This window comes from Dipodomys merriami, unplaced genomic scaffold, assembly GCF_024711535.1.
Source record: "Dipodomys merriami isolate MVZ:Mamm:240054 unplaced genomic scaffold, mDipMer1.0.p SCAF_57, whole genome shotgun sequence".
Taxonomy (NCBI): Eukaryota; Metazoa; Chordata; class Mammalia; order Rodentia; family Heteromyidae; genus Dipodomys; species Dipodomys merriami.
The window spans coordinates 2,659,683-2,728,560 of NW_027206146.1; the positions used below are offsets into that span (position 1 = coordinate 2,659,683).

General features: G+C 49.8%; 4 protein-coding genes across 19 annotated transcripts in view; all 4 read left to right on the forward strand.

Annotated features, from left to right (window-relative positions):
• The first annotated feature begins 9,932 nt into the window (after window positions 1-9,932).
• Window positions 9,933-29,212, forward strand: LOC138812692 (zinc finger protein 664-like). Of its 11 annotated transcripts, none has more exons than XR_011367617.1 (8): window positions 9,933-9,991; window positions 11,793-11,867; window positions 11,938-12,044; window positions 12,721-12,840; window positions 24,584-24,912; window positions 25,680-25,797; window positions 27,313-27,370; window positions 27,441-29,212. XR_011367617.1 is itself a non-coding variant. In XM_070000796.1 (8 exons), exons 6-8 carry the CDS (start codon window positions 12,807-12,809, stop codon window positions 27,649-27,651), a joined length of 702 nt encoding a protein of 233 aa, XP_069856897.1. In that variant the 5' UTR covers window positions 9,935-9,991; window positions 10,985-11,078; window positions 11,537-11,698; window positions 11,793-11,867; window positions 11,938-12,044; window positions 12,721-12,806; the 3' UTR covers window positions 27,652-29,212. The 11 variants fall into 11 exon arrangements, 3 of the variants coding, with proteins under 3 accessions (XP_069856896.1, XP_069856897.1, XP_069856898.1); XM_070000796.1 differs by lacking the exon at window positions 25,680-25,797 and adding exons at window positions 10,985-11,078; window positions 11,537-11,698 and having other exon boundaries at window positions 9,935-9,991; window positions 27,313-29,212; XR_011367616.1 differs by having other exon boundaries at window positions 27,313-29,212.
• Window positions 29,213-32,291: 3,079 nt separating this feature from the next.
• Window positions 32,292-39,514, forward strand: LOC138812673 (zinc finger protein 665-like). The gene is made up of 6 exons (XM_070000755.1): window positions 32,292-32,355; window positions 33,835-33,933; window positions 34,930-35,050; window positions 36,189-36,317; window positions 37,471-37,599; window positions 37,891-39,514. Exons 2-6 carry the CDS (start codon window positions 33,916-33,918, stop codon window positions 39,066-39,068), a joined length of 1,575 nt encoding a protein of 524 aa, XP_069856856.1. The 5' UTR covers window positions 32,292-32,355; window positions 33,835-33,915; the 3' UTR covers window positions 39,069-39,514.
• Window positions 39,515-54,706: 15,192 nt separating this feature from the next.
• On the forward strand, window positions 54,707-65,350 carry LOC138812669 (zinc finger protein 160-like). Of its 4 annotated transcripts, none has more exons than XM_070000742.1 (6): window positions 54,707-54,780; window positions 56,595-56,742; window positions 56,819-56,917; window positions 57,586-57,706; window positions 58,749-58,871; window positions 61,756-65,350. In XM_070000742.1, the coding sequence occupies exons 3-6, from the start codon at window positions 56,900-56,902 to the stop codon at window positions 63,126-63,128; spliced, it is 1,635 nt and encodes a 544-aa protein (XP_069856843.1). In that variant the 5' UTR covers window positions 54,707-54,780; window positions 56,595-56,742; window positions 56,819-56,899; the 3' UTR covers window positions 63,129-65,350. The 4 variants fall into 4 exon arrangements, with proteins under 4 accessions (XP_069856843.1, XP_069856847.1, XP_069856844.1 ...); XM_070000746.1 differs by having other exon boundaries at window positions 58,749-58,859; XM_070000743.1 differs by having other exon boundaries at window positions 56,826-56,917.
• Window positions 65,351-66,104: 754 nt separating this feature from the next.
• The window catches only part of LOC138812665 (zinc finger protein 485-like), a 9,664-nt gene continuing 6,890 nt past the window's right edge, over window positions 66,105-68,878 (forward strand). For 2 of the 3 annotated variants that reach the window (XM_070000730.1, XM_070000733.1), the window contains exons 1-2: window positions 66,105-66,180; window positions 67,993-68,099. In XM_070000730.1, coding sequence (XP_069856831.1) covers window positions 66,171-66,180; window positions 67,993-68,099 — 117 coding nt within the window. In that variant the 5' untranslated portion in view covers window positions 66,105-66,170. Of the gene's footprint in view, window positions 66,181-66,217; window positions 66,791-67,992; window positions 68,100-68,878 lie in introns of those variants that run through there. The other variant, XM_070000732.1, reaches the window with a different exon arrangement.

A 68,878-nucleotide genomic window follows, 5' to 3' on the forward strand; every position in this document is an offset into this window, starting at 1 on the left:
GATCGAGGGCTTAAACTCGGAGTCTGGGCGCCATCCCGTGTTCTTTCGCCCCAGGCTGGCGCTGCACCACTTTGAGCCACCGCAGCCCAGCTGGATTTCTGCTGGTTCCTGGGAGATAAAGGCTCTGGGACCGGACGTCCTGCCTGGGCTGCCTTTGAACTCGGATCCTTAGATCTGATTCCCGAGCAGCTGGGACCACAGGCCTGTCCTGCACCACCGGCCGCACATTCGGGTGGTGGTGGTTTTTGGGTGTCGTTAGGGGCAAAAACCAGGGCCTTTCATAAGGACAGACGGTTCAGTATGAAGCCACGTGTCCCGGCCCGTTCAAAGTCTCTGTGTGTGTGTGTGTATTTCCACGCGTGTGTGTGGCCGCGCATGTGCGCCAGCACAGGATGCTTGCCGACTTTGAATCAACAAAAAAAGGCCGGAACGAGGCGAATCTTGGTGCAGTGCCAGCCTGGGGCAGAAAGGTACGAGCCGGAGCCCAGGAACCAGGCCATGGCTGCCACTGTGCACGCGCCAATTTTTAACTTCTAGCTGTCCAAGGGCCGCCAGGGCCGAGCGGTCATCCCGCCTTCCCAGCGGCATTGCCGCGGAGCGCCATCTCGCGGAGACCACGGCTCTCTGCGTCCTCTGGGGAGGAAGTCGTTTATTCCTCGTCTGTGCCCCGCCCCCCAGTCCCCCACACCCCTTACCCCCCTCTCCCCCCCCCCTGGCCAGCGCCGAGGCCACAGCCCCTTTGGAACCACGTGTGCCGCAGGCCGGAAGCTGTCAGGCACTTGCCGCGCAATGCCGCGGCCGGCCAGCAGTGATGACCGCAGCCTCGGAGGCGGGGCCCAGCGGCCCCTAGTGCGTGTACTCCACTGATGTGGAGACACGTGTCAATGGTGCCCGTGTCATGGCAGGCGCCATTGGTAAGGAGTTACTCAAACCAACAGAGGCCGCAAGTGAGGGTCATTGAAACCGCCCATCGGGAGGGGCCGGAAGCCGGCATTGTGGCGGCTGTGTTCTTGGACACCCAAGCCGGAACAAGGCTGTCCCGTATGCGCTGTGTCACAAAGGCTGCGCCCAGGGGCTCCTGGGAAATGCAGTGCAGACACTTGGAAGCTAGCGGGGAGGAAACCGACATTTTGTGTGTATGTGTGTGTGTGCGTGTGTGTTGAAGTCATTTGAGCCAAGGAACCAAAGTGCTTCTAAGTCATTTAATGAATACAAAGTAACAACTGGGCCATGGTGTCTGGATGTGTAAATGTGCTTCCTCTTCAGAGTACAGAACTGGAAGTTACCTGCCTCCACCTGGAATCCATTAACCACATCCTCCAGCCACTCAAGGTCACCAGCAACACCAACAGAGGCCCACTACAAAGATGTCATTGGGTTAAGGAGCCGCCCGTGCCAGTCGCCTGGGCCCCGCTGGGCTCAAGCAGAGTCTGGCCACACATGGGGTCCTCACCGGACAAACCTCACAGAACTCACAGGGGTGCCGTCCTGCCAAGCAGTCCGCAGGTCCATGCTGACCACACCCTGTCAAGACTCACATTGGTTACCCATCTGCAAGCCTCCTCCCAGGACCATGCTGGCCACAACCCCTCAGGACTCACATTGGTTACCCATCTGCAAGGTTCCTCCCACACCAATGCTGGCCACACCCCCCCGGGACTCACATTGGTTACCCATCTGCAAGCCTCCTCCCAGGCCCATGCTGGCCACACCCCCTCAAGACTCACATTGGTTATCCATCTGCAAGGTTCCTCCCAGGCCCATGCTGGCCACACCCCCTCAAGACTCATATTGGTTACCCATCTGCAAGGCTCCTCCCAGGCCCATGCTGGCCACACACCCTCAGGACTCACATTGGTTACATCTGCAAGCCTCCCAGGCCCGCGCTGGCCACACCTCCTAAAGGCTCATATTGGTCACCCCATTGGCCCGCGATGACCACGCTCCCCAAGGCTCACAAAGGTGACCCCATTGGCCCAAGCTGGTCAGGTCTCCAAGCGCCCAAGCTAAGTGGGTCCCCTGCACCCCAACACAACTGTACCCATTTCAGAACCCGAGCTGCTCCCCACAGAAGCGCCCGTCGCCCAGCCCACCACCAACGGAAAATGACTGACAGTAGTCATTCACTGCGCACCCTCAGCCCTAGCTTAAATCCTCCTAGGCCGAGACCTCGGGGATCCTCCTCTCCTCTTCCCTCCCCAAACACCTGGAAAAGAACCAGTGCGCAGCGGCCTTACCCAGCCCACACGTCAGCTAAGAACAGATGCTGCCAGGCACTCTAGCTGCCATCCCTGCACACAGACCCCCGCCCTCCCATACCGCCCCCGCCCTCCTGAGCCCTAAACGCCTGACCTCTCTGATCTCCGGCCCTCCCTAATGCAAGGAGACCTGTTTTGAGAGCGCCGCCATTGTCTTTCCACCCACCTGGAAGACCGAGTTCCCAGTAAAAGACTACTGTTCCCAGTAAAAGCCCCAAATGGAGTTCGCTTTTCCGCCCTTTGCCCTCGTGACTCAAGTTTATTCCACCGCTCCACCGATGGTGCTGCCAGTGCTCTCCAGGTCCTCTCCTGCCCTATGGTCCCCTCAACGTTCCTTCCCGCTGCTCCTGGGGGAGAACCAGAACGCACTGGGTCCTCCAACCTTTTCATCCCTCCTTGCCCACCCGTGCCCAACCAGGACAGCCACCCACCCCACCCCACACCGCCCACCTCACAACTGTAAGCAAGGCGGCGAGTTCCGGAACTCACTCTCTCCCGGCATGCAATGCTCCGCGGCCAGTGTCAGCCCCAGAGGACTCGGGGAAATGTAGTCCAACGTGCAGAAGTGCGCAGAACCGGAAGCTGTATCTAGTCGTTCCCAGCATGCAACGATCCACAGGCCTAATGGCGTCGGCCTCAGAGGCCTCTGGGAAATATAGTCCACTGGAAGGAAATCCATGGAACCGGAAGCGGTCCTTCTATCTTTCCCAGCGTAGAATGCTACACTGCCTCCAGGGGTCGCAGTGGCTCTCACCAGCCTCTTGTCTCCTCTTAAGAGTGTTTCCAGGTCCTGCGCCAGTGGCTCTGATCTGTCAACTCAGGAGGCTGAGATCTAACAATCACGGTTCAAGTCCGTGGGACTCTTCAATAAACCACCAGAGGGGCTGGGAAGGTGGCTCAGTGGTAGAGCGCTTGCCTTGCATGCATGAGGCCCTGGGTTCGATTCCTCAGCACCACATAAGCAAAGAGAAAAAAGCCGGAAGTGGCGCTGTGGTTCAAGTGGTAGAACGCTAGCTGGGAGGCTGGGGGCGGGGAGCTAGGGAGAGTGTTTTCCAGGGGCTGGGAAGGTGGCTCAGTGGTAGAGTGCTTGCCTCGCCTCCATGAGGCCCTGGGTTGGGTTCCTTAGCACCACATAAACAGAAAAAGCCAGAAGTGGTGCTATGAGAGGGGCTGCTGCTTGCTGGAGACCAGGTCAGTATGGCGGCTCTGCAGGTGGAGACGGAGTCTCCAGAGCGAGCCCAGCACTGCTGGCCTCACCTGGCTTCCAGTGACCAGGCCAGCAGCTGCACCTGCCATGTCTCTCTGCAGTGGAGAAGGCTGTGTTGGTCCATGAAGCCTCTCACTCTGATGCGAGAATTTCTGCCTCCTCACCTACACTTCTTCCAGCCTGGAACCCTCTGGGGGACCCCAGCTTGTGGGAGAAGGGCCAAATTAGGGAAGACCCTTATTCCTCTTTGTCCCCTAGCATTGTCTGTCTGAAAACAAAAAGTGAGAGGGGACTGTTAGGTTCCTAATTCTCATTTATTGACATTCAGAGTTCACACATTAAAAGACATTCTATAATAGATGGAATTAATAAAATTAATTACAATGAACTAAATGTTCATACACCCCTAATGTGACACCTCATTAAAACACAGATTATACACACTATAGAACCTTGCAAGTCTTCTCACAAAAGTCCTCTCAATTACAAATACTTAAGCTTATTAATTAAGCCTTCTTTCCCTGGGCCTTAGAACTCATTGCCCCCAGTTTGCATTAGGAAATGCAGGTTTGAAATACATTTAAGATGTTTGAAAAGGATGTTTTTTCCTATTTTACTAATGACTGAAAAGATTTATTATCCCACAACCAATTTTATTGAAGCCTCAAAATTCCTCCTATGAATCTGCATCCACACTTCACTGGCCAGGCTAGTTTTTCTCCTCAGTTGCACACTGCCCAGAGGCTTCATTTCTTCATGTCAGGGCCTTGGCACTATCCCTGAGCTGCTTTTTTTTTTTTTTTTTTTTTTTTTTTGGTTGGTTGTGGGGCTTGAATTCTGGGCATAGGCACTGTCCCTGCACTCTTCAGCCCAAGATGAGCACTCTAAAACCACTTCCGGTTTTCTAGTGGTTTATTGGAGATAAGAGTTTCAAGTACTTTCCTGCCCAAGCTGGCTTTGAACCGTTATCATCAGATCTCAGCCTCCTGAGTTGCTAGGATTACAGGCACGAGCCACCTATACCCAGCAGTCCCTCAGCTCTTCACCTCAAGGCTATCACTCTACCACTTAAGCCACAGCACTACTTCAAGTTTTCTAGTGATTACATGGAGAATAAGAGACTCAGACTTTCCTGCTCAGGCTGGCTTTGAATGGCGATCCTCATATCTCAGCTTCTTGAGTAGCTAGGATTACAAGTGAGAGCCACTGGCGCCCAGCCTCTACTTTTATTTATTTATTTTTTTGGTGACTCATTGGAAATAAGAGTCTCATAGACCTTCCTGCCATGGCTGTCTTCACACCATGATCTTCAGATCTCAGCTTCCTGAGTAGCTAGGATTACAGGCTTGAGCTGCCAGGGCCTGCCAAGTCCTTTCTTCTTGTAGGGTTGGTGTTGAACTAAAGACTCAAGCTTGCTAGGCAAGCATTCTACCACTGGAGCCATGTCCCCCTCAAATCTGAGCCTCCCCCTCCCTTCTTGCTGTTCCTGTGGTTTAAACTCAGGTTCTCATGCCTGCCAAGCCAAATGCCACCCAGTGAGTGGCATGTATGGATTCTCCTGTACTTGAAGACTGGAGCCGTGGGTGGATGATGTTTATCTCCTTCCTTCCCGTGTTATCTCTTCTGTAGGTGTTGGGATGGGTTCTAAAGCCCCAGCTGTTGTGGGAGGACTTTCCAAGTTCTCAGCATTTGTAGGTTGTCTTCTGGTGCCAGGGCTGAATGCATGTCTCCACCAAGGTCTTCCATGCATGACTCAGTCAGACTGAGACTGTCTTCATGCTTCAAGTTCAGCAGCATTGACAGAAGAGCTAATAATTTATTTGAGGACTAGAAACAAGTGTAAGTGAGTTTTCTTTCTTTCTTTTTTTTTTTTGGGGGGGGTCCAGTTGTGGGGCCTGAACTCTGGGCCTGGGCACTGTCCCGCAGCTCTTCAGCTCAAGGCAAGCTACCACTTGAGCCACAGCGCCACTTCCGGCTTTTTTCTTTTTGCTTATGTGGTGTTGAGGAATTGAACCCAGGGCCTCAGGCATACAAGGCAAGCGCTTGAGCTACCTTCCCAGCCCATGTAAGCGAGTTTTCTATGAGGGAACCCAAGTTAAGATTGTATTTGAATTATTACCCACAGGAGCCTTGGGCTACAGATGGACAGCAGCCGGTGGGTGGGGCAGGGTGCACACTGGCCTCTGGGCTGCAGGAATCATCTACCTGACTGAGTTTCCTCATACTGGAGAACAAATATAAAAACAAGTGCCTTATAGTAATGTTTTAAAAATATCATTTCAATGTTATTATGAAGATGTTGAGTGGTTACCATTTCAGAAGTCAGGTAATGTGTACATTTGTTTGTTTTTTGGTCGGTCTTGGGGCTTGAACTCTGGGCCTGAGGGCTGTCCCTCAGCTATTCAGCTCAAGGCAAGTGCTCTACCACTTTTGCTACAGCTCCACTTCTAGTTTTTCTGATGGTTTATTGGAGATAAGAGTCTCACAGACTTTCCTGCCCAGGCTGACTTTGAACCATGATCCTCAGATCTCAGCCTCCTGAGTAGCTAGGATTACAGGCGTGAGCCACTGGCGCCCGGCATGAGTACATTTCTTTTAGGACAATGTCACCCTTTCCTTCACTTTCAATAAACTTTTTTTTTTTTTTTTTTTGCCTGTCCTGGGGCTTGAACTGGGCCTGGGCACTGTCCCTGAGCCACTTTGTGCTCAATGCTAGTGCTCTACCACTTGAGCCACAGGACCACTTCCAGCCTTTTCTGTTTGTGTTGAACTAAGGAATCAGACCCAGGGCTTCATGCATGCTAGGCAAGCACTCTACCATTAAACCACATTCCCAGCCCCTCAATAAGCTTTTAAAAACTTTTTTTTTTGGTATGTGGCAGAATTAGGGCTTGAACTCAAGGCCTTGTGCTCTTGCTAAACTTTTTTGCTCATCAGTGACAGCCCTTCCTTTTCTTTTCTGGGTAATTGGAGATAAGTCTTTCAGATAAATCTTTCAGCCCAAGCTGGCTTTGAATCGTGGTCCTCTGATCTCAGCCTTCTGAGGAGCTAGGATTAATGGAGTGAGTCACCAATGTCTAGTGATCCTATTAAACAAACAATATTAATTTAGACAGAAGACATCACTTCTGAATGTTTGCTGTGATTATATTTTTGCTGAGGTATTTTAAGTTTTCTGTGGTGGCATTTTAAACTCCCAGATAAGATGTTTGTCACAACCTTGTCCACAGAGTGAAGCATCATCATAAGCCCATAAATATAGATATTATCCATCCATTCAAAACAAGCACATTAAAAATGATGGTACACCAGGCCTGTAGCTGCCATTTCAGTGTACACCAGGCCTGTGGCTGCCATTTCAGTGCACACAGTGCATGAAAACCCAAGGTTTGCCAGAGCTAATTTCCTACAATTGTCCTCAATTACTGTTTGTCCTCCTGGATACCAGTGGCTTCGCTTCATTTGTGCATTCCTGGATCATTTTTCCCAGGAACATCTCACTTCCGGGGCTGGGAAGGTGGCTCAGTGGTAGAGCACTTGCCTTGCATGCTCGAGGCCCTGGGTTTGATTCCTCAGCACCACATAAGAAAAAAGCCAGAAGTGGCACTGTGGCTCAAGTGGTAGAGTGCTAGCCTTGAGCTGAAGAGCTGAGGGACAGTGCTCAGGCCCCACGACCGAACCCCCCCCCCCCCAAAGAAAGATCTCACTTCCCAGGCTGCATAGGGGGGCCTCCTCTTGGGGAGGTCAGGCCTCCAACACCTAGGAAAACACCTAAGAGGCCAGAAGCCAAGAGGAGAGGCCCTGGTTCCTGGCCCCACCCCCAGAACTCTGGCCCCACCCCTCAGCACCCTGGCCCCATCAGAGAAACACTTGCCCAGCCCCTCCGCACTAGGGCCCACCTCCCCACATACTCGCCCTAGCGCCGCCCCTCAGCCCTGGCCATGCCCCGGCCTGGATTCTCCTATGGCCCCGCCCCTTTTCCCCTTTTCCAGGCAGGCCCCGCCCACTCACTCTTTCTTGCCTATGATTGGCTCCTCCCCAAGGCAATTCTTATGAGGCCTCGCCACTTCTACATTCTATATTCCTTTCTCTCATCCCCCTCCCTTCTCTCCTGTCTCCTCTCCCTCTCTTCTTTCGGATCTCCTTTCTCCTCATGCTCTCTCCTCTCTCCTATTTCCTGTCCCTCTCTTCTCCTTACTCTCTGTGCTTTCTTCTTCCTGTCTCCTCTCTCTTTCCCCTTTCCTGTCTTCTCTCTCTCCTCTCTCTTCCTTCCTCTCCCTTCTTCTCCTCTCCCCTGTCTCCTCACTTCTCTCCACTGTTCCTTCTCTCCTCTCCCCTCTCCTTCTCTTCACTTGTCCCTCTCTCTTCTCTCCTCTACACCTCTTCTTTCCCCTCTCTCCTTCCTCCTCTCCCCTCTCTCCACTCTGTTTTCTGCTCTCCCCTCTCTTGTCACTCCTCTCCTTTTGCTCTGTTCTTCCATACCTGTCTCCTCTCCATGTCCCCTCTGTCTCCTGCTCTCCCTCTCTCCTCTTCTCCTTCCCTCCTCCTCTCTCTTCTCCCCCCACACTTGTCTCCTCTGTCCTCTGTCCTTTCCCCCTCTCTCCTCTCTTCCAGCCTCTCCTCTCTCTCTTTCCTCTCCTCTCTCCAGGTCTGGAGCCAGCCCCAGGACCGGCACACAGACACACAAGAAGCACCTCCCAGCCTGGGCCCAGCAGCATGGCCATGGCAGCCAGCTGCTGGGCTGTGGGAATCATCTACCTATCTCACAACCACAGGTGGAGTGGTGGGGAATTTCTGTCTTCTCTACCATTTTCTGTGCCTTTCTGTCTGTGGGTGCCGATAAAGACCCATGGATGCGATCCTGCAGCACCTGCTCGTGGCCAATTCCCTGTTCCCCTCTTTAGAGGGGTCCCACAGACCACGGCAGTCGTGGGGTTTGGACACTGGCCGAGGGACTTTGGAAGCCAGCTGGTTCTGTATGTGCAGAGGGGGGCAGGAGTGCGTCCATAAGCAGCACGTGCCTCCTGAGCGCGGTCCAGGCGATCACTGCCGCCCCCGGGCCTGCCAGGTGGGCCGAGCTCAGCGCTGCAGCTCTGGATCTCGCCAGCCTTTCCACGGGCCTGTGTTGGCTCGTCCACTCGCTGGTAAATGTCTCTAGACATGATAGGCAACGGGAGTCACAAAAATGTCACTCATACCAAAGATTTTGGCTACTGTTCCTTTCATTATCGTGATCAAATGGAGCACATGAAAATAGGGAGAAAAGGGCTGGGAAGGTGGCTCAGTGGTAGAGCACTTGCCTTGCATGCATGAGGCCCTGAGTTCGATTCCTCAGCAACACATAAGCAAAAAGAAAAAAGCCGGAAGTGGCGCTGTGGCTCAAGTGGTAGAGCGCTAGCCTTGAGCTCAAGAGCTGAGGGACAGCGCCCAGGCCCAGAGTTCTGGCCCCACGACCGGACACCCCCCCCCCAAAAAAAATAGGGAGAAGAAACAAACAAACCTAAACACAAGCTGGGCACTAGCGGCTCACGCCTGTCATCCTAGCTACTCAGGAGGCTGAGATCCGAGAATCATGGTTCACCGCCAGCCTGGGCAGAACAGTCTATAAAACTGTCATTTCCAGGGCTGGGAAGGTGGCTCAGGGGTAGAGCACTTGCCTTGCATGCCTGAGGCCCTGGGTTTGATTCCTCAGCACCACATAAACAAAAAGAAAAAAGCCGGAAGTGGAGCTGTGGCTCAAGTGGTAGAGCGCTAGCCTTGAGCTGAAGAGCTGAGGGACAGCGCCCAGACCCAGAGTTCAGGCCCACGAACAGAACAAAAAACAACAACAACAAAAAAAAACAAAAAAAAACCCAAACTGTCATTTCCAATAAACTGCCAAAAAGCGGGAAAAGTGGATTTGTACAAGTGGTAGATGAACAAACTCATTGAGGCTCTGGGTTGAAGACTCTGGACCAGCACTCCCACTCCACCCCCACCCCACACCCCCACACACATGCTGATGCCCAGCTACATCGGCTAACCAGTCTACTGAGCCTGAGTCTCCTTCCCGGCAGGTCAGGAGAGAACCAAGGAAAACACCCAGGGGCAGGGAAGAACCGAAGATAGACTGGGCCTGGTTCCTGGTCCTGCCCCTCAATCCTAGCCACGCCCACCAACACCATTGACTCACCTCAGGACCTGGCCCCGCCCAGGCGGACACGCCAGTCTTGGAGACTCCCCCTGGCTCCACCTCTTTGTCCGCTGTTACTCTAGGCAGGGTGCCGCCCCCTTGCTCTTTCTTGCCTAGGTCTGGCTCCGCCCCAAGCCACGTTTTTTTCTGGCCCTGCCCAGTTTCCGCCCACTCGCCCTCGCCCGCCCTCGCCGCGCCCCCTTCACGCCCACGCCCACATGTTCAAGTCCAATCCGGTGTTTGTCCCGCTCACGCCCGCGTTTCTCCCTCGCTGAGCGCGCTGCTACTCGCAGACCAGGAAGCGGCTGGTGTGTTGGCAGGTCGCTGTGCGGACCGCGAGTCTCTCGGGGAAGAGTAAGTCTGTGTCCCGGGTATCCGCAGCCCCCAAGGCGGGGTCGGGGATACCCGGAGCCCCCGCGCGGCCCTCCTGCCCGGCGGCCTGGCTCGCCGGCCGGTCCTCCCTGACCTCCGCCGGCCCTGGCGCGGCCGCGGCGCCCGGACCCTGGCGTCCCCGTCTGGGTGCGCGCGGGGCGAGGGTGGGGTGGGCGCGGCCCCGGCTCAGCCCCTTCCGCCCCCGGCCCAGGTCCCGGCCCCCCGCTCTGCCCCCGGCCCGGGTCCCGGGCTCCCCGCCTCCGTCCCCGGCCCGGATCCCGGGCTCCCCCGCCTCCGTCCCCGGCCCGGGTCCCGGGCCCCCCCGCCTCCGTCCCCGGCCCGGATCCCGGGCTCCCCGCCTCCGTCCCCGGCCCGGGTCCCGGGCCCCCCCGCCTCCGTCCCCGGCCCGGGTCCAGGCCCTCCTCCCCCCGCCCCCGGCCCGGGTCCCGGGCTCCCCGCCTCCGTCCCCGGCCCGGGTCCCGGGCTCCCCGCCTCCGTCCCCGGCCCGGATCCCGGGCTCCCCGCCTCCGTCCCCGGCCCGGGTCCCGGGCCCCCCGTCTCCGTCCCCGACCCGGGTCCCGGGCTCCCCGCCTCTGTCCCCGGCCCGGGTCCCGGGCCCCCCGCCTCCGTCCCCGGCTCGGGTCCTGCCCCCTCCCCCTCCGTCCCCGGCCTGGGTCTCAGCCCCTCACGAAACCCGGCCTCGGCGCGGACCCCCACCCTGGACCCCGACTCCACCCTGGTCTCCGGGCACGTTCTGGAACCTCGGCCCCAGCCCTGGCCTCACGCCCCAGTCTCATCCTTCCACCGCCTTCCCCCCTACCCCCGGCCCCACCGCAGCGGCTCGGGGTCCGAGACCCGACCCCGACTCTGCCCCCGCCTCCGGCCGGACCCCGGCCCCACCTGGCTGCACCTTGGAGACCCCGCAGCGCTGATCTGTGCGGGCCATTTTTCTTTTTTTCTTTTTTTTGTCGGCAGTGGGGCTAAGCTGTGAGGATGGAGGATTGAAGTCAGCCTGGGCAGGAAAGTCTGACACTTTTTCTTTTAGGTCACAGACTGGGACTCAAACTGGGTACTTAATGCTTCTTCATTCACTTTGCTCTTCACCCCCTCCCTGAGACTGTTATAGCCAATTAACCAATAGAAAGCTGGAGAGATGTGGCCCAAGTGGTAGAGCACCAGCCTTGAGTGAACTAGCTCAGGCACAGGGTGCAGTGTCAGGCTTTTGGAGGAAGTAGGCAGCAAGGGGGAGGGGGAGAGGGGGAGGAAACTGGCTGCTGCCTAGAAAGACCAAGTCCCTATCAAAAACACCATCTGAGTCAACCATTCTTGGAGTGCACTGGCCTAAAACCGCCTGAACTTGCAAAACAAGCTACATGCTACAAGTGCACACTCACCTAAAAGTTCTGCTTTTACCCCATTTATAGAAGCTTGGCTGCAACTGTACTCAGTGAGACCTCTCTGATACCAACCAGGGAGTTCGCTGGGAGTGTACCCCAATAAACTTTCCTATTAATCTTTTTTTTTTAGGGGATCCGGTTATGGGGCCTGAACTCTGGGCCTGGGTGCTGTCCCTCAGCTCTTCAGCTCAAGGCTAGCACTCTACCACTTGAGCCACAGCACCACTTCCGGCTTTTTTCTTTTTGCTTATGTGGTGCTGAGGCATGGAACCCAGGGCCTCATGCATGCAAGGCAAGCGCTCTACCACTGAGCCACCTTCCCAGCCCCTATTAATCTTTTTATTGTTCTTTGCGTGCTCTATTCTCACCTAAAACCTTACACCCAGGTCCTGAGTTCAAGGTCCAGGACCTGCATTCCCCATCACCCCATGAGTGGGCAGCACAGGACCATCTTCCCCATGGTAAGATCCTCCCTGGGCTGGGGTACAGGGAGTGTATGTTGGGTGTGAGCATTAAACAGGATTTTTTCAGCACTCAGGACTGACTTCTGGAAAGTGATATCATCTAAGGAGGAAGCCCAGGGAGGAGGAAGAGGAAAGACGGAAAGACAAGGAACAGGGATTGTGGCTGTGACTCAGGTAAAGCCCTGTGGTGTCTCCTTCCTATGCACAGAGCTGGCCTGGGCACTGACTGCTGGCGCCTGCCTGCCATGTGTGCTCATGTCTCCCACGCCTTTCCTCAGCCCTGTCCCCTCTGGGCGTGGGCACAGGAGGGCATCACCCACCAAGTGTTCCTGTGTCCTTGCTGAAACCTCTCTGCTGGTTTTGTTGTAAACTTGGGGTGCTCTCTCTCTCTCTCTCTGTAACCCCCAATCCTGGGCTTGAATTTAGGGCCTGGGTGCTATCCTGAGCTATTTTGCTCAAGCCTAGTGCTCTAAAACTTCAGGCATAACTTAATTGGAGATAAGAGTCTCCAGTTGGCTTTGAACCCTGATCCTCAGATCTTAGCCTTCTGAGAGACAATTCTAGGCCAGAGCCACTGCTGTTTGTCTGGGTTCTTTTAACACAGCTCCTCATATGCCCTCACTTTCTCAGAAGACTGCAGGGTTGTAAAATTCCACATAGTTTTTTTCCTTTTGGTTTCATATCAAAGTCACCATTACAACCTAACATCCTGAAGCTTCCTTCTGTCGCTGCTGTGTTGATTGCTTTGTTATGGTAGGCATCTGCATCAGTTTAAAATTCTGTCTAATACTTTGAGTCTATGGATTGTGTGTGTGTGTGAAATGCTTCTGGATTTTCTCCTTGGGGACAGTTGACATTTGAAGACGTGGCGGTGGATTTCATCTGGGGGAGTGGCGATGCCTGATCCCAGCTCAACTCACTCTGTACAGGGACGTCATGCTGGACACCTGCGGGCACCTGGTCTCCGTGGGTGAGCACCCCTCCCTTCCTTGCACAGTAGGGAGTTTTACTCTTGGCTTTGGTTTCCCCTAATGCCTGGACAGCCCCCAGTCTCCATGACTAGATGTAAAGCTCTGTGGACTCAGAGATGGGAATGTGCTAACGTCACCTCCAGACTTTCACACCCATCCTTTGTCCTGCTCCTGTGATGCATCTCCGTGTCCCACAGCTTAAGTGAGCTCATGTGCATGTCAGCTATGGCAGGCTTCTCTCTCTTCTGCTTTTTTTTCCCCCTTCCCTTTCTTCCCTTCCTTTCTCTATTCTTCCCTTTTTTCTTTTTAAATATTTTTAATATCTTTTTTTAAGGTATTTATTTATTTATTCATTTATTTATTTTCGGTCATGGGCCTGAACTCTGGGCCCTGTCCCTGAGCTCTTCAGTTCACAGCTAGCACTTTACCATTTGAGCCTCAGTGTCACTTCTGGCTTTTTTCTGCTTATGTGGTGCTGAGGAATTGAACTCAGGGCCTCATGCATGCAAGGCAAACAATATACTGCTGAGCCACCTTCCCAGGCCCCCCTTTTTTCTTTATATGTGCTAGGCAGGTCTTCTTAATCATTAAGCTCTATCTCTAGCACTATGGCAGACTGACCTCCTTCACTCCCTCCCTTTCTCTTTCCCTTCCTCCCCCCTTCCCTCCCTCCCTACCATTCTCTTCCTCTTCTTCATGTTATTTTATTTTTGAGAAAAGGTCCCGCTTTCTAGCCCTGGGTGGCCTTGAACTTGCCACTGATCCTCTGAGTCCTGGAATTACACATAGATGATACTACACTCAGCCTATGGCAGACTTTGAACATACGGATTTCCTCATCCTTCTGACTCGGTGGTTCTTACGTTGCTGTCTGCACATTAGAGTGTGCTCTGAAGTGTTCAGATGGAGGCAGTCTGCTGAATGTGTGAGCTGTCTTTTGCATCATGTGTGATGTCCCCTTTTCCCATGAGCGTGAGACTGGCGATTCTGGAAAGGCCACAGCAGATTGTCTTTCTATAAACAGGAGTCTCCCCTCCCAGCATGAGTGTGCTTTCGGTGTTGGAGCTCAGGAAAGAGCCCTGGGAGGCATAGAGCCATGTGACAACTCCAGGAGAGCTGAGTGGTTGGGAAGGCCCCAAAGGTGAGAATACAGATAAGAGCTCAGATGTGCAGAGATGGAGCTGGGGAACCTGGGCACAAGTGGAAGTTTTCTGTAGGAAAATGAAAGTGTCACTGCTGTGAGCCCTAAAGGACTTTAGAATGTCCCCACTTGTGCGCTGTCCTGCAGAGTAATATGCCATTCTGTGTCTCCACTGTATTTCTTGTGTCCATTGAATTATCCTAGGTTGGCTCTCCAGCTAATAATGGTGGGTGTGCAGTACCCCAGCGTTTTTTTTTGTTGTTGTTTTGTTTTGTTTTTGTGGGTCATAGGGCTTGAACTCTGGGCTTGAGCACTGTTTTTGATCTCTTTGGCATAAGGCGAGCACTCTACCAGTTGAACCACAGTGCCACTTTGGGTTTTCCAGTGATTAATTGGAGATAAGAGTACAGACTGCCCAGGCTGGCTTTGAACTGTAATCCTCACTTCTTAGCCTCCTGAATAGCTAGGATTACAGGTGTGAGCCACCAGCACCTAACCCCAGCCATGACTTTTATTTTTTAAAATTTATTTTTAATTATTTATTTTATTGTGATTAAGTGATTACATAATTCCCAAATTTCACATTATTGTGGGATGGTTTTGCTCAGTTAAAGTCACAAACACATTCTAACTTTCCTGGAGCAAATTGTCTATCACGGTCTGTAACATTTATGAGTTCTATGAGTTTTGCGATACAGTTATTTCTTCCACGTTGGGTGGTATGTACATTTCTTTTGTTTTGCATAGCATCAGATGGTCCCTCTTTCCCATTTGTTCCCTCTATCCCATCGCTGCCATTAAGTTGCTTAGTTCATTTTGGTCAATGTCCTGTGTAGCTAATGGGTCCCGCTCTTGTATGTTTTCCCCTGATTCCCTCTAGTTCTTTGTCATCTGGGTCCCCTCTGGTGTGCACATATATACCATACATGTGATCAGCAGCATGGGGTTAGTTAGTAGTGGTTCGACCAGATGAGTGGAAGTTCTTTGTTTCTGAAGTCCTGTTAATTTTGTCATATCACCTAACATTTTGGATTTAACATCCACTTATCAGGGAGACCATGTCTGTTGGTCTCTTTCAGCCATGACTTTTATATGCTGACTTCATTTCCTTCAGATGCACACCTAGAGCTAGATGGCTGGACATTGCACTTTGTATATTCTGTGCTTTTTGTGCAACACAAGTTCTTTTGCTTTTTTGTTGTTGTTTTTTTTTTCTTTTTTGGTCGGTTGTGGGGCATGAACTCTGGACCTATGTGCTGTCCCTGCACTCTTAAGCACCAGGCAAAGTTCTACCACTGGAGCCACAGTACCACTTCCTCTTTTCTGGTGGTTCATTGGAGATGAGTCTCATGGACTTTCCTGCCTGGGCTGGCTTTGAACTGTGATCCTCAGATCTCTGCCTCCTGAGTAGCTAGGATTACAGGTGTGAGCCACTGGCACCCGGCTGTTTTTTAAGGGAATTACTTGTTCTATCATGGTTTACTTTTTTGGGTTTTCTTTTGGTAACTTGACTATCATCTAAATGTAGTCAGCATGCATTGTACCACACAGTTTAACACACATTGTTTTAAAATTCGTTTGCTGTGTGTGGGTATAGGCAGTATATTGTATATATTGATATATTGCAGGTGTTTTTGTCTTTTTTTTTCTGGCATTATTGTATTGAGTTCTTACTTCCCCCCCCCCCCCCCCCCTCTGCTTTGCAATTCAGATTTATCAGTCAATTCATTCTGTAAACTGCTTTTGGCTCTGAATCACTATATTGTGTTACATGTAGCATTTTTTTTGTGCATAGTTAATATGTTGTAAATAGGCTTTTTTTTTTCTGTTTGCTTATAATATAACAGGATTTTTGGCAGTTAGGTGTGTTGCGGGGGGCGGAAATCCTGTCTTCCTGATGAGATTGGCTCAAGATGCACGTTTTCCTCATAGGTTGTTTGAAACAAGGCTTACCTTCTCTTAGTAATCTATTTTCCAATGAAAGAATCGTATTCCTTTTGTGTTCATAAATATTGTATTTTATGGTTCTCGGAGTTCATATGGCTTGATTCTGTGTGTGTGCGTGTGCACGTGTGTGTGTGTGTGTGTGTGTGTGTGTGTGTGTGTGTGTGTATGTGAGTTTTGCTGTAGTATTCTCTTTCAGGGTAAAATCCCTAACTCTGATTAATAAGATGGAAATTTTATATCTTGGAGGTACTTCTCCTGGCTGTGTAATTAAAGAATTACCACCGAAAGCAGGCAGTGGTTGTGGAGAACTATCCTAAAGTCAGCCCTGTTCCCTGATGCATCACAGGTGGATCCACACTGTGGAGAAGCCACACTGCTGTGCTAAGTGTGGGAAGGCTTTCTCCTTGTGTTCCCATCTCGTGGATCACGAGTGACGGAGCCATAGCAGCATGAAGCCATATCTCTGTGCACAGTGTGGGAAGGCTTTCTCTAGACGTTACCATCTCATGGATCACGAGCGACACCATAGTGGCGAGAAGCCCTATGTCTGTGCAGAGTGCGGGAAGGCTTTCTCTACACGTTCCCAGCTCTTGCATCACGAGCGATGCCATAGCGTCACGAAGCTGTACCTCTGCAAAGTGTGTGGGAAGGCATTCAGACACATGTCCAACCTCTCTGTTCACTGCAGGACGCACAGTGGGGAGAAGCCATACTGATGTAGTGAGTGCAGCAAGACCTTTGTTGCACTCTATATGCTCACCAATCACCAGGCTGTGCACAGTGGGACGAAGCTGAAGATGTACCACTGTGCCGAGTGCGGGAAGGCATTCAGTTATACCTCTGGCCTCGTCATGCACCTCAGGATGTACACTGGGGAGAAGCCTCACTGCTGTGCTCAGTGCGGGAAGAGGTTCATGCAGAAAAGTGGCCTTATGTATCACAACAGGACGCACACCAGGGAGAGGCCATACTGCTGTGCCGAGTGCGGGAAGGGGTTTATGGAGAAAAGTATCCTTGTAGACCACATCTGGATGTACATTGGGGAGAGGCCGTATGCCTGCGGTGTGTGCAGCAAGGCCTTCAGCACATGTACCTGCCTCAGAGCACACCAGACTGTGCATACTGGCCTCAAAGCATACAGGTGTGATGAGTGTGGGTAGGTGTATAGTCATGCCATCAGTCTCGCAGTGCATCGCAGGACACACCAGGGAGAGGCCATATGTGTGTGACACGTGTGGCAAGGCATTCAGCATGCGCCAGACCCTTACCCAACACCAAGCTGTGCACAATGGCCACAGGCCTTACCAGTGCACGGAGTGTGGAGTGGAGTTCACCCACGCCACCCACCTTGCTGGGCACCATAGGATGCACACTCAGGAGAGGCCATAGGTATGTGATGAGAGAAGCAGAGCTTATAATTCCCACTCCAACCTCAGAACCTGCTGCGCCAACCCCACAGAATGCCAGCCCTGCAATTGTGCCAAAATATGGGAAAGCTTTTGTGCAGAACATGCATCTTGTGTGCCACCACCAGACGCACCCTGGGGAGAGACCTTTCATGTGGCACATGGATCCAGGTTTTCAGCTGAAGTTCCAACCTCACCAGGCATCACAGGGCTCACGCCCAGCAGAAGCTCACAAGCGAGTGCAGCAGGGTGTAGTGCAGCCTAACTTGACCTCTTGAGGACTCCTCAACAGAATATAAAGGCAAGGATGACAACTGCTCAGTGGGAGTTCAGGGGTGCTGCTGAGTGGGGTGGGTCCTGCTGTCATCCTAGCAGAGGATGGAGAGTTTGAGGGCAGTCTGAGCTCTATAGTTGAGAACTGACTTTCTAAACAGTTGTGAGAATAGCTGTCACCAAGAGCAGAACACAGGAAATCTTGTCATGCACACAGCAGAGGCTCAAATGCGCACCTCAGTTAGCGGACATCGGGTGCTGTGCCTTTATGGCTGAGCCCTGCTAATGAAATGCCCACCTGGCAGGTTCTCCCCTGTGGGGTCAATGGAGGGCTGGTGTTACCATCTCGTGAGGATTATTTCGATGCAAACCTGGGAAAGGTGAGTATTCCTTCTGAAATCCAAGGCTACACAGCGGCCTCTAGAAGGGGAGGAGAATGGTGCAGACAGATATGCAACATCACCCATGCTGCAGGCCCCCCCTCCCCTGCCCTCTGTAGGGCGCCCTTTACCTTGACCCTCGCCCTCTGTTGGATGCTCTTCACCTTGACCCCATCTTCATGAGGACACTCACAGCACCAAATGTGAGCTGAAGGGACCAGTGAGAAGTGAGTGTAACACCATGCCCTTGGAACAAGTGAGCGCCAGGCTACACGAGAAGCAGGAGAATGGCGGTCCCTGCACAGAATGACCGTGGCTGTCCTGTAGCAGACTGCTAACTGGTCTTCTCATAAGACAAATTCATCTTGCTTTTGAGATGAAAGAAATTTCTAGAGGGGCTGGGAAGGTAGCTCTGTGGTAGAGTGCTTGCCTTGCATACATGAGGCCCTGGATTTGATTCCTCAGTACCACATAAGCAGAAAAAGTCAGAAGTAATGCTGTGGCTCACATGGTAGAGCACTAGCCTACAGATGAAATGCTGAGGGACAGCGCCCAGGCCCAGAGTTCAGGCCCCATGACTGACCAAAAAAAAAAAAAAGTTTCTAGAGTGGAGAATTTAATCAGATCTAGAATGAGGACTTTGGGGTACCTCCATGTTTGAGCATTTTCCTAGCAGGTGCCTAAGTCTCAAGGATACGCATACACATACAACCAGAACAGCATTTTCTTGAGGATGATTATGTAGTACTGCTGTTACTTTGTTACTCTTCAGAATGTGTCCATGTTTTAGTCAATAAAAATATCCTTTAAAAAAGAATACTAAGTGGCACTGTGTAGAGTGTTCACCTTGAGCTGAAGAGCTGAGGGACAGTGCTCAGGCCCAGAGTTCAGGCCCCACAATTGCAAGGAAAAAATACTGAGTGACTCATGATTTCTATCCAGGTAAGTTTTATTTCATTTCTAATTCTTCCTGACAGAAAACAATAATACCATATAAAAGTTGAGCATCTAGGATTGTAATTTAAAATTAAACCTGACAGCTTTGGCAAGCTCTACTCTGTCCCCAGCACTATTCTCCACATTGGTAGGGTCCCTTGTAGATTAAAAAAGTAGCACACAAGTGGTAAAACCAGTGCCCAGCACATTTTTGTATTGTAATGTGTGGTTGCATATCTAAAGTTAGTTTCCCATGAAGCAATACTCAGCATTTTACATAAGAAATACAATTTTTAGATGTTTACAATATAAATTAAAACAATGACAATCTGGATGGGCACTGGGGCTCACATCTGCCACCCCAGCTTCTGAGGAGGTTGGGATCTGAGGATTGTAGTTTGAAGCCAACCTAGGCAGGAAAGTATGAAGGCCTGGACACTATCCCTTAGCATTTTTGCTCAAAGCTGGTGTCCTACCACTTAAGCCAAACGTATCCAGCTTTTTTTCTGGTTAATTGGAGATAAGAGTCTCAGATTGTCTGCTCAGGGATCATGGTCCTCAGATCCTAGCTTCCTGAGGAAGTATGATTACAGACGTGAAGCACCAGTACCCGGGGTCAACTGAAATTGAAAACATACCTTTGAAAAGTACCTCCTTGTTTTAGAATATTAAACGACACAAACATCATGAGTCTACTGTTTGCTGTTTGGAGATTTATTCTTAAAAGAAGTCTAACAGTTCTGGCCATAAAGGAAATGCAAATCAAAATAACAAGATTTCATTTCACTTCTGTACATTAAAAACAACAAAAAAGACTCACCAATGCAGAATATAAGAAACACACTGTGTGGGAATGCCACTGAATGCAGCCACTATGGAACTCAGTTTGGAGGTTGTGACCAAAACTCAAAATACAAATTCCATATGATCCACTCTTGGTCATATTCCTGAGGAAATGTAGGTCCAAGCTTGAACACCATATCCATTGCAGCACTATTCACCACAGCCAAGAAACAACCCATATGCTCCATGGTATCTGCAGGGAAATGAGCGACACTGGACATGGTTGTGTGAAGCAAAGCCAGCCAGGTTCAGAGCAGTGGAGTCACAGGCCCAACTGTGGATGAATGCATAAAGAAGATGTAGCCTATTTCCATCACAAATTACGACTAGGCCAGGAACAAAAAGGAAATCCTGTCATCTGCTGCCACATCTGTGGAACTACAGATTGCTGTGGTAACACAAGAAGTCAGACACAGGCAAATACAAGTCCTGGAAATAGACAACAACAGCATTGAGGGATTGTCAGCAAGACCAGAAGGGTCCAGGTGAGGAATGGGGTCACATGCAATAAGGTAGACCAGAAACCCATGGTGAGGAATCACTCCTGATCCTCTCCTGAGCACAGTGATGAAATGACCAGTTCAAAATCACCACTGATAGCAATGAAAATGACTAAGGAATTAAAGAATGAAGTTGTCTCCACACAAACAACCACGTGTGAAAAATAACTTGTTACCCTGCTTTCAGGAATATTCATCAAATGCTTACATCCAAGTCTCCAAATGGTGTCAATAGAGATGAAACTATTTTTTAGAAAAATGATCATTAAGACAGGTGCCAGTGGCTCACATCTGTCATCCTAGCTCTTCAGGAGGCTGAGATCTGAGGGTCATGGTTCAAAGCCAGCCTGGGCAGGAAAGTCTGTAAGACTCTTACCTCCAATGAAATACTGGAAAACTAAGTGATACTGTGGGTCAAGTGGTACAGCACTGGCCTTGAATTGAAAACCACACGGACAGTGCCCAGGCCCAGAGTTCAAGCCCCACGACTGACAAAAAAAAAAACATTAGCAAAGAAGTCCTTCACAAAAATGTCTCATTCTAGTTTCTTTCTCCCCCCTCTATGTCTCTTTTTGGTGCCAGCCCTGGGATTTGGACTCAGGTCCGGGTGCTGTTTGATCTTCTGTGTTCCAGGTTGGGGCTCCACCATTGAGCTATAGCTCCTCCTCTGGCTTGTTTGGTGGTTAACTGGAGATAGGAGCCTCATGGACTTCCCCGCTCAGGCTGGCTAGGACTGATCTCAGATATCATCCTGAGTAGTGAGGATTAGAAGCATGGGCTACCAGCACGTAAGTTAATTTTGTTTTCTAGTAGGGTAAATGATGAGATAAAGAATAGGAAGCAAACTTGGTAGGAAACTTCTGGGAACCATGGCTTACATGGACAGGAGAGACCCCAGGTTCCACACTCTGGGTGAGGAATCACCTTAGGAGCAGGGATTCCTGATTGAACCAGGTTGCATGACAAAGCCCCAGGGGAAGGATAGGAATGAGCTGGGGCAGTGAAAAGATCTGGAGTTCTAGGCCTCCCATCCTCAAGCCCTGCAGGTTCCCAACTTCCTGTCCTAGTTTATGACAAGTGAGGAATCCTGATTGTCCAGGAGCTGGGGATGGTGTGTTCACATCTGAGTCTGTATAGTGACATATTTGCCCACTATTTCATGCTGTCTCTGGCCACCTCCTCCTCCTCCTCCTTAATCTGCACCATTCCCAGCTGAGACCTGTTTCATCTTCCTGGTATATCCTCTGTGAAATCTGCTCAGTGTTCAGGAAATGGTGGCATCCTGGGACTCACTCTGGCAGCCATTGTGTTGGGGTATCAGGCCATAAGAATCTATGTACATGTCTCAGATGTTAATAGTTTATTTTTAGTCCATTATGGGACTTGAACAGAGTCTTATACACTTTCCTTCTCCAGGCTGGCTTTGAACAGGGAACCTCCGACTTCAGTGGTCTGAGTAGTTGGGATTACAGGCATGAGCCAATACTGCCTGGCTTATTCATAATTTAGATCTGATCTCACAAAAGAGAGAAATACAGCTGCCTTCATCTCTCACTTGTCATTTCTCCAGGTTCACCCAATTTCTCTGAAAATCATCTTTTTTTTCTTTTTTGCCAGTCCTGGGGCTTGAACTCAGGGCCTGGGCACTGTCCCTGAGCTTCTTTTGCTCAAGGCTAGCATTCTACCACTGGAGCCACAGTGCTACTTCCAGCTTTTTCTGTGTATGTGGTACTGAGGAATCAAACCAAGGCTTCATGAATGCTAGGCAAGCACTCTACCACTAAGTCACATTCCCAGTCCTTTTTGATGAATAGATTTGGAATCCTCTTATTATGTCAGAGACAACAGGACAGTATTTCCAGTGGGCTGAATGATGGATGGAGAATGTTGAGTTCCCTTGGCACAATGCAGGCCTCAGTTTCCATTCCAGAGCCTCTGGATGAAACTCAAGGAATCGAGAGGATGGGAGATGCCCATGTGTCTATGGGGGTGATCCTCTTATCCCAGACCGTGATTGGGTTTCTGGGTAATCTGTCTCTTCTCTTCCATTATCTATTCCTTTACTGCATGGGGAAAAGGATGAGAGCCACAGACTTGATTCTTAGGCATTTAATTGTGGCCAACTTCCTAAGTCTTCTGTGTAGGGGTATTCCCTAAACCATGGTGGCTTGGGGCTTGGTGGCTTGGGGCTAGAGAGATTTCCTCAGTGATCTCAGGTGCAGCCTGGTTTCCTATCCTCACCCAGTGGGCAGGGGGGTGTTTTCTGCAGGAAAACTAAAGTGTCCCTGCTGTGAGCCCTAAAGGACTTTAGAATGTCCCCACTTGTGCCCTGTCCTGCAGAGTAATATGCCATTCTGTGTCTCCACTGTATTTCTGAAAGACCCTAGCCCCCTAGGATACTTTCGTCAACGGGAGGGCACCCCAGAAAACTCAGACTCCAGGCCGGGAGATGCAAAAAGCAAGAGGAATTTATTTGACGTTTGCGCAAACGGACTCTCTGTCCCGAGCAGACAGGGAGCCCCAAGCAGCGGTTACAAGCCCTTTTTAAAAGGCAAAAACCACAAGATTAATGCATAACACAAAGCATCCCATGATTGGTCCATTTAAAGGTCACCATATACACCAACAATCACTTTGCCATGCGGGAAATTTTGTAACACTCTTTGTAAAATGACTGGCCCATGGTTGGTTTAGGGGGGGTTTACATGGTTACAGACCTATGATTGGTTGACATTTGGCTTAGCTTGTGGTCTTGCCAGGTGGTCGTTATCTCAAGGTCCTGTCTGGGGAATTTCTAAATGGGAACTGAGGAACACGTACTGTCTGTTCTTTATCTACGACCACTGACCTTGTCCTGGGGCCGGCATCTGGTCCCTGAAACTTCTTAACTCATTTCTGGGAAGGGAAGGGTCAATGCTAGCGTAAGTTTACAGGAGCAGAATCAGCAGTTAGCAAGTTAGTAATAGTAATGGTCAATTTTTTTAATCTTTCATTTCCTGTGTTCATTGAAGTGGTTCAGGCTGGTTCTCCAGCTAATGGTGAGTGTGCAGTACCCCAGTGTCTCTTTTGTACACTGACTTCATTTCCTTCAGATACATACCTAGAGCTATGGTTGAACATGCCCCACTTGTATTTTATGCTTTTTCTCCAACACATATTCTTTTGTATTTTTTTTTAAAGAAGAAATACTTGATCATTTTATCATGAGTTACTTTTTTTTTTTTTTGGTAACTTTACCAGCATCTTAATGTAATCAGCAACATATCTACTAAACCCCTCTTGTTAATATTAAAATCTGTTTGCTATCGATGGGTGTAGGCAGCTTATAGTTCATAATCCTGGTGTTTTGGGTTTTGGTTTCTTTTTTAGCATTGTTAAATTCTTTTCCTTTTTCTAACCTCCACTTTGCAATTGAAAATTGCCTGTTGATTCAGTCTGAATACTGCTCTTGGCTCTGAGTCATTACAACATATTGTGTGATATGTGGCATTTATTTGTACAAACTCAGTACGTTATATATAGGCGTTTTTTTTCTCTTTGGTTATGATATAACCAACTATATAGCTTTTGGCAGTTAGGGATCCAGTTAGGGTGGGTGGGGGAGGGAGAGAATCCTCTCTTCTTGTCCATCTTCTTGTCCTTGCTCAGGATGCATGCTTTCTTCATAGCTTGTTTGAAATGAGGCTTTCCTTCTCTTCAGTTAGATTCTATATCATCCATTTTCCAATGAAAGAATCCTAATTCCTTTTGTGTTCCTAAATGTTGGATTTTATGTTTCTCAGAGTTCATACGGCTTCTTAGTGTGTGTCTAAAATTTGCTGTGGTATTCTCTCTTTCAGTGTGAAATACTTAATTATGGGATTAATCAGATGGGAACTTTATATCTTGCAGGTACCTCTCCTAGATATATAATTAAAGAATTACCACCCAGCATGGGCAGCCGTAGGAGAGAAATATCCCAAAGTCATGAGGACGGAGGCACTGACGAGTTTTCCTGCGAGCAAATCTAGAAAGTTCCATGGGAGTGGGAGTGGGAGTGGAGCGGCGCTGAAGGACGTGCTAAAGGGGTGCTTGTGGTCCACAGAGAAGAGGGCAGTGGTGGAGAGCAGGAGGGTGGGGGGTCACGCAGGGAAGCAGCCCACGAGCCCATCTGTGGCTGGGACAGTCCCTCCAGGAGCATCTGCGTGGGCTCCCGCCATTCCTGTGTGAAGGACCAGGGGTGAGGACTGAGGTGGAGATGTCAGTCCTCACCAGGCCCTCCCATGTCACACCCTCGGGGAGCCCCTCCAGTAGGAACACACACATTGTCTCCACAGGTGATGAGACCTCCATCTGTTCTCCAATACTCACACGAACACCCAAAGCACACACTGGGGAGAAGCCTCACAAGTGCAGGGAGTGTGGCAAGGCATATTGCAACCCCTCGGCCCTGGAGTGTCACTGGCTGAGCCACACTGGGAAGAAGCTGCACCACTGTGCCACGTGCGAGAAGGCTTTCTCCAAACTTTGTGACCTCTTGGTTCACGAGCGAAGACATAGTGGCGAGAAGTCCTACCTGTGTTCCAAGTGCAGGAGGGCGTTCAGAGATGCGGTGCCTCAGTGCTCATGGCAGGAGGAACAAAGTGTAGAGGCTGTACCAGTTGCGGTGAGTGGGGCAAGGCCTTCTTCATGCTATCTAGCCTTTCCAGGCACCAGGTCAAATACACGGGTACAAGCTGCACAGGTGCGCTGAGTGCGGGAAGGCAGTCTGCCAGGCCTCCCAGCTCACTGTGCACCTCGGCACACACACTGGGGAGAGGCCGTATGCATGTGAAAAGTGTGGTAAGGCCTTCTACTCACTTTCTGCCCTTGTAACACACCAGGCTGTGCACACTGGTCTCACGCCACACAAGTGTGCCATGTGCAGGAAGGCAGCTATGTCTCCAGCCTCTTCCAGCATAGCAGGATACACATTGCAGACATGTCATTGCAGTGCATGTGTGGCAAGGCCTTCACCACGCATGCCTCCCTAGACGCACACCAGGTTGTGCACACTGGCTGCAAGTCACATAAGTGCGAGGATTGTGGGAAGGTGTTCTGCTATGCCGGCTCCCTACTCATGGGCTGCAGGACACACACTGGGGAGAATCTGCATCACTGCGCCCAGTGCGGGAAGGGGTATGCACCGTTACAGGATGCACAATGAGGAGAGGCCGTTTGTGTGCAGGAAAACCTTTAAATCCCATTCAGAATGCCACAGGCACCTTGCCATCCACACAGGACACAAGCCCCACCGGTGCAGAGTGCGGGAAGGCATTTTCTGTTAAGGCAAATCTCGTGCCACCAACTGACCCACATCAGCAAGGGCCCCTATGTGTGTGACATATGCAGCATGGTGTGTATTTGGCGTTCCAACTTCACATGCCATTGCAGGCTTCACACCCAAAAGAAGCTCCACCAGAGGGCAGCAAGGTATGATCCATCCACGCATGGCCGTTAAAGACTTATTCTCCATGGATCATGAATGCAAGCAAGACCGGATATGACCAAGGTGATGCAGAATGGTAGACCATGCATGCAATGACCACTGTGGCTGTCGTGTAGCAGACTACTGACCGGTCTTCCAAGAAGACGAATGCATATTGCTTTTGAGATGAAACAAGTATTTCAAAAGTAGAGAATTTGCGGCTTGGAATGTGGCTTAGTGGCAGAGTGCTTGCCTAGTATGCCTGAAGCCCTGGGTTCGATTCCTCATTACCACATACACAGAAAAAGTCGGAACTGTTGCTGTGGCTCAGGTGGTGGAGCGCTAGCCTTGAGCAAAAGAAGCTCAGTGACAGTGCCCAGGCCCTGAGTTCAAGCCTAGGACTGGCAAAAAAAAAAAAAAAAAAAAAGTTGAGAATGTAATCAGATCTGGAATGAGGGGTCGCTCAGTGTTGAAGACTTTCCCAGCAGACAGGCTCTTGAGTTTAAACCTAAGGACACACACGAGCAGACTAGCGTTTTCTTAATGATTGTTATACAGAACTGCTCCTGTTAAACTTCGCTGCTGCTCTATTCAGAGTGTATCCATGTTTTAGTCCATGAAATAACCTTTTAAAAAGAAAAGAATTACTGAGCAATTGACGATTTCCATCCAGATGTTTTATTTCATTTGTCAAATTCTTCCTGACAGAAAACAATGATTCCATTAAGCTCCATGAAGGTTGAGGAGTTAAGACTTTAATTTGACTTGGAGCCTGACACAGCTTTGGGAACTCTGCCCCCAGTCCTGTTCTCCACACCATTAGGGTCCCATGTAGATAAAATAGTAACAGCACATGTAAAACCAGAGCCCAGCACAGTTTTTTTTTTTTTTTTTTTTTTTTGGTTGGTTGTGGGGCTTGAACTCTGGGCCTGAACGCTGGCCCTGCGCTCTTCAGCTCAAGGCGAGCGCTCTACCACTTGAGCTACAGCGCCACTTCCAGTTTTCTAGTGGTTTATTGGAGCTAAGAGTCTCATGGACTTTCCTTCCCGGGCTGGCTTTGAACCACGATCCTCAGATCTCAGCCTCCTGAGTAGCTAGGATTACAGGTGTGAGCCACCTGCAACCATCCAGCACAGGTTTTTATATTGCAAGATGTGGTTGTAGGGGCTGGGAAGGTGGCTCAGTGGTAGAGCACTTGCCTTGCATGCTCGAGGCCCTGGGTTCGATTCCTCAGCACCACATAAGAAAAAAGCCGGAAGTGGCGCTGTGGCTCAAGTGGTAGAGTGCTAACCTTGAGCTGAAGAGCTGAGGGACAGTGCCCAGGCCCAGAGTTCAGGCCCCACGACCGGACTCAAAAAAAAAAAAAAAGATGTGGTTGTATAGGAATCTTAAACATTTTTCATGATGTTTATAATAATAATTAGAACAATGACAATCTGGCTATGCATTGGGGCTCACATCTGTCACCCCAGCTACTGAGTCTGGTATCTGAGGACCATGGTTTGAAGACAACCCAGGGAAGGCCGTGAGGACTGGATGCTATCCCTTAGCCATTTTGCTGAAGACTGTCTCTCATTTTTTTCTTTTTGATCATCCCAGGGGAAATGTTTCAGGTTGGATCTGAATTTCTCAGGATGCACTGACATGGCGGGGACAGGTAACATGGAGGCTCCTGGGGAGGTGGCATCCCAAGGCCATACATCCACAGGCCTGGCTCCCACCCTCAGGCCATCAGGATCTGGAGCTGATGTTCCACAGTCGTCGGGAGAGAGTGGGAAAGAACCAGGAGCCGGAGTGAGCCGTGGTGTTCCAGCAGCCAGGGAGACGTGGAGAGCCCAGATGGAGGATGAGGAAACAGAAGAGAGAGGAGGATTTTTTGAAGCTAGACTTGAGCTAGGTAGGGGTGCTTTGGGTTTGCAGAGCTTCTGCAGAATCTAGGTGTTCCAGATGTAACTCATTGCTGCTGTCAGTCATAAAGACACTGAGCTACAGATAGGAAGGTGTGGAAGTTTGAAACTCACTGTGCATAAGGTGCTGGTGATGGTGATAGTTTCCTGATACTCAGAGACAGACTATAAAGAACTAGTGCCTCTTTAATAATATTTTTTAAAATGCATAACTTGTTATTATGAAGGTATTGTCCTGAGTGGTTACCATTTCAGACATTAAGTAATGAGTACATTTCTTTTTTTGACAATGTTGAAATATCCAGCTTCCTGGGACTGGTGGGACTCAAACCCACAATCTGTGAAAGGAGTCATGAGCATTTGATCTGGCTGGAAGGTTTTTATTAGCCACATGGTGTCTGTCTCCAGCTTATAGAGCTTCAGAGAACAGTGCCATTTGCTTTTTGTGGTGGATTTTTATAGGAATGGTTTTCATGTAGGTGATGTTTGCCAAAGCAAGGTTACTGAAGCAAAACATAGCCTTGAGTTGCAAAAAGCATAGGCAAAATATAATCTTGACTTGGTCAGCATGACTGATACTATCAATGCTATTTTTTTGTTGTTGGTCATGGGGCTTGAACTCTGGGCCTGGGCGCTGTCCCTCAGCTCTTCAGCTCAAGGCTAGCACTCTACCTCTTGAGCCACACTACCACTTCCAGCTTTTTTCTGCTTATGTGGTGCTGAGGAATCAAACCCAGGGCCTCGTGCATGCAAGGAAGCACTCTACCACTGAGCTACCTTCCCAGCCCCATCAATGCTATTGACACTATTGATACTTGATTACAAAAGGTCAAAATATATCCTTGGATTGCAGAAGTCAAAACGTTATCTTGTCTAGGCATAGTCTATTTTACAGAAATGATTTTTTAATTATAAGCTCCTGACTAACATGGCAACTCAGTTCAGCTAGTGAGAAGCCTCAGGGTTGTCAGTGGCCTTCAGCTAAATTTGTGGTAAACTGCAAAGCTGCCAGCCTGGGAAAACTGGAGAGAGGGAGAGATGGTCTTTTGCTTTTTAGCCAGGATGACTGCTGGTCAGCCTTAGCCTGGAGTTTTTCTTTACCAAGAGGTTTTCCCTTTCCAATAATTTTGTTCTGTTTTCTGATCCCACTTTTTTTTTTTTTTTTTGTTGGTCATGGGGCTTGAACTCTGGGCCTGGGCGCTGTCCCTCAGCTCTTCAGCTCAAGGTGAGTGCTCTACCACTTGAGCTAAAGTGCCACTTCTGGTTTTCTAGTGGTTTATTGGAGATAGGAGTCTCACGGTCTTTCCTGCCCGGGCTGGCTTTGAACCACAATCCTAAGATCTCAGCTTCCTGAGTAGCTAAGATTACAGGTGTGAGCCACCAGCGCCCGGCTTCACATTTTTTTTTTTTCTCATGGATATCCTTCTTTTCCAAGGGAAAGGGGCTCAGGGGAGAGAGTAAGTTTCCTGCAGCTGGAGGGAATGAGACTAGACAATTGAAGGAACTTTTCTGCCAATGAATAGTAACTCAGATACCTTGAATTTTTGGTGGGGATAATCATAATGTCACCTTGTTCTTCATATTCAATAAAATATTTGAAACAAATTTTTTTTTGGTTGGTCCTGGGGCTTGAACTCTGGTCTTGGGTGCTGTTCCTCAGCTCTTCAGCTTAAGGCCAGCGCTCTACCACTTAAGCCACAGCACCACTTCCAGCTTTCCTAGTGGCTTATTGGAGATAAGAGTCTGGCAGACTTTCCTTCCCTGGGCTGGCTTTGAATTGTGATCCTCAGATATCAGCCTCCTGATTAGCTAGGATTACAGGTGTGAGCCACCAACACCTGGCTTAAAATATTTTTTTGTATGTGCCAGTATTGGGGCTTGAACTCAAGGCCTTGTGCTCTTGTTCATCTTCTGTGCTCATCAGCCACAACTCCCCTTCTAGCTTCTTTTCTGGTTCATTGGAGATAACTCTCAGACAAGCCTCAGCCCAAGCTGGCATCGAACCACAGATCTCAGCCTTTTGAGGAGTTAGGAGTAGAGGAGTGAGCCAGCAATTCTATTAAATTAGCCATATTAGACAACAGGTCAGTTCTGAATGTTTGTTGTGATTATTTTTTCGGGGTAGGGATTTAAAATTTTTTTGTGATCAAAATTTAAACTCCCAAGTAAGACGTCCCTGAGGTGATAGATAAACTCATAGACTTGGTTGTTTGTCTCAACATTGTCCATGGAGTGAAGCATCATCTTAAGCCAATAAATACAGACATTATCTGCCAATTAACATCACCACATTAAAAAAAAATGGAACAAAAGTTCTCTTGGTGGCCACTTCACTGCACACAGTGCAGGAAACCCCAAGATGGGACAGATGTAATTTCCTAAAGTTTTCCTCAGTCTTTGTCACTGTCCTAACCAGCATGCCAGTGGCCTTATTTGTGCATTCCTGGATCAGTTTGCCCAGCGAGATCTTTACCTGAGGCTGGGAAGAAGCCTAGAGGAGAGGCAGGACCTGGTTGCTGGCCCCGCCCCTCTGCACCTTAGCCCCGCCACCATCACCCTGGCCCAATCCCTCTGTAGCCTGAGCAGGCCCATTGGCATGACCACGCCACTGTGCATCTAGCCTCAACCACCCCTCCCCCACTGCCCTGGCCCTGAGGGTAAGTTCCCTGTCCCTGCCCCTCTACATCATGACCCTGCCCCTTAGCAGCCGGTTACCAACCAGCAGCCTGTCTTGTCTCTTAGAAACACTAGCCCCGCCCCTCCATACTGTGGCCTCGCCCCTCCATGCTGTGACCTGCCCCTCCCAACTGACTCCACCCCTGAGTATCTTGCCCAACCTCAATACCCAGGCCACGTCCTGGCGGCCACTCTGGTGGCTTCAACTCTCCCCTGGCTCCACCCCTTTGCTACCTCCACTGCAGGCATGGCCCCGCCCACTCTTTCTTTCCCAGGCCTGGCTCCTCCCAAATCACGGAGTTTCTGGCTCCGCCCCTTCCCCGCCCACTTAGCCCGCCAACGCTGAACGCTGGGATCTCGTTCTTCGCCAGGCCCCTTTTTGTCTCTGCCCACTCGCGTACTTTCTTGTCCCAAGATTGGTCCGTTAGCTAGTTTCGCTCTGGCCCCGCCCACCCCCAGCTGTCCAGTAGCTCTTTTACCTTGCTGCGCGCGAAGCTCCCCATAGGCCCGGAAGCGTGCTGCGTGAAGCGGAGGAAGCTGTGTGGATAGTGAGTGACCGTCAGGGAAAAGTAAGTCTGCGTCCCGGGTGTCCGCAGCCCCCATGGGCGGGGTCAGGGGTACCCGGAGCCCCGCGCGGCCCTCCTGCCCGGCGGCGTGGGTCGCTGGCCGGTCCTCCCTGGCCTCCACCAGCCAGCCTCCACCAGCGAGGCCGCGGCGCCCGGACCCCGGCGTCCTGGCAGGCAAGGGTGGGGTGGGAGAGGCCGCGGCTCTCCCCTGCTCCTCTCGGCGCCCGGCCCTGATCCCCGGCCCCTGGCCCCTGGCCCCTTGCCCCAGGCCGGCCTCTGGGTCCCCGAGCCAGCCCCCGACCCCAGCTGGGCTTCCAGGCCACGACCCCGAACCCCACTTCCGCTTGAAATGAAATCTCCCAATTTCTCTGGGCCAGTGGGACTCGAACCCACGATCGGCGAGAGGAGTCATCGGCACTCAGCAAATCAGGCTGGGAATCTTTATTCACCATACAGCTAGTACCCCCACTGTGGGGCCAGTGCAGGCCAGCCCCCAACTGGAACAGCCCAGGGAGTGCAAAGACAAATACCACAGCCCCTCCAGGCCATCAGTAGGCACTTCGCAATCAGCAAGGAAGCAAGTCACAGATGCAAAGCTAGCAGTTCATAGTTATAAATGTCGACCACAGTTTCAATAATCTCATCCTTGATCTTCCCTTTGCTCTGGGTTTTGGGTTTAACTGATATTGATCAGAACACACTCTCAGATCTCTAGTTTTTAATCTATTATTGAATCTCAGTAACCCGTGTTCAGCCCCCTGATTTACTCAAGCTTTTATCTTTATTTGCTCAAGCTTTTATCTTAATCAAGCCTTTATCTCCTGTTCTTCCTTATGGTAACTAACCTGGAGGTTTTCTTATTATGGGAGAGCCTGCCTTTCAAGTTTGGCCTTATTTCTTTTCTTTTCTTTTCTTTTCTTTCTTTCTTTCTTTCTTTCTTTCTTTCTTTCTTTCTTTCTTTCTTTCTTTCTTTCTTTCTTTCTTTCTTTCTTCCTTTCCTTCTTTCTTTTCTTTTTTGCTGGTCAGGGGGTCTGAATTCAGGGCCTGGGCGCTATCCCTCAACTCTTCAGCTCAGGGCTAGCACTCTACCATTTGAGCCACAATGCCACTTCTGGCTTTTTCTGCTTATATGGTGCTAGAGGAATTGAACCCAGGGTCTCATGCATGCAAGGCAAGCACTCTACCACTGAACCACCTTCCCAACCCTTGGCCTTATTTCTTATTAATCAATAAAAGGTAACTGCAGTGGGTTGAGTTCCATATTTTAGTATATTTGCTGAGCAAGCCTAATCACAAAAAAAAAACCAAAAAACAAAAAAACATTGGGACATTGGTGGTCAGCCTTGGTTGGCAATTCTTGGTAAATGTCAAGCCCAAGTTTTGTTCCCCTTTGTAAAGTTCATTTATTATTATTATTATTATTATTTTTTTTTGGTCGGTCGTGGGGCTTGAACTCTGGGCTTGGATGCTGTCCCTCAGCTCTTCAGCTCAAGGTGAGTGCTTTACTGCTTGAGCCACAGCGCCACTTCCGGTTTTCTAGTGGTTTATTGGAGATAAACGTCTCATGGACTTTCCTGCCCAGGCTGGCTTTGAATTGCGATCCTCAGATCTCAGCTTCCTGTGTAGCTAGGATTACAGGCGTGAGCCACCAGCGCCTGGCATTTATTTATTTATTTATTTTTTTGGGGGGAGGGGTCTGGTCATGGGGCCTGAACTCTGGGCCTGGGCGCTGTCCCTCAGCTCTTCAACTCAAGGCTAGCACTCTACCACTTGAGCCACAGCACCACTTCCGGCTTTTTTCTTTTTGCTTATGTGTTGCTGAGGAATCGAACCCAGAGCTTCATGCACGCAAGGCAAGCCGCTCTACCACTGAGCCACCTTCCCAGCCCGCATTTATTATTTTTAGTTATCTTAATTAACTTAATGATCTCAGTTCAATTTCCTTCTTAGTCTAATTAATTAATTAATTTCTTTTTTTTTTTTTTTTTTTTGTCTGTTGGGGGCTTGAACTCTAGGCCTAAGGCACTTCTGGTTTTCAGAGGTTAATTGGAGATAAGGGTCTCAGAGACTTTCCTGCCTGGGCTGGCTTTGAAATATGATCCTCAAATCTCAGTCTTCTGCATAGTTAGGATTACAAATGTGAGCCACTGGTGCCCAGCTTCTAATTAATACCTGCTTAATTTCCTGATCCTAACACCAACATCCGGTTCCCAGCCCCTGACCCCCACCCCACGCCATGGCCCCACTCCTGGCCCTGCTCCTGACCTATTCCCGCTTGACATTATGAGACCCCCTCATCGCTGTATGTGTCCACAGACAGGCTCAACCTCCTCTCCCCCCCACCCTTCCCACCCCAACCCAGTCCTACCCTGCTGCTACCCCTTCCAATCCTACACCGTGCCTGAGCCTGCATTATTACACTTGACCTGTAGGAAGGCTGTGGGAAGGTGAGGGCAAAGGATCAGCAGGAAATAAGGAAAACAGGAAGAGAAGAGAGAGCTCCCACAGCAGGGGCAAAGTAGTAATGGGGTGCAGGCTTTCCAAACATTCAGTGGCATGAACAGAAAGGAAAGCAAATAGAGAAATTCAGAAACTCCATCTCCAGAAGGATCCAAGACATCACCTAGGTGGCGGGGTACAGGAAGCCGGGGAGCACTCCCAAGTAGGAGAAGAGGAGAAAGATTTGCGGTTGTACACAGCCATTTGGTCCATGGGAAAGAGGGGTCTCTGGTTACAAGGAGAGTAGAGAGATCAGGGCCCATGGTTGTAACCCTAGCCACTCAGGAGGCTGGGATGTGAGGATGGAGGATTGAAGTCAGCCTGGGCAGGAAAGTCTGACACTTCCAGCATTCCACATCACCCCACAAGTGGGCAGCACGGGACCATCTTCCCCACAGTGAGGTCCTCTCTGGGCTGGGGCCGGGGCACAGAAAGTGTGTGTTGTGTGTGAGCATTAAACGGGATATTTTCAGCACTCAGGACTGACTTCTGGAAAGTGATATCATCTAAGGAGGAAGCCCAGGGAGGAGGAAGAGGAAAGACAAGGAGCAGGAATGGTGGCTGTGACTCAGGTAAAGCTGTGTGGTGACTCCTTCCTGTGCACAGAGCTGGCCTGGGCGTTGACTGTGCTGGCACCTGCCACGTGTGGTCACATCCCCCACACATTCCCTCAGCCCTGTCCCCTCCACTGGGCATGGGCACAGGAGGACATCACCCACCAAGTGTTCCTGTGTCCTTGCTGAAACCTCTGTGTTGGTTTTCTTTTAAACTTTGTGTTGTCTCTTTTTTTCCTCATAAGTCTTTAGGCTCAAATTAAAGATGTGAGTGCTGCCCTGAACTTTTTAGCTTGAGGCCGGGGCTCTACCACTTGAGTCACAGCTCTACTTCTGGATTTTTTGGGTAGTTAATTGGAGATAAGAGTCTCAAGGAAGCCAGGCACTGGTGGCTCACACCTGTAATCCTAGCTACTCAGGAGGCTGAGATCTGAGAATAGCTGTTCAAAGCCAGCCAGGGCAAGAAAGTTCGTGATACTCTTACCTCTAATAAACAACCAGAAAACTGGAAGTGGTGCTGTGGCTCAAGTGGTAGAGCGCTTGATTTGAGCTGTAGAAGAGCTCAGGGACAGCGCCTAGGCCTAGAGAGTTCAAGTTCCACAACCGGGGGAAAAAAAAAAGAAGAAGAAGAAAGAAAGAAAGAAAAAAGGTCTCAAGGACTTTCCTGCACTAGTTGGCTTTGAAGCTTTGAATCCTGATGCTCAGGTCTCAGCCTCCTGAGTGGCTGAGATTCTAGGCGAGAGTCACTGGTATATATCTGCGTTCTTTTAACACAGCTCCTCATAGTCCTCACTTTCTTAGAAGAATGCTAGAATGTACCATTGCACATAGCTTTTTTCTTTTTAGAGTCCTATCAAATACAGCATTATAAACTGTAACATCCTGAAGCTTCCTTCTGTCCCTGGTGTGTTGATTGCTTTGTCATGGTAGGCATCGATTATAATTCCATGTAATACTTTTTCTGAGTCCCTGCATGTGTGAGTGAAATGCTTTTGGATTTTCTCCTCGGGACAGTTGACATTTGAGGATGTGGCGGTGGATTTCACCCGGGAGGAGTGGCGGTGCCTGACCCCAGCTCAGCGTGCTCTGTACAGGGACGTCATGCTGGACACCTACAGGAATCTGGTCTCTGTGGGTGAGCACCCCTCCCTCCCTGCACAAGTTGGGAGTTTTTAGTCTTTGCTTTCTTTTCCCCCGAATGCCTAGAGAGCCTCAAGTTCCATGACTAGATATTTGTTCCTTTTTTCCCTTCCCCTTCTTCCCTTCCTTTTTCCACTCTTCTCCTTTTCCTTCCCTCTCTAGGGCTTTGTATATGTTAGACAGGTCCTCTCATCACTGAGCTACATCTCAAGCACTATGGCAGACCTCCCTTCGCCCCATTTTTAAAATTTTTTTATTTTTGTCGGTTGTGGGTCTGAGCCTGGGCACTGTTCCTCAGCTCTTCAGCTCCAGGCTAGCACTCTACCACTTGAGCCACAGTGCCACTTCCAGCTTTTTCTGTGTATGTGGTGCTAAGGAATTGAACCCAGGGCCTCATGCATGCAAGGTGAGCACTCTACCACTAAGCCAGCTTCCCAGCCCCCCCCCTTTTTTTTGAGACAAGGTCCTCCTTTGTAGTCCTGGGTGGCCTTGAACTTGCCCCTGATCTGAGTGGTGGGATTACACACAAATGACACTACAGTCAGCCCATGACAGACTTTGAGTGGATGGATTTCCTTGTGCTTCTGACTTGGTAGTTCTTGCGTTGCTGTCTGCACATTAGAGTGTGCTCTGAAGTGTTTAGATGGAGGCAGTCTGCTGAATGTGTGAACTGTCTTTTGCATCCGTGTGTGATGTCCCTTTTTCCTGTAAGTGTGGAACTGGGGATTCTGGAAAGGCCACAGAGCATTGTCTTTCTTTCTTTCTTTCTTTCTTTCCTTCCTTCCTTCCTTCCTTCCTTCCTTCCTTCCTTCCTTCCTTCCTTCCTTCCTTCCTTCCTTTCTTCCTTCCTTCCTTCCTTCCTTCCTTCCTTCCTTCCTTCTTTCTTTCTTAGTTGTGGGGCTTGAACTCTGGCCTGGGTGCCTTCCCTGTGCTCTTCAGCTCAAGGCGAGCCCTCTACCACTTGAGCCACAGCACCACTTTTGGTTTCTGGTGGTTTATTGGAGATAAGAGTCTCACGGACCTTCTTGCCTCGGCTGGCTTTGAACCATGATCCTTAGATCTCAGCCTCCTGAGTAGCTAGGATGACAGGCGTGAGCCACCGGCACCCAGCTGCATTGTCTTTCTATAAACAGGAGTCTCTCCTCCCAGCGTGAGTGTGCTTTTGCCACTGGAGCTCCAGGAAGAGCCCTGGGTAGCACAGAGCCATGTGACAACTCCAGGAGAGCTGAATGGTTGGGAAGGTGCCAAAGGTGAGAACACAGGTAAGAGCTCAGATGTGCAGAGTTGGAGCTGGGGAACTTGGGCATGAGTGGAAGTTTTTTGTAGAAAAACCAAAGTGTCTCTGCTGTGAGCCCTAAAGGACTTTAGAATGTCCCTACTTGTGCCCTGATCTGCAGAGTAATATGCTATTCTGTGTCCCCACTGCATATCCTGTGTCCATTGAAGCACTCTAGGCTGACTCTCCAGTTAATGGTGGGTATGCAGTACCCCCCCACTTTTTTTTTTTTTTTTTGGCCAGTTGTGGGGCCTGAACTCTGGGCCTCAGCGCAGTCCCTCAGCGCTTCAGCTCAAGGTTAGCACTCCACCACTTGAGCCACAGCCCCACTTCTGGCTTTTTCTGCTTATGTGGTACTGAGGAATCGAACCCAGGGCCTCATGCATGTAAGGCAAGCACTCTACCACTGAGTCACTTTCCCAGCCCAGTACCCCATTTTTATATGCTGACTTCATTTCCTTCAGATGCACACCTAGAGCTATGGCTGTACATTCCATCACTTGTATTTTTTTGTTTTTTTTCTCCAACACACATTTTTTTTTTTGGAGTCGGTCATGGGTCTTGAACTCTGGACCTGGGTGCTGTCCCATAGCTCTTCAGCTCAAGGCGAGCGCTCTACCACTTGAGCCACAGCACCACCTCTGGTTTTCTGGTGGTTCACTGGAGATGAGTCTCACGGACTTTCTTGCCTGAGCTGGCTTTGAACCACAATCCTCAGATCTCAGCCTCCTGAATAGCTAGGATTACAGGCGTGAGCCACTGGTGCCTGGGTATAAATAGGCATTTTTTTTCTCTTTGTTTATGATATAACCAACCATATAGCTTTTGATAGTTAGGTGTGCCATGGGACCCGGGGTGAGTGAGGGAGGGGTAGAATCCTCTCTTATGCATCGACTTGCTCAGGGTGCATGTTTTCCTCATAGGTTGTTTGAAATGAGGTCTTCCTTCTCTTAATTTGGATTCCATATTGTCCATTTTCCAATGAAAGAGTCCTATTCCTTTTGTGTTCCTAAATGTTGGATTTTATGTTTCTCAGAGTAAATATGGCTCCTCAGTGTGTCTAATATTTGCTGTGATATTCTCTCAGTGTGAAATACTTAATTATGTGATTGATCAGATGGGAACTTTGAATCTTGCAGGTACCTCTCCTAGATATGTAATTAAAGAATTACCACCCAGTGCGAGCAGTGGTAGGGGAGAACTATCCCAAAGTCATGAGGACGGAGGCACTGACGAGTTTTCTTGCGAGGAAGTCCAGAAAGTTCCACGTGAGTGGGAGTGGGAGTGGAGTGGCACTGAAGGCAGTGCAGAAGGGGTGCTTGTGGTCCACAGAGAAGAGGGCAGTGGTGGAGAGCAGGAGGGTGGGGGTCATGCGGGGAAGCAGCCCACGAGCCCATGGCTGGGACGGCCCCTCCAGGAGCACCTGCGTGGGCTCCCGCCATTCTTGTGTGATAGGCCAGGGAGGGGGACCGAGGTGGAGAGTCCACCCTCACCGGGGGCCCCCACGTCACGCCTTCGGGGGAGACCCTCCAGTGGGAATACACACATTGTCCCCTCAGGTGACGACGCCTCCATCTGTTCTCTGATACTCACGCGAACACCCAAATCATTCACTGGGGGAAAGTGTCACACGTGTGAGGAGTGTGGCAAGTTGTTCAGCTACCTCTCGGCCCTGGAGCTTCATCAGCTGAGCCACACCGGGGAGAAGCTGCACCACTGCGCCACGTGCGGGAAGGCTTTCTCCACACGTTCCTATCTCGTGGTTCATGAGCGAAGCCATTGCTGTGAGAAGCCCTACCCATGTTCTGAGTGCGGGAAGGCATTCAGACAGATGTCAAACCTCAAGGAGCAACGCAGGAGGCACACGGGGGAGAGGCTGCACCGCTGTGGGGAGTGCAGCAAGGCCTTCGTCATGCCCTCTAGCCTCACCAGGCACCAGGTCGTGCACACCAGGCAGAGGCAGTACGTGTGTGACACATGTGGGAAGGCGTTCAGCCAGATGTACAGCCTCACTGTGCACCGCAGGACACACACTGGGGAGCGGCCGTACGTGTGTGACGTGTGTGGCAAGGCCTTCAGCATGCGTGCCATTCTCACCAACCACCAGGTCGTGCACACTGGCGAAAAGCCACACAAGTGTACCGAGTGCGGGAAAGTCTTTAGCCAGGCCTCCAGCCTTTCTGTGCACCGCAGGACGCACACTGGGAATCGGCCCTACCTCTGTACCCAGTGCGGGAAGGCGTACACCCAGCAAATTAGCCTGGAGCGCCACCAGAGCACTCACACCGGGGCGAGGCCTTACACGTGTGGGGCATGCGGCAAGGCCTTCAAACAGCGTAGCAGCCTTGCCACACACCACAGTGTGCACACCGGCCAGAAGCCTTACAGGTGTTCTGAGTGTGGGAAGGCCTTCAGACTGGCGCATGGCCTCACATTGCATCGCAGGATGCACACTGGGGAGAGGCTGTATGTGTGTGATACATGCGGGAAGGCGTTTGCCCAGAGAACTAGCCTGGTACGCCACTCCAGGAAGCACACCGGGGAGAGGCCATTCCTGTGTGACACCTGCGGGAAGGTGTTCACCCAGAGAAGTAGCCTGGTGCAACACTGCAGGAAGCATACTGGAGAGAGGCCGTATGTGTGTGAGGTATGTGGAAAGACGTTCATCCGAAGTTCGGGCCTCACCAGGCACCACCAGGCCGTACACTCCAGCCAGAAAGCCGCACAGGTGTGCTGAGTGCGGGAAGGCCTTCAGCCAGGCCTGCAGCCTTGCTGCACACCACAGGACGCACACCCGGGAGAGGTGTGACACATGGCCAGGCGTTCAGCCAAAGTTCCAACCTCACAAGCCATCTCAGGCTTCATGCCCAACAGAAGTCCCTCCAGTGTGGGCAGTGGGGCCTGATCCATTCACCCATGGCCACCAAGATGTCCTTGACAGAAAACCAACTCCAGGACCACAGGAAACTGCTCACCGGGAGTTCAGGGGTACTGCTGAGTGGGCTGGGTCCTGCTGTCATCCCAGCAGAGGATGGAGAGTTCAAGGGCAGTCTGAGCTCTATAGCAAGATCTGACTTTCTTTTTATATTTTTTTTTTTTTTTTTTTTTTTTGCCAGTCATGGGGCCTGAACTCTGGGCCTGGGCGCTGTCCCTCAGCTCTTCAGCTCAAGGCTAGCGCTCTACCACTTGAGCCACAGCACCACTTCTGGCTTTTTTCTTTTTGCTTATGTGGTGCTGAGGAATCGAACCCAGGGCCTCAGGCATGCAAGGCAAGCGCTCTACCACTGAGCCAACTTCCCAGCCCCAAGATCTGACTTTCTAAACAGTTTGTAAGAATAGTTGTCAGCAAGAGCAGAACACAGGATATCTGGTTATGCTCACAACAAGCAGAGGCTTGAATGCACACCTCAGACAGTGGACATGAGAACAGACTTCATTGCTGAAACCATCCAGGCAGAGCACTTACCTCTGCGCATGATGACTGGGATCCATCAGCCCTCCTCATTCTCCACCGTGGACTTAGGAATGCCAAGCCGAGAATAGGTCACAGCGAGATACACACAGTGTGCAGGGACGTCCAGAAGCCACACTTTCCAGTCCCCAAGTGCAATTATTCCCGCTGCTGTTCCTTTATGGCTGAGCCCTGCTGATGAAATGCCCGCCTAGCAAATTCTCCCCTGTGGGGTCGGTGAAGGGCTGGTCTCACTATCTCGTGAGGATTATTTCTATGCAAACTCTGGGAATCCAAGGAGTCCAAGGGGAGGAGAATGGTGCAGAACAGAGGCGTGATGGTGCCCCGCACTGAACCCTCTGCACCTTGACCTGCCCAGCATAGGAATGCACCTCACCACACTGACTCACTGTGAGCTACAGCAGCCAGGAAGAACTGAGCACACTGTGGTGCTCCTGGGACGAGCCAGTGCTAAGCTGCCCGAGACTTGGGGATGTGATGGAGGCAGTGCAGGAGGATGGCGGCCCCTGCACTGAATGACCGTGGCTCTAGTGTAGCAAAGACTGCTGACCGGTCTTGCTTTTGAGATGAAAGAACTTTCTAGTGTGGAGAATTTTATCAGATCTGCAATGAGGACTTTGGAATGGCTCCATGTTCAATCATTTTCCTAGCAGGTGCCTAAACCTCAGGGATACACACACATACACACACTCACACACACACACACACACACACATGCCTCGACCCACGGGGTCGGTCAACAAGGGCTCAAAGAGGAACTGACCTGAATGAGAGACAAACCAGACACAAGGAAGGAGACCAAGACAGGGTTCTGATCAAGGTCTCAAAAACTTTATTTTTTACACAGCAGTATAGATAGCACGCTGAGCAGGGTAATTAGCATCAGCAGGTCAATGGGGTTGCTAGGCACCAAAACTGCAAAGTATATCTTGCAAAAGGTCATAGTTGGGGAATCTTCAGAAGACGCCAAGCAATGTTGTCAAACAGGGCATCAATAGGCTCCAAGGCTTAACAGCTCTTATCGAAGGTAGTAGCTGTGTTTTCTTAGCAAACAGTACTTGGTTGAAGGTAGTAGCTGTATTTTCTAGCAAACAGCACTTGGTTCCCGGCATCTCCTCCCTTTTTATTTTATTAAATGGGGCCAATTATATACAGGGAACCGGTGACAAGGTCTTGATGGGAGTCTTACAGAGGCCTGGTAGTATAAGGGCCTTAAACAGTGGAAGGAAGTAGAGACCCATCCCCCTAGAACATTTTAACGATCCTTTTTGAGGGGAGAGGATTACAGACGGATCCAACCTCTATGCAGATGGGTTTGCTTCTATGAGCCCGAACGGTGAGTTTTTGGTCGCCCTCGTTGGCGGATACCGCTAGGTTCCATCCTTCCATAGATGCCCACGGCATGCATGTGTGTCTAGCCGATTTGGGTTTCGGCCGCCAAGGAGGCCTAAGCTCTGCTGTTTGACTTGCCTGTATAGCAAGAGGCAGTGGCTTCACGAAAGTCACCCTGTTCCTGATCAGCCAAATCTAGCCTGTGGTAATGAATTTGCAGGGATTTGGATGCCAGGGAGTCAATTTGCTGCCTTACGAAACTAATTATCCTGTTAAAAATACATGGTCCCACAATAACAATTAGCAGGATAGCACTAAGGGGTCCAAGCAGAGGAAGAACAGGAGAGTATGCTGTCATCCGGTGGATGAGTCACCTTGCCATCTTCTTTTTTCTAAGTTTTCTTGGAGTTGTCTAATTTGATCCCGAACCATGTTACTCCGGTTAACATAAAAGCAACATTCCTCCTGTAAGAAAACACAGAGACCATCCTGCCTGGCCTCGCCTATTTTGAAGCACAACTTGTGCAAGGGAGTTTAGCTGTTCTTTTTTTTGTTGTTGTTGGTCGTGGGGCTTGAACTCTGGGCCTGGGCGCTGTCCCTCAGCTCTTCAGCTCAAGGCAAGCGCTCTACCACTTGAGCTACAGCGCCACTTCCGGTTTTCTGGTGGTTTATTGGAGATAGGAGTCTCACGGTCTCTCCTGCCCGGGCTGGCTTTGAACCTCGATCCTCAGATCTCAGCCTCCTGAGTAGCTAGGATTACAGGCGTGAGCCACCAGTGCCCGGGTAGTTTAGCTGTTCTTGAATGGTCAAGATAATTCGAGTTACTGCTTGAATGTCTTTAACCAATTTTTTTTTTTTGGCAGTCGTGGGGCCTGAGCTCTGGGCCTGGGCACTGTCCCTCAGCTCTTCAGCTCAAGGGCTAGCACTCTACCACTTGAGCCACAGCGCCACTTCTGGCTTTTTCTGCTTATGTGGTGCTGAGGAATTGAACCCAGGGCCTCATGCATGCAAGGCAAGCACTCTACCACAGAGCCACCTTCCCAGGCCAACCAATTGGTTTTGTAAGGAGTTATGAAGTGAAATGGAAGTGGCAATGCCAGCAGCACCTGCAGCCACGCCAGCGGTGACTCCCAAGCCTACCATAAAGGGAATAAATGGGGGCATTCTTTTGGCGCATGCAAACTCAGTCAAATAAATGGGAACCGGTTCTGATCTGGGAAGAATATTAATATTGGGGAACAAAAGAACAATTATACAGGCTTTAGTCCAATTTCCTCTAAAAAAGGGATATAAGCCGTCTTGGCATAAAAAGGAGGTATTTGTGGGGGGACAATATGTCTTTTCCTTCTGTAGGCCAGAAGTGTTAAAAAATCTTCGGCAATATAAAAAATATTTGGTTTGATTAGAGGTAATATAGTTACGGCATGTGGAATTTTCTGGTAGGACCTCCAGCAGAACCTGGGGAGAATACATATACGAGGAGGCGATAACTTCTAACAATTTAGGATGGGGGGGCAAATACTCAGCCGTATCTAAAGGTATCTCGTAGGAGGGACATATACACAGCCAGCAGCCTTGTGAAAATTCTGGGTGTGTGGTATTAAGCAGCAAAAAGGACCTCTTTTTTTTTTTTTTCTGGTCGTGGGGCCTGAACTCGGCCTGGACACTGTCCTTCAGCTCTTCAGCTCAAGGCTAGCGCTCTACCACTTGAGCCTCAGTCCCACTTCCGGCTTTTTCTGCTTATAGTGGTGCTGAGGAATCGAACCCAGGCCCTCATGCATGCAAGGCAAGCACTCTACCACTGAGCCACCTTCTCAAACCCCAAAAAGGACCTCTTAAGGATATCTAGTATTAAGGAGAAGGTCCAAGAATGCACCGGGTCCAATTGGGCAACAATAGAGGAAAAAACTTGGGAGGAATTAACAACTTATTGAATAAGAACTTCAGTGGGGGAGATAGTAGGTTTGGGTATCCAAACCTTTTTAATTTGTACGAACCCATAAGGGTCTGGCCCTCGGCCATCCACCCATATTCCTGCTGTTAGTCCTGATATCCACTTGGGATTCAATGGGTCAGTAATTGTATACTAGACCGGGTTACAGTCACCTGTAAAACATTTTTTGCCCGAAGGATGCAACAACTCCAAATTGGAGCTGAGGGACCCGGAATGTTCATGGGGGCAGGACCAATAGGGGCAATATCCTTCATTAACATCACAATTGTCTGCTTGACTGGCCAGATGCTTCCAGCAAATATATTTATGATTTGTGGCATAATTCTGTTCCCAGCTGCCACAAGTTCCCCAAATATATGGAACAGTGGGTTGGCAGGCATCAAAGTATAATTCTACTTGGCTATTTTTAAAGCAGGTCTTATTCAACAGTTGTGGGGGGTCAAACCCTATTGCAAAAACTTGAAATTCTCATTGACCGGAGTCAGCTTCAATAATGGCATCTGGAACCAGCATCAGCAGGTGGAGGATCATCAAATTTTTCAGTTGCAACAGCATCTGAAATAAACAAGGGTGGATTCTCAGGGTTCTGTTTTTCCCTCGAAGATGGAGGGTTAGTCAGTCTTGGCATCAACTGGTTTAACAAGGCGTTCTGGAAGCCATTGAGCTGCGCCCTCTTTATTGTCAAATATACAGGCAGACCCATGGCCCCAAATTAGTACGGGGTCAGGACCTTTCCATTGATGGGTTAGGGGATCTTTCCAAAAAACAGTAGCATAATTTTGACTTGTTTGTGGATGCCAGAGCTGATCAGCTGCAGATTTTCCGTTAATGTCCAAGATTAGGAAATTAATAACAAACAAGGCATGATGAAGGATGTTTCTTGGAGCTCTTTTTATAGGGTAAAGTTTTCCCGTTTTTAATTTTTGAAGTGTATTTTTTAAAGTTTGGTGAGCCCGTTCAACAATGCCCTGACCTTGAAGGTTATAAGGGATCCCAGTAATATGTTTAATTTGTAACTGGTGGCAAAATTGTTGAAAGTTATTTCCAGTATATCCAGGGCCATTATCGGTCTTGATAACTTTGGGTTTTCCCATAACAGTTAAGCAGGCAAGTACGTGGGCAATAACATTTTTAGAGGCTTCCCCGGTGTGAAGGCTGGCAAAAATAAAGCCACTAAAGGTGTCAATTGTAACATGAAGATATTTAAGACTGCCAAATGATGGAACATGGGTAAATCCATTTGCCAAATTTCGTTGGGCACCAAATGCCTAGGGTTAACACCTAAATGGGGAATAGGCAAAAAGGTGACACAATTATGACATTGTTTTACAATTTGCCTTGCCTGTTCTCTGGTAATATTATAAAGAAGGCGCAGGGTTTGAGCATTAAGGTGGTGTAAAGAGTGAGCCTCTTTTGCCTGAGATACAGGATTGTGTTCCACCAGAAAAACAAGCTGAGTTGCTTGGTCTGTTACATTATTGCCTTTTGTTAAAGGTCCAGGGAGGCCTGAATGAGCATGAATATGTCCAATAAAAAAGGGGCAATGTCTGGCTAAAATATACTGTTGAATCAAAGAAAACAGTGGGGTGGCATTAGTGGTTGGTTTAATATAAGGAACTGTTTCAAGTAAGGGGATGGAATGAGCCATATAAGAACTATCAGTATACAGGTTAAAAGGAACAGTAGATAGTTGAATAAACACTTGTAAAACTGCAAAAGGCTCAACCAATTGTGCCGAACGGTAAGGGGACTAAAGGGAAACAGTCTGAGAATCAATGGTAAAAGCTGCTATCCCATTGGAGGAACCATCAGTAAAAGCCAGGGAAGCATGAGATAAGGGTTGAGGGGAAGTTTGTGTGGGGAAAACAAAGGACTGATATCTTAAAAACTGGAGAAGTTTGTTAGGGTAATGATTATCAAAGATTCCTTGAAAGGAAATGCAAGACACAGCCCAATCACCATCATTTTGTATTAACCACTGAATTTGAGTGGGGGAATAGGGCAGTATTATTTTATCAGGATTTTTGCCAAACATTTTTTTTACTATGTTCTCTTCCCATTTTGATTAATTCTGTTACCCAGAGGGTGTATGGTGTAAGGAACTTAGGAGGAGAGGCAGGCAAATGTACCCAAAACAAAGATTCCTCTTGCCAAAAAACTCCAGTGGGTGTAAAGCTGGTGGCATATATAATGTACTGAAGGGGTTTATTATAGGAAATAAAAGTAATTTGTTGATTTGTAATGGTGGTTTCTACTAATCTCAACACTTCTTGGGCTTGGGGGGTTAATGATCGGCTGGAGGTCGGATTTGGATCCACTTTAAGGATATCAAATAGAGGTTTAAGTTTGCCAGTGGTTAGTTTAAGGTATGGCTGCACCCAGTTAATGTCTCCGAGAAGCCTCTGAAAATCATTTAAAATTTGTAAATGGGCTGTTCTAAGTTGAATTTTTTGTGAAAAAATCCTTTTATAAAAAAGCTCAAAGCCCAGAAAGGTATAGGGAGGACCCAGCTGGATCTTATCTGGTGCAATTTGAAGGCCAGCGTCAGTAAGGGCTTTAGAAAGTCTTTGGGAGCAGTAAAGAAGCTGATCAGGGTCAGGGCCCACTAAAAGTAAATCATCCATATAGTGAATTAAATATATGGAGGGCCACTGTTGCCTAAATGGATCCACCACCTGGGCTACAAACTTTTGGCATAATGTGGGACTATTTGCCATGCCCTGAGGTAAAATCTTCCACTGAAATCTTGGCATAGGGCCTTTAAAATTAGTTACTGGTAAACTAAATGCAAAATATTCACGGTCCCCAGGGTGTAAAGGAATAGTAAAAAGGCAATCCTTTAAATCAATAACAAGCTTATGGTACCCCATGGGAATAGCCACGGGTGTAGGAAGGCTGGGTTGAAGGGCTCCCATGGGCACCATGGCCTTATTTACTTCTCTAAGATCCTGAAGTAATCTCCATTTTCCTGATTTCTTTTTAATTACAAAAATGGAGTGTTCCACGGAGAGGTGGTGGGTTCAATGTGGCCTACGGCAAGCTGTTCCTGGACCAACGTAGTAGCCGCAGCCAGTTTTTCAGAGGACAAGGGCCATTGATCAACCCATACAGGCTCAGTCCTTTTCCAGGATATTTTGTCTGCATGGAGTACAGGCATGTCAACAGCCCCTAGGATAATTTTTTATAGCCCACACCGAAACGATTAGTTTTTATCTCCACCTGAATGGGTTCTTTAGGGCCTTGAGAATGTTTTCCTAAGCTTTGTCCAGGGTGAAAGCCCTGGTTAAGCATCTGTTGAGTAACCAATTCATTTGGACTACACATTATAAGCTTCATTTGGGATAAAATATCATGTCCCCAAAAGTTTACCGGGAGGGTCTCAACCACATACAGCTGGACGGTGCCCTTATTTTTTTCTTCATCTTCCTAGGTTAAAATTTTGGAACTTCTATAATAGGTTAGAGGTTTGTCCAATGCCTTTAAGGTGAGTCATGGAAGGGGTAAGGGGCCAGGTCGGGGGCCAGTCTTTTTTAGAAATAATTGTAGCATCAGCACCCGTATCCATAAGGCCTTCAAATTATTTCCCATCCAATTTTAGCTTGAGGAGAGGCCGGTCCTGAGTAATCTCCTGGACCCAGTAAGCATCCGAAGACCCAAAGCCTCTGGATCCTCTTTTTTGTGTAAGGCTAGGGTTTGTCTTATCAAGGGGAAGCAATATCAACTGAGCAATTCTTTGTCCAGGAAAAACTGTGACTGGCCCCTGAGAAGCAGTGGCCAGTAACTTAATCTCTCCCTCATAGTCATTGTCAATAACCCCAAGGGAAATACTAAGGCCCTGAAAAACAGCACTACCACACCCCAGAATGAGACCAAAGGTGTTTGGGGGTGGTGGGCCAAACACTCCTGTGGAAAGAATCTGATTTCCTAACTCCGGGGTCAATATTGTGTGGGAGGAGGCACAGAGGTCCAATCCTGCGCTTCCTGTGATGGCCATACGAGGGCGCTGATGGTACGTGAGGGGTCACTTGGGGGACGAACCTGACAGCCCCAGGGTTCTGTCCTGTTTGGTTTTGGGGGCCCTGGAGTGGACCCCCGACAAAGTTTCCCTGTTTGGATGGTAGGGGATTGCCCTGGATATCGGTTTTGGAGCGACATTCAGAGGCCCAATGTATGCTTGGCAAGCAGAATTGGCATTTTCAAAAGCAAGATGTTTACTAAGCTCATTATCAGTTTCTTCCTTTCCCATAAGGCTCTCGGCAGCCTCTGTAAGGCGTCCAATGAACTCACTGTAAGATTCATGGGGTCCCTGAACTTTGGCCAAGGAGGTAACAGCGGGCCCTTGAGAAGGAAGGCTTTTCCAGGCCTTAAGGGCAGCATGTTGAATCTGAATAAGCAATCCTGAGGGAAATTTAGCCTGTTTTTCATTAGTATCAAATGGCTTATTGCCCATCAATTTTTCTATGGTCCAGGACTTAGAGTGACCGCCAGCAGATGTGTTATGGCCAGCTATATCCTGGCATCTTTCACCATAATCAGCCTTCCATAAAAGAAAATCGCCTTGTGTTAAAGTAGCCTTGGTTAGCATGGCCCAGTCATTTACTGTAAGCCAGTCCTCACTCAGTGATTCCAAAAGAGAAATGGTAAAAGGAGCGGTAGGGCCGTAAGGAAACAGCATTTTTAAATTCTTTAATATGTCTAAATTTAAGGCAATGGTATTTTTGAGCTCTAATAACCAGATGCTCTCCTCCTTCCTCCTCCCCATTTGAGTCATCAGACTTGGGCCCTCCCTCTGGCTCTTCCTCTCTGTCCTCCGCCTCAGTCTCTTGATCATTAGATTGTTCTAGATTTTCCGAAGTGGCTCTAATTTGAGACGGAGTGACTGGAAAAGCATGAAGGATCTTTTCCTTTTTTGTCATTAATTTTTGTAAGTTTGGGTTCCTAATTTTTAGGTCCAATTTATATAGTTGTTGTAATAGTTGGGCCTTTTCCTTCTTGGCCTGAAGTAGGGCCCTTAAGGACTGGGCTTCCTGGGAAAGCTTAACTGTGGCTTGTCTGGTGACTGCCTCAAGGTCTGTTGAGGAGGCCAAGGCAGGGACACAGAAAGGAGGGGCTATTTTATAGGAGGGAGGTTGCATGCCCAAGGGGTTTAGAGGGGGCCAATCTGAGGCGTGGTATTTAGCATCCTCCTCTTCCAAAGTGGCTTTGTCCTCCGGAGGAAGGACATCATCATTGGGCCTTTGGGATCTGAGGTTAGAAAGAACCGGGTATATAGATTTTGGTTTTTGTAATTGTGAGTTGCTGTTAGTGTCAGGCATTGGTATGGAAACCGAGGGACAATGAGACGCGACTGAGGGGGGATGGGAGAGGGGTTTTTGGGCAAGGGAGGCCTGACTCCCTGTAAATTTATGTTTTAAAAATTCTTCACCTTCCGGGAGGGAAATGGGACAGAATGAGGGAGTGGGTAACACTGTTCAACAAGAAATGTACTCATCATCTTCCTTATGTAACTGTAACCCTTCTGACATCACCCTTACAATAAGATTAAATTAAAAAAAAAAATTCTTCACCTTCCTTAACCACTCTAGACACATCTTTGTGTTAGTGGCAAACTTGGAGGATCTCATTTATGAGGTTCCAATATGAAAAAGCCTGAACAGGAATCTTTTCGGGGCCAAAAGTTTCATAATAATCCTTAAGACAGTCTCCAACACGACCCCACCTTCTTTAGTCTATAGTGCTCTCCTGAGGAAACCAAGGGCAAATATCCTCCAGGAGCATAAAAAATTGAGTTAAATCTTTTTTCTTAACCCGTGTTCCTCGTGCCTTGAGTGAGGCCTTTAGGCCTTGAACAAAAGGTTCATGCTTACTGTTTGTCCCATGATTGCGTCGCCTCCCTTACCTTACGGATCTGTATCGCAGTCGGGCATTTCTGCAGTGATCAAGATGCGGATCTTCACTCACCGGCTGGGTGGCGATCCAAGAAGAAGAGAGAAGCCGTTCAATGGGCGACGTTCAGACCAGGATCCGTGCTTAGAGCCCCATGTTGGGCTCCACCTGCCCCGTCCCGCGGGGTTGGTCAACAAGGGCTCAAAGAGGAACTGACCTGAATGAGAGACAAAACAGACACGAGGAAGGAGACCAAGACAGGGTTCTGATCAAGGTCTCAAACTTTATTTTTTACACAGCAGTATATATAGCACACTGAGCAGGGTAATTAGCATCAGCAGGTCAATAGGGTTGCTAGGCACCAAAACTGCAAAGTATATCTTGCAAAAGGTCATAGGTGGGGAATCTTCAGAAGATGCCAAGCAATGTTGTCAAACAGGGTATCAATAGGCTCCAAGGCTTAACAGCTCTTATCGAAAGTAGTAGCTGTGTTTTCTTAGCAAACAGCACTTGGTTGAAGGTAGTAGCTGTATTTTCTAGCAAACAGCACTTGGTTCCCGGCACACACACACACCTGTGTGTGCATGTGACCAGAATACCATTTTTTTTTTTTTTTTGTCGGTCATGGGGCTTGAACTCTGGGCCTGAACACTGTCCCTGCATTCTTCAGCTCAAGGCGAGCGCTCTACCACTTGAGCCACAGCACCACTTCAAGTTTTCTGGGGGTTAATTGGAGATAAAATTCTTACAGACTTTCCTGCCTTGGCTGGCTTTGAACCACAATCCTCAGATCTCAGCCTCCTGAGTTAGGATTACAGGTGTGAGGGGCTGGGAAGGTGGCTCAGTGGTAGAGCGCTTGCCTTGCATGTCTGAGGCCCTGGGTTCTAGTCCTTAGCACCACATAAGCAAAAAGAAAAAAAAGCTGGAAATGGCTCTGTGGCTCAAGTGGTAGAGGGCTAGCCTTGAGCTGAAGAACTGAGGGACAGTGCCCAAGCTCAGAATTCAGGCCCCACGACCGGACCCCCCCCCCCAAAAAAAAATGGATTACAGGTGTTAGCCACTGGCACTGGGCCAGAATACCATTTTCTTGATTATATAGAGCTGCTGCTACTGAATTTACTACTGCACTATTCAGAATGTATCCATATTTTAGTCTATAAAATATACTTTTTCTAAAAAAACTACCAAGCAGTTTCATGAGTTATTTCCAGATGTTATATTTCATGTGTGTCTAATTCTTCCTGTCAGAAACCAATGATACTGTTAAGCTCTATGAAGGTTGAGGAACTAGGAATTTGATTTGGAATGAAACCTGACACAGCTTTGGGAAGCGCTCAACTCTGTCCCGAGTGCTGTTCTCCACACCTCTAGGAAACTGTGTAGATAAAATAGCAATGCCACACAAGTAAAACCAGAACCCAGTACATGTTTTTATATTGTATTTGTATGATTGCATATCTAAAGTTAGAGTTTCCCATGAAGCAATGTTCTACATTTTACATAAGAAAGACAAGTTTTAGATGCTTATAATAATAATTAGGACAATGCCACCCTGGTTGGGCACTGGTATCTCACGTTTGTCATCCGAGCTACTCAGGAATCTGAGATCTGAAGACTGGTTTGAAGTCAACCCAGTCAGGAAAGTCTGAGGGCCTAGAAATACTTCCTTAGCTTTTTTGCTCAAGGCTGGTGTTCTACCACTTGAGCCACACTTCTACTTCCAGCTTTTATTTTATTTATTTATTTATTATTTATTTATTTTTGGGTCCGGTTGTGGGGCCTGAACTCTGGGCCTAGGCACTGTCCCTTAGCTCTTCAGCTCAGGCTAGCGCTCTACCATTTGAGCCACAGTGCCACTTCCGGCTTTTTTCTTTTTGCTTATGTGTTGCTGAGGAATCAAACCCAGGGCCTTATGCATGCAAGGCAAGTGCTCTACCACTGAGCCACCTTCCCAGTCCCTGGCTTTTTGCTTTTAATTGCATATAAAAAGTTTCTCAGATGGTCTGCTCAGGGACCATGATCTTCAGGTCTCAGCCTCTTAAGGAGGTGTGATTACAGGTATGAAGCACCAGTACCAGCTTAATTGAAATTTCAAACATATTTTTGAAAAGTTCCTCCTTGTTTTACAACACTAAATGACAGGGAAACATTGTATGGGGAACAAGGACTGGGAGACAAGGTGATCACATTTTCTCAACAGAGAAAATATAAAGACTATGGGAACAGATGCCATGTTATTTTACTCCTGTTATCCTGCATGGAGGTTGATTTTTTTCTTTTTTTGTCGGTCGTGGGGCTTGGACTTGGCCTGGGCACTGTCCCTCAGCTCTTCAGCTGAGTCCTCTACCACTTGACTCACAGTACCACTGTTTTTCTGGTGGTTCATTGAAGGTAAGAGTCTCATCGAGGGGCTGGGAAGGTGGCTCAGTGGTAGAGTGCTTGCCTTGTATGCATGAAGCCCTGGGTTCAATTCCTCAGCATCACATATACAGAAAAATCCAGAAGTGGCACTGTGGCTCAAGTGGTAGAGTGCTAGCCTTTAGCTGAAGAGCTGAAGGACAGCGCCCAGGCCCAGAGTTCAGGCTCCATAATCGACAAAATAAATAAATTAATTAAAAATATATATGAAGACATAACTAATGGCCCTAACGGTAAAAGAAATACGAATCAAAGTAATGTTGAGCTTTCATTTCATTCCTGTTTGAGAACAACAATGCAGAATATAAGGAACCCACACGAGGTGGGAATGCCATCGAATGCAGCCACTATGGAAATCAGTATGGAGGTTCATGACCAAAACTCAAAGTACAAAATACAAATAATCCACTCGGGCATATTCTCAAGGAAATGTAGGTCAGCATGGCAGCTCTGCTGGAGGAGATGGAGTCTCCAGAGCCAGCCCAGTGCTGCTGGCTCACCTGGCTCCCAGAGCCCAGGCCTGCAGCTGCGTGCCTGCCATGTCTCTCTGCAGTGGAGAAGGCTGTGTTGGTCCATGAAGCCTCTCACTCTGATGCGAGAATTTCTGCCTCCTCACCCACACTTCTTCCAGCTTGGAACCCTGAGACTAGAGGTTACCCTCTGGGGGACCCCAGCTTGTGGGAGAAGGGCCAAACTAGGGGAGACCCTGCTTCCTCTTTGTCCCCTAGCATTGTCTGTCTGAAAACAAAAAGTGAGAGGGGACTGCTAGGCTCCTAATTCATTTATTGACATTCAGAGTTCACACATTAAAAGCTATACTTTTGTTGTTGTTGGTGGTGGTTGTGGGGCTTGAACTCTGGGTCTAGGCGCTGTCCTTCAGCTCTTCAGCTCAAAGCTAGCGCTCTACCACTTGAGCCACAGCGCCACTTGAGGCTTTTTCTGCTTATGTGATGCTGAGGAATAGAACCCAGAGCCTCATCCATGCAAGGCAATCACTCTACCTCTAAGCCACCTTCCCAGCCTGCCATTCTATAATAAATGGAATTAATAAAATTAATTACAATGGGTTAAGTGTTCATATACTCCTAATATGATACCTCATTAAAACACAAATTATGCACACTCAAGAGCCTTGCAAGTTTTCTCACAAAAGTCCTATCAATCACAGCTAATTAAGCATTAATTAAGCCTTTTTTCCCCGGGGCTTAGAACTCAGTTCCCCCAGTTATAATTAGGAAATACAGGTTTGAGATACAAACTTTGAAAGAGGATTTTTTTTTCCATTTTTCTTTTTTACTGAAGACTAAAAAGATTACCCACAACCAATCTTTTTAAAGCCTCAAACTATTCTTCCTGTGAATATGCATCCACACTTCACAGCCAGGCTAGTTTTTTTCTTAGTGAACCACTGCTCAGAGGCATCATTTTTTCATGTCAGGGCCTGGGCACTATCCCCAAGCTTCTTTCACTCAAGGCTGGTGTTCTACCACTATGAGCTATAGCTCCACTTCAGGATCTTTGCTGATTCATTGGAGTTAAGAGTCTCGTAAACCTTGCTGCCCTGGCTGTCTTCTGATCCTCAGATCTCAGCTTCCTAAGTAGCTAGAATTACCCTTGAGCTGCCAGGGCCTGCCAAGGCCTTTCTTCTTGTAGGGTTGGTGTTGAAAAGACTCAAGCTTGGTAGGCAAGCATTCTACCACTGGAGCTATGTCCCCCTCAAATCTGAGCCTCCCCCTCTCCTCTTGCTATTCCTGGAGTTTAAACTCAGGATCTCTTGCCTGCCAAGTCAAGTGCCACCCAGTGAGTGGTGTGTATGAATGGATTCTCCTGTACTTGAAGAATGGAGCTGAGGTTGGATGATGTAGTTTATCTCCTTCCTTCTTGTGTTCCATCCTCTGTGGGTGCTGAGATGGGTTCTAAAGCCCCAGCTGTCATGGGAGGCTTTTCTGAATTCTCAGTATTTGTAGGTTTTCTCATGGCCTGGCTTCCTCATGTTTCTTCAGGCTTGAGTAGTGTTGAAGGCTGCCCTGCATTCCTTTTTTTTTGGGGGGGGGTTTGGTCGTGGGGCTGAACTCTGGGCCTGGGTGCTGTCCCTCAGCTCTTCAGCTCAAGGCTAGCACTCTACCACTTAAGCCACAGCGTCATGTCTGGCTTTTTTCTTTTTGCTTATGTGTTGCTGAGGAATCGAACCCAGGGCCTCAGGCATGCAAGGCAAGCACTCTACCACTGAACCACCTTCCCAGCCCATCCTGCATTCCTTTAACTTGTAGGTTCCTGTAGGGTATGGATTTTCTCATGGCTCCTCAGGTGTGAGCTCCCTGTAAAGATTTGCCACAAGTATGGCATTTGTATGCTCTGTCTGTAGTGTGGTTTCTATGGTGATTCATGGCAGCTGCCACATAGCTCTGGTAGAGGGCAGCAGGCAGGTATGGCAGAGGAGGAGGTCAGATCCTTCCCACCTCACCTGGGTGGGATCAGCACAGCCACAAACTTGAGTCCCTGTGATTTTTGCTCATTGTACCAGAGATGCCTCCTGCAAGAAAACACACACAAGAGCAGAGAATGGTCTGTTTGTGTGAGTTTGTGCATTATTGCAGGGATGAACAGAATAATACATGATATGATATTCTAGTCCATCAATTCTCTAAACATTTTTTTTCCTTTTGCCAGCTGTGGGGCTTGAACTACGGGCCTGGTGCTATGTCTGAGCTTTTTTTGCTCAAGGTTAGCACTTTACCACCATGAGCTACAGCTCCACTTCCAGTTTTCTGGTCATTTATTGGAGATGAGTTTCACAGACTTTGCTGCCTGGGCTGGGTTTGAACTGGGATCCTCAGATCTCAGCTTCCTGAGCTGTGAGGACTAAAGGCGCCAGGCACCAGCGTTATCTGCTCTTCTCTTCAGCATCTGAATCCAAGATGACTAGAAATTGTCCCTTTACACACACGCACACTGTGGGACTAGAAACGCGTGTGAGCCGCTGTCTCAGGATCTCAATGTGCACGTGAGGCCAGGACCCGGAGGCCTGCAGTTACCCAGCACAAAGGCAGCCTCCTCAGAGGCCTGGAGTCTTTTCTGGCTCCACCCACTTGCACTGTCACTAAGGCAGGCCCCGCCTACTCGGCCTCCGCCTGGCCCCGCCCCAAACCACGTGATTTCTCTGGAGTCGCCTCTTCCCGCCCTTTCGCCTCATCCCCCTCTCAGGCGAGTCTGGTTCCTCGCTCCACCCCTTATGGCCCCGCCCCCAGAACGCGTTCTCTCCAGTGTTTGCCCCGCCTCCCACGCTCGCCCTCTTCCCTTGCTGCGCGCCCAGCTCCCCGCGAATCCGGAAGCAGCTGCCGTGAGCGAGAGAGAGTTCGTGGGACGGACCTCGAGTCTCGGGGAAGAGTAAGTTTGCGTCCCGGGGGTCGGGGTGCCTGGAGCCCCCGCGCGGCCCTCCTGCCCGGCGGCCTGGGTCGTCGGCCGGTCCTCCTTGACCTCCGTCGGCCCTGGCGCGGCCGCGGCGCCATGACCCCGGCGGCCCCGTCTCGGTGCGCGCGCGCGGAGGGTGAGGCGGGCGCGGCCTCGGCCCCTCCGTGCCCCTCCCGGCCCCCGGCTTCTGCGGGCTCAGGCGCCCGACCCCTGACCCCGGAGCCCCCCCCAGTCCTCGGACCCCGGCCGGGTCTGCAGCCTAACTCCGTCCCTGGTCTGCTCCTGGCCCCTCTCCGAGGGCATTGGGAGAGCCTCCATCACTGAGCACTGCGGACCTTAGACTAGGGCCACCCACCCCTACCCACCTCACCTCACCTCTACCCACTCCCCCTCACCTCCTATCACCTCACCCCCACTCACCTCACCCCTACCCACCTCACCCCTATCCACCCCACCTCACCCCTATCCACCCCACCTCACCTCTATCCACTCCCCTCACCTCCTATCACCTCACCCCCCACTCACCTCACCCCTACCCACCTCACCTCACCCCTACCCACCCCACCTCACCCCTACCCACCCCACCTCACCTCTACCCACTCCCCCTCACCTCATATCACCTCACCCCCACTCACCTCACCCCTACCCACCTCACCCCTACCCACCCCACCTCACCCCTATCCACCCCACCTCACCTCTATCCACTCCCCTCACCTCCTATCACCTCACCCCCACTCACCTCACCCCTACCCACCTCACCTCACCCCTACCCACTCCACCTCACCCCTACCCACCCCACCTCACCTCTACCCACTCCCCCTCACCTCATATCACCTCACCCCACCTCACCCCCACTCACCTCACCCCTACCCACCTCACCTCACCCCTACCCACCCCACCTCACCTCATATCATCTCACCCCTACTCACCCCTACTCACCTCACCCCTACCCACTTCACCTCACCCAACTCACTTCACCTCTACTCACCTGACCCCCTACCCCATCTCACCTCACCTCACCTCTACTACCTCACCTCACCCCCTAACCTCACCTCTATCCACCTTACCCCTACCCATGTTAGGCCCACCTACCCCATCTCTACCCCACCTTAAATCACCCCTACCCCACCTCACCCCACCCCTACCCATCTCACCTCTACCCACCTCACCTCCCCCTTTACTCTGCCCTGTGCTGCACTGCCGCTCCTCCCCATCCTATCCTGGGGGGATGAAGGGTACAGGGGAACCTGGGGCCCGTCTTGTTACACTGGACCTGTAGGTGGGGCTGTGGGAAAGTGAGGGCAAAGGATCATCAGGAGAAAGACTGAGAGGAAATCAGGAAAACAGGAAGAGAAGAGAGAGAGCCCCCACAGCAGGGGGCAAAGGAGTAATGGGGTGCAGGCTTTGCAAAGAATTGGTAGAAAGAGCAGAGAAGAAAGCAAATAGAAAAATGCAGAATCTATCTCCTGAAGGATTCAAGACATCACATAGGTGGCAGGGTGCAGGAAATGAGGGAGCACTCCGAGTGGGAGGAGAGGAAAACAATTTGCAGTTATGCACACCATTTGTCGGTTGGAAAGCAGGGTCTCTGATTACAAGGAGAGTAGAGGGAGCAGGGCCCCTGGTTGTAACCCTAGACACTCAGGAGGCTGAGATGTGAGTTTGGAGGATTGAAGTCAGCCTGAACAGGAAAGATTGTTTTTTTGGGGGGTGGGTACTTGATGTTTTTTCATTCAGTGGCTTTGACTCTTCAACCCTCCCTGAGACTTATACTTCTAATTAACCAACAGAAAGCAAGAGTGGAGCTATGGCTCAAGTGGTAGAGCACCAGCCTTGAGGAAACAAGTTCAGGCACAGGGCCCAGGTCCTGAGTTCCAGCCCCAGGACCAGCATCCCCATCACCCCATGAGTGGGCAGCACAGGACCATCTTCCCCACGGTGAGGTCCTCCCTGGGCTGGGGCTGGGGCACAGAAAGTGCGTGTTCTGTGTGAGCATTAAATGGGATATTTTCAGTACGCAGGACTGACTTCTGGAAAGTGATATCATCTAAGGAGGAAGCCCAGGGAGGAGGAAGAGGAAAGACAAGGAGCAGGGATGGCGGCTGTGACTCAGGTAAAGCTGTGTGGCGTCTCCTTCTTGTACAAAGAGCTAGCCTGGGTGCTGACTGTGCTGGTGCCTGCTTGCCATGTATGGTCACATCCTCTACGTCTTCCCTCAGTCCTGTTCCCTCCACTGGGCATGGGCACAGGAGGACATCACCCACCAAGTGTTCTATGTCCTTGATGAAACCTTTCTGCTGGTTTTCTTTGCAGCTTTGGATTCTCTCTCTTGTATTTCCTCCCCAATTCTGGGGCTTGAATTTAGGGCCTGGGTGCTGTCCTGAGCTTTTTTGCTCAAAGCTGTTGCTCTACCACTTGAGCCCTATCCCCACTTCTGTCTTTTTTGGTAGTTTAGTTAATTGGAGATAAGAGTCTCTTAGACTTTCCTGCTCTTCTTGGTTTTGAACTGTGATCCTCAGATCTCAGCCTCCTGAGTGACTAAGATTCTAGGTGTGAGCCACTGGTGCCTGGCTAGGTTCTTTTTAACCCAGTGAGTCATATTTCTTCACTTTCTTAGAAGGATGTTTGGATGTGCAATTCCATGTAGGTTTTCCCATTTGATATCATATCAAAGACAACAATACAAACTGTAACATCCCGAAGCTTCCTTCTGTCCCTGGTATGTTGATTGCTGTGCTTATGTGTGTGTGAAATGCTGTTGAATTTTCTCCTTTGGGACAGTTGACATTCAGGGATGTGGCGGTGGATTTCACCCGCGAGGAGTGGTGGTGCCTGACCCAGGCTCAGCGCGCTCTGTACAGGGACGTCATGCTGGACACCTACAGGAACCTAGACTCTGTTGGTGAGGACCCCTCTCTGTACAAGTTTTAGTCTTCACCCAGTTTTCCCCTGAATGCCTGGACAGCTCCCCAGTCTCCATGACTAGACATAAAGCTCTGTGGACTCAGAGATGGGAATGAGCTAACATGGCCTCTGGATTTTCACACCCATCCTTTGTCCTGCTCCAGTGGTGCATCTCCATGTCCCACAGCTTAAGTGAACTTGTGTGCATGTCAGCTATGGCAGGCTTCTCTCTCATTCTGCTTTGTGCCTTTTTTCCTTTCACCTTCTTCCCTTCCTTTCTCTACTCTTCTCCTTTTCTTTCCTTTCCTTCTCTGGGACTTTGTGCATGTTAGGCAGATCCTCTCATCACGAAATAAATCTCAAGTACTATGGCAAACCCACCAATAAACTTACTTTCCCTCCCTCCCTCCCTCCCTCCCTCCCTCCCTTCCTTCCTTCCTTCCTTCGTTCCTTCCTTCCTTCGTTCGTTCGTTCCTTCCTTCCTTTCCTTCTCTCCCTCTCTCTCTCTCTTTTTTTTTTTTAAGAAAAGGTTCCACTTTGTAGCCCTGGCTCTCCATGAATTTGCCCCTGATCTTCAGAGTGCTGGGATTACACACAGCTGACACCACACTCAGCCCACGGCAGACTTTGAACGGATTTCCTTATGCTTCTGACTCGGTAGTTTTTGCGTTGCTGTCTGCACATTAAAGTGTCCTCTGAAGTGTTCAGATAGAGGCAGTCTGGTGAATGTGTGAACTGTCTTTTGCAACCATGTGTGATGTACCCCCTTTTTTGCTAGTCCTGGGGCTTGAACTCTGGGCCTGGGTGCTGTCCCTGAACTTCTTTTGCTCAGGCCTAGTGTTTTACCATTTGAGCCACAGCACCACTTCCAGCTTTTTCTGTTTATGTGGTACTAAGGAATTGAATCCCTGGATTCATGCATGCTAGGCAAGCACTCTACCCCTAAGCCACATTCCCAGTCCCAGTGATGTCTCCTTTTCCCATAATGGTGGGACTGGAGATTCCGGAAAGGCCACAGCACATTGTCTTTCGATAAACAGGAGTCTCCCCTCCCAGCGTGAATGTGATTTCGCTGTTCGAGGAAGAGCCCTGGGTGGCACAGAGCCGTGTGACAACTCCAGGAGAGCTGAATGGTTGGGAAGGCGCCAAAGGTGAGAACACAGGTAAGAGCTCAGATGTGCAGAGATGGAGCTTGGAAACCTGGGCACAAATGGACGTTTTCTGTAGGAAAACCAAAGTGTCACTGCTGTGAGCCCTAAAGGTCTTTAGAATGTCCTCACTTGTGCCCTGTCCTGCAGAGTAATATGCCATTCTGTGTCTCCACTATATTTCCCTGTGGCCCAGGCTGGCTCTCCAGCTAATGGTTGGTGTGCAGTACCCCAGCATCTGTTTTCTGTGTTGACTTCATTTCCTTCAGATGCACACCTAAAGCTATGGCTGGACATTCCACTTCTCATATTTTGTGCTTTTTCTCTAACACAAGTTCTTTTGCTTTTTGTTTTTTGTTTTTTTTTGCCAATCCTGGAATTCAATGTCTGGGCACTGTCCCTGAGCTTCTTTTGCTCAAGACTAGCACTCTACCACTTGAGCCACAGCACCACTTCTGGCTTTTTCTGTTTATATGTTACTGAGAAATTGAACCCAGGAATTCATGCTAGGCAAGCACACTACCACTAAGCCACATTCACAGCCCTTTTTCCTTTTTCTTTTCTTTTTTTTGTCTGTCATGGGCCTGAACTCTGGGCCTGGGTGCTGTCCCTCAGCTCTTCAGCTCAAGGCTAGTGCTCTACCACTTGAGCCACAACACCACTTCTGGCTTTTTTCTGCTTATATGGTGCTGAGGAATTGAATCTAGGGCCTCATGCATGCAAGGCAAGCGCTCTACCACTGAGCCACCTTCCAGCCCCCTTGTTTGCTTTATCCTGGGTTACTGTTCTCTGGTAACTTGCCTAGCATCTAAATGGCATCAGCCTGTATTGTGCAGCATAAGTGCCAGATATCTCCTGTTCATGTTACATTCTGCTATGAGTGCCTGTAGGCAGTTTAGAGCACATACTCCAGGTGTTTTGTTTATTCTTTTTTTTCTCCCTCCTTCCCTCCTTCCCTCCCTCCCTCCTTCCCTCCTTCCCTCCCTCCCTCCCTTCCTTCCTCCTTCCCCTCTCTCTCTCTTTCTCTCTCTCTCTCTTTCTCTCTCCTTCCTTCCTTTCTCTTTCTTCCTTTCTCTTTCTTTCTTTCTTTCTTTCTTTCTTTCTTTCTTTCTTTCTTTCTTTCTTTCTTTCTTTCTTTCTTTCTTTCTTTCTCTCTTTCTCTCTTTCTCTCTTTCTTTCTTGTTGGTCCTGGGTGCTGTCCTTCAGCTTTTCAGCTCAAGGCTAGCTACCACTTGAGCTAGAAAGCCACTTCCAGTTTTCTAAGTGGTTTATTGGAATAAGAGTCTCAGGACCTTTCCTGCCTGGGCTGGCTTTGAACCTCAATCTTCAGATCTCAGCCTCCTGACTAGCTAGGATTACAGGCATAAGCCACTATGCCCTGCTGTTTCTTTTCTTTATTGTATTGAATTCTAAGTCTTCCCCCACCCCCCTCTGCTTTGTAATTGGATATTGCCTGTTAATTCAGGCTGTAAAGTGCTATGGGTTCTGAATCATTACAACATGTTGTGTGAGACGTGGCGTTTATTTGTACATAATCAGTATGGTACAAGTAGCTTTTTTTCTCTTTGGTTATGATATCACCATATGGTTTTTGGTAGTTAGGTGTTTCATGGGACCCAAGGGGGAATATCCTGTGTTCCTGTCCACCCAGACTTGCTCAGGATGCATGTTTTCCTCATTAGTTGTTTGACAAGAAGCTTACATTTTCTCTGTTTTTCTTTTTGGTTGGTTGTAGGGCTTGAACTCTGGGCCTGGGCGCTGTCCCTCAGCTCTTCAGCTCAAGGCTAGTGTTCTACCACTTGAGCCACAGTGCCACTTCTGGTTTTCTGGTGGTTTATTGGAGATAAGAGTCTCTGGTAGCTGGGCGCTGGTGGCTCACGCTATACTCAGGAGGCTGAGATCTGAGGATCGCGGTTCAAAGCCAGCCCGGGCAGGAGAGACCGTGAGACTCCTATCTCCAATAAAAAAACCACCAGAAAAAACTGGAAGTGGCGCTGTAGCTCAAGTGGTAGGGCGCTCGCCTTGAGCTGAAGAGCTGAGGGACAGCGCCCAGGCCCAGAGTTCAAGCCCCACGGCCGACAAAAAAAAAAAAAAAAAAAGAGTCTCTGGTACTTTTGCTGGCTTTGAACCATGATCCTCAGATGTCAGGCACCTGAGTAGCTAGGATTACAGGTGTGAGCCACCATTGCCCAGCTTACCTTCTCTTAATTTGGATTCCATATGATCAACTTTCCAATGAAAGAATCCTATTCCTTTTTTTTTTTTTTTTTTTGACAGTCATGGAGCTTGAATTCTGGGCTTGGGCGTTGTCCCTCAGCTCTTTAGCTCAAGGCTAGCGCTCTACCACTTGAGCTATAGCGCCACTTCTGATTTTCTGGTGGTTTATTGGAGATAAGAGCTTCACGGACTTTCCTGCCCAGGCTGGCTTTGGACCATGATCCTCAGATCTCAGCCTCCAGAGTAGCTAGGATTACAGGCGTGAGCCACAGGTGCCCGGCAAAGCTGCATTTCTTTTTTTTTTGGGGGGGGGGGGCGGGGGAGGGGGGTCTGGTTGTGGGCCTGAACTCTGGGCCTGGGCGCTGTCACAGCCTCAGCTCTTCAGCTCAAGGCTAGCACTCTACCACTTGAGTCACAGTGTCACTTCTGGCTTTTTTTTTCCTGCTTATGTGGTGCTGAGGAATCGAACCCAGGGCCTCATGTGTGCAAGGCAAGCACTCTACCACTGAGCCACGTTCCCAGCCCCTCCTATTCCTTTTGTGTTCTTAAAATGTTGGATTTTATGTTTCTCAGAGTTCATACGGCTCCTCAGTGTGTGTCTGATATTTGCTGTGGTATTCTCTCTTTGAGTGTGAAATACTTAACTGCATGATTAATCAGATGGGAACTTTATATCTTGCAGATACCTCTCCTGCATATGTAATTAAAGAATTACCATCCAGTGCCGGCAGCAGTAGGGGAAAATTATCCCAAAGTCATGAGGACGGAGGCACTGATGAGTTTTCCTACAAGAAAATCCAGAAAGCTCCCCTTGAATGGGAGTGGGAGTGGAGCTACACTGAAGGCCGTGCTAAAGGGGTGCTTGTGGTCTACAAAGAAGAGGGCAGTGGTGGAGGAGAGCAGGAGGGTGGTGGTCATATGGGGAAGCAGCCCACGAGCCCGTGCCTAAGACAGCCCCTTCAAGAGCACCTGCGTGGGCTCCCGCCGTACCTGTGTGAAGGGCCAGGGGTGAGGACTGAGGTGGAGATGTCCACCCTGGCTGCAGCCCCTATGTTGCTCCCTCAGGGAAGTCCTTCCAGTGGGAACACACACATCATCCCTGCAGGTAACAACGCCTCCATCTGTTCTCCCTTGCACTCACAAACACCCAAAGCACACACTGGGGGAAAGCGTCACAAGTGCGAGGAGTGTGGCAAGGTATTCGACTACCCCTCAGTCCTGGAGCGTCACCGGCTGACCCACACCGGGGAGAAGCTACACCGCTGCGCCACGTGCAGGAAGGCTTTCTCCACACGTTCTTATCTCTTGGTTCACGAGCGAAGCCATAGCAGCGAGAGGCCCTACCCATGTTCTGAGTGTGGGAGGGCATTCAGACGGACCTTCAAGCTCACTGAGCACTTCAGGACACTAAGTGGGGAGAGGCCCTATGCGTGTGAAACGTGTGGCAAGGCCTTCCGCGTGCGTGGTACTCTTGTAGCACACCAGGCTGTGCACACTGGCCTCGGGCCACACAGGTGCAGCAAATGTGGAATTGCGTTCAGCCAGGCCTATAGCCTCCACCAACACAGCAGTGTGGACACTGAAGACAGGCCGTTCCAGTGTGTGTGTGGTAAGGCCTTCAGCACACTTGCCTCCTTCTATGGACACCAGGCTGTGCACAGTGGCTGTGCATATAAGTGTGATAATTGTGGGAAGGTGTTCAGCCAGGCCAGCGATCTACTCATACACCGCAGGACACACACTGGGGAGAAGCTGTTTATGTGTGGTGAGTGCGGGAAAGCCTTTAAATCACACTCAGAACTCCACAGCCACCGTGCCATCCACACACAACGCAAGTCCCATCTGTGCACAGAGTGCGGGAAGGCATTTTCCCGGAAGGTGAATCTAGTGCGCCACCAACGGATGCACATCAGAGGAGAGGGCCCCTACGTGTGTGACATATGCGGCAAGGTGTGCAGCAGGCGCTCCAACCTCACGTGCCATCGCAGGCTTCACACCCAAAAGAAGCCCTGCCAGACAGCAGCAAGGTGTGATCCACCCATGTGTGGCCTTTAAGGACTTACTCTCCACAGATCATGAAGCCCTGAACCAGAGAACCTCAGGGACAGTGCCCAGGCCCTGAATTCAAGCCCTTGGACTGGCACTAAAAAATGATGTACGTTTAGCTACTGTTGAGGCTCTTATTATAATCCCTATGGCCCTGTATTCTGCAGTAACCCTGTTGCATAGGGTGATTGTATCTCCACTTTTTTCTTTTTGATCATCTCAGGGGGAATGTTTCAGGTTGGATCCGAATTTCCCAGGATGCACTGCCATGGAGGGGACAGGGACATGGAGGTGGTGGCTCCTGGGGAGGTGGCATCCTGAGGTCACACATCCACAGGCCTGGCTCCCACCCTCAGGCCATCAGGACCTGGTGCTGATGCTCCGCAGTTGTTGGGAGGGGGTGGGAGAGAACCAGTACAGGTGCAAGGCACATGGAGCCAGGGCAAGCTGTGGTGTCCCAGCAGCCAGAGAGACGTGGAGAGCCCAGATGGAGGATGAGGAACAAGGGAGAGGCTTTTCTGAAGCCAGGCTTGAGTTAGGTATGGGTGCTTTGGGTTTGCAGAGCTTCTGCAGAATCTAGGTGTCCCGGATGTAACTCATTCCTGCTGTCAGTCATAAAGACACTAGGCTGCAGATGGGAAGGTGTGGGAGTTTGAAACTCTGAAATCAGGGGGCCATGTTTGTCCTGAGCTCCGTCCCAGCAGGATGTGCTGCGTGTGGCTGTCCCCTCTCCTTGACCACACACTGGGAGGAAGCGAGAAGTCTGTAGGGCTCTGCCCCACCAATGGACCTGGATTTCAGTGGGGAGATATGCATGAGGCACTGGTGATGGCAATAGTTTCCTGATACTCAGACAGAATATAAAGAACAAGTGCCTTTTTTTTTTGGGTCCGGTCGTGGGGCCTGAACTCTGGGCTTGGGCGCTGTCCCTCAGCTCTTCAGCTCAAGGCTAGAGCTCTACCACTTGAGCCACAGTGCCACTTCTGGCTTTTTTCTTATGTGGTGCTGAGGAATCGAACCCAGGGCCTCAGGCATGCAAGGCAAGCGCTCTACCACTGAGCCAACTTCCCAGCTCAAGAACAAGTGCCTTTTTTTAAAAAATATTTTTTATTTTTTGTCAGTTGTGGGGCTTGAACTGTCTGGACAGGACTTGGGTCCTGTCCCCGTGCTGTTCAGCTCAAGGTGAGTACTCTACCACTTGAGCCACAGCACCACTTCTGGTTTTCTGGTGTTTTTTTTTTTTTTTTTTTTTAATTTTATTTTATTTTATTTGAGAACATACTGTACAGAGGGGCTACAATTACATGGGCAGGATAATGCATACATTTCTTACCAAGCATTGCAGCCTCCTCCTTTGTTTACCCTTCACCTCCCTCTGGTGGTTTATTGGAGCTAAGAGTCTCATGGACTTTCCTGCCCGGGCTGGCTTTGAACCATGATCCTCAGCTTCCTGAGTAGCTAGGATTACAGGTGTGAGCCACAGGTGCCCAACTATAATAATATTTTTAAAAATACATAATTGTTATTATGAAGGTGTTATCCTGAGTGGTTACCATTTCAGAAGTCAGGTAATGAGTACATTTCTTTTTGGACACTCTCACCTTTTCCTTCCCTTCCAGTAAGGTTTGAAAATTTTTTTTGGTATGTGCCAGTATTGGAGCTTGAACCCAAAGCCCTGTGCTCTTGCTCATCTTTTTGCTCATCAGCCACAGCTCCACTTCTAGTTTCTTTTCTGACTCATTAGTGGTAAGTCTTTCAACCAGGCTGCCTTCCTCAGATCTGCAGTCCTCAGATCTCAGCTTTCTGAGAAGCTATGATTAGAATGAGCCATCAGTGTCCAGTGGTTCTGTTAAACTAGTGTTATTAGTTTTGACAGCAGATAGTCCTTAGTTCTGAACATTTGTTGTGATTATTCTTTGGCGGTAGTGGGGGATTTTAAATTTTCTTTTTTTTTTTTGTTGGTCGTGGGGCTTGAATTCTGGGCCTGGGTGCTATCCCTCAGCTCTTCAGCTCAAGGCGAGTGCTCTACCACTTGAACTACAGTGCCACTTCCGGTTTTCTAGTGGTTTATTAGAGATAGGAGTTTCACAGAGTTTCCTGCCCTGGCTGGCTTTGAACTGCAATCCTCAGATCTCAGCCTCCTGAGTAGCTAGGATTACAGGTGTGAGCCACCGGCTTTAAAATTTTCTATGGTGACATTTTAAATTCCCAATAAAAAGTTTCTGAGGTGATACTTTCATAGGCTTGGTTGTTTATCTCAATAATATCCATGGAGTAAATAATCTTAAGCCAATCAGCATATACATTTTCTGTCCACTGAAAACAAGCACATTAAATATAAACTTCGATTGCCAGTCCTCCCAGCTGCCACTTCACTGCCCACAGTGGGTGAATCCGTTACCTTTTCTCTCCCCTCACCGCAATGCTAGTGGCTTCATGGATCGTTTTGCCCAGTGAGATATGGGTTCCTAGGCTCCATCATCCAGGTACCCTTGGGAGGTCAGGTCTTCCAAAACTAGGAAAACACCCAGAGGCTGGGAAGAAACCAAAAGGAGAAGGCAGGCCTGGCTCCTGGCCCCTGACCCGATCCCTCAGTGCCCTGGCCCTGCCCCTTAGTGCTCTGGCCCTGCCCCAGTGTCCACTGGAGTCTCCCATCCCTGCTCCCCTTTGGCCACTGTTACTCTGTGCAAGGCACCCCACCTAGTTCTCTCTTCCTAGGCCTGGCTCCCCCCAGGCCTCCATCTCTTCAGGACTGCCTTCCCCAACTCACTGCAGGTATCCCCCATAGGCCCGGGTGTTGCCCCGCCCCTTCATGGTCCTGCCCACCCGAGTTATTCCCACACATACCACTGGTCCCTTGGACCTGTGTATGGTTCTGGCCCCGCCCACCGGGCTTTCCCCGGGACCTGGGCCTCTGCCCCGCCCCGTCGTCCTCGCCCGGCCTACCTGCTCTCTTCCTCCTCTTGCTCCACCCTACGCCCGCCCTCTTCCCTGGCTGCGCGCGCAGCTCCCCTCAGACCAGGACGCGGCTGTTGTGAAGAGCAGTTCTCCATGGGGAAGAGTAAGTCTGCGTTGCGGTGTCCACAGCTCCCACTGCGGGGTCGGGGTGCCCAGAGCCCCCGCGCGGCCCTCCTGCCCGGCGGCCTGGGTCGCCGGCCGGTCCTCCCTGACCTCCGCCGGCCCTGGCGCGGCCGCGGCGCCCGGACCCCAGCGTCCCCGCGTCGGTGCCCGCGGAGCGAGGGTGGGGCGGGCACAGCCTCTGCTCCTTCGGGCTCTCCCGGCTCCTCGGGGCTCCCAACCTGGACCCGCACCTGGACCTGGGCTGCGACCACTGCCTCGGACCCCCGACCCCGACCCCGGGTCTCTCGCCCTACCCCGCCATCTGGCCCGGACCCTGTTCTAGACCCCGAACTGGGCACCCAGGCCAACCCCCCGACCCTAGCTGTCACCCCACCACCGCCTCCACTCCAGCATTGGGCCCAGATCTCTGGTTCCCACTCCAGGCCGGCCCCCCAGGGCAGATCAGTGCGGTCTTAGAACAGCAACCCTCTCTACCCCAACCCTCCCCACCCTAGCCCGCAGAGCTCTGCCCCTCCCCACCCATCCTACCCCTAGGCAAAGCCGGGGTTGGGGAAACTTGGAGCATGCCTTGTTACACTGCATCTGCAAAGGTGAGAGCAAAATATCATCTGGAGAACGACTGAGATGAAATGGGGAAAAGGAAGAGATAACGGGGTCTCAACAGCATGGGGAAAAGAGAGAGTGAGGGGCTGGGAAGGTGGCTCAGTGGTAGAGCGCTTGTCTTGCATGCATGAGGCCCTGGGTTCGATTCCTCAGCACCACATAAGCAAAAAGAAAAAAGCTGGAAGTGGTGCTGTGGCTCAAGGGGTAGAGCGCTAACCTTGAGCTGAAGAGCTGAGGGACAGTGCCCAGGCCCAGAGTTCAGGCCCCATGACCGGACCCCCCCCCCAAAAAAAAGTGGGGTGTAGGCTTTGCACGCAATCGATAGCAAGAGCAGAAGAAGCCAAAAAGAAAGCAAGAGGAAAGCAAATAGAGAAATTAAGAATTTTCATCTCCATGGGGCTGGGAAGGTGGCTCAGTGGTAGAGTGCTTGCCTTGCATGCACAAGGCCCTGGGTTCGATTCCTCAGGACCATATAAGCAGAAAAAGCTGGAAGTAACGCTGTGGCTCAAGTGACAGAGCGCTAGCTTTGAGCTGAAGAGCTGAGGGATAGCGCCCAGGTCCAGAGTTCAGGCCCCACGACCAGGAAAAAAAAAAAAAAGGAATTTTCATCTCCAGAAGGTCTCAAGACATCACATAGGTGGTGGGGTGCAGGAAACGGGGATGGGGAAGAGGGGGGGGGTCAGCAAGTCCGAGTGGGATAGATGAGAATGATTTGCAATTGTGCAGAGCCATTTGGGCCGAGGGAAAGAGGGGTCATAGGTTACAAGGAGAGTAGAGGGAGCAGGGCCCTAGCCACTCAGAAGGCTGAGATGTGAGGGTGGAGGTTTGAAGTCAGCCTGGGCAGGAAAAGTCTGACACTTTTTTAGGTCACAGACTGGGACTCAAACTGTGTACTTGATGTTTTTTCACTCAGTGACTTTGGCTCTTCAACCTTCCCTGAGACTCTTATTTCCAATTAACCAACAGAAAGCCAGAGTGGAATTGTGGCTCCAGTGGTAGAGCACCAGCTTTGAGTAAACAAGCTCAGGCACAGTGGCCAGGTCCTGAGTTTGAGCCCCAGGACCGGTATTTCCCATCACCCCATGAGGGCAGCACAGGATCATCTTCCCCACTGTGTGGTCCTCCCTGAGCTGGGGCTGGGGCACAGGGAGTGTATGTTGGGTGTGAGCATTAAACAGGATTTTTTCAGCACTCAGGACTGACTTCTGGAAAGTGATATCATCTAAGGAGGAAGCCAAGGGAGGAGGAAGAGGAAAGACGGAAAGACATGGAGCAGGGATGGCGGCTGTGACTCAGGTAAAGCCATGTGGTATCTCCTTGTGCACAGAGCTGGCCTGGGCTCTGACTGTGCTGGCCCCTGCCTGCCAGGTGTGCTCACCTCCCCCACACCTTTCCTCAGCCCTGTCCCCTCCACTGGGTGTGGGATCAGGAGGGCATTGCCCACCAAGTAAGTGTTCCTGTGTCCTTGCTGAAACCTCTGCTGGATTTCTTTTTGGATTCTCTCTTTTATTTTCTCCCTAGTCCTGGGGCTTGAATTCAGGGCCTGGGTCTTTTCTTTAGCTTATTTGCTCAAGGCTGTTGTTCTATCACTTGAATCACAGCTCCACTTTTGGCTTTTTTTTTTTTTTTTTGGTCTGGTCGTGGGGCCTGAACTCTGGGCCTGGGCGCTGTCCCTCAGCTCTTCAGCTCAAGGCGAGTGCTCTACCACTTGAGCCACAGCACCACTTCTGGCCTTTTTTTTTCTGCTTATGTGGTGCTGAGGAATAGAACCCAGGGCCTCATGTATGCAAGGCAAGCGCTCTACCACTGAGCCACCTTCCCAGCCCCACTTTTGGCTTTTTTGTAGTTAATTGGAGATAAGAGACTCATGGACTATCCTACTCCAGTTGGTTTTGAACCTTGATCCTCATATTTCAGCCTCCTGTATGGCTAACATTCTAGGAGTGAGCCATTTGTATCTAGTTGGGTTCTTTTAACACAGCTTTTTTTTTTTTGGGTCCGATCGTGGGGCCTGAACTCTGGGCCTGGGCGCTGTCCCTCAGCTCTTCAGCTCAAGGCTAGCGCTCTACCACTTG

Excerpts from the sequence above, each read along its gene's own strand:
- LOC138812673 (XM_070000755.1), top strand. Across the intron at positions 35,051-36,188 it reads CAGGAATCTGGTCTCTGTGG|GAGTCTCTCCTCCCAGCGTG; the intron begins GTGAGCACCCCT and ends TTCTATAAACAG. Across the intron at positions 36,318-37,470 it reads TGCCAAAGGTGAGAACACAG|GTACCTCTCCTAGATATGTA; the intron begins GTAAGAGCTCAG and ends TGAATCTTGCAG.
- LOC138812692 (XM_070000795.1), top strand. The coding sequence starts at position 12,807 with ATGCTGGACACCTGCGGGCACCTGGTCTCCGTGG. Across the intron at positions 12,841-24,583 it reads CGGGCACCTGGTCTCCGTGG|GTGATGAGACCTCCATCTGT; the intron begins GTGAGCACCCCT and ends TTGTCTCCACAG. Across the intron at positions 24,913-27,312 it reads TAGAGGCTGTACCAGTTGCG|GGGAAATGTTTCAGGTTGGA; the intron begins GTGAGTGGGGCA and ends TGATCATCCCAG.
- LOC138812669 (XM_070000742.1), top strand. Across the intron at positions 57,707-58,748 it reads CAGGAACCTAGACTCTGTTG|GAGTCTCCCCTCCCAGCGTG; the intron begins GTGAGGACCCCT and ends TTCGATAAACAG. Across the intron at positions 58,872-61,755 it reads CGCCAAAGGTGAGAACACAG|ATACCTCTCCTGCATATGTA; the intron begins GTAAGAGCTCAG and ends TATATCTTGCAG.